Here is a 72,089-nt window from a genome sequence, read left to right on the forward strand (position 1 = left end):
TCAGTCGTTTGAGACACTTCAGGCATTTCAGTTGTTTGAGGCATTTCAGTCATTCGAAGGATTTCAGTCGTTCGAGAAATTTTAGGCATTTCAGTTGTTCGAGGCATTTCATTAGTTTGAGGAATTTCAGGCATTTCAGTCATTCGAGGTATTTTAGTAGTTCGAGAGATTTTAGGCATTTCAGTTGTTCGAGGCATTTCAGACATTTCGGTCGTTCGAGGGATTTCAGGCATTTTAGTCCTTTGAGGGATTTCAGGCATTTCAGTCGTTTGAGACACTTCAGGCATTTCAGTTGTTCGAGGCATTTCAGTCATTCGAGGGATTTCAGTCATTCGAGAAATTTTAGGCATTTCAGTTGTTCGAGGCATTTCATTAGTTTGAGGAATTTCGGGCATTTCAGTCATTCAGGGCATTTTAGTAGTTCGAGAGATTTTAGGCATTTCAGTTGTTCGAGGGATTTCAGGCGTTTTAGTCCTTTGAGGGATTTCAGGCATTTCAGTCGTTTGAGACACTTCAGGCATTTCAGTTGTTCGAGGCATTTCAGTCATTCGAGGGATATCAGTTGTTTGAGAAATTTTAGGCATTTCAGTTGTTCGAGGCATTTCAGAATTTTCAGTCGTTTGAAGAATTTCAGTTGTTTGAGGTTTTTTAGGCATTTCAGTTGTTTGAGGCATTTCAGACATTTCAGTCATTCGAGGGATTTCAGGAATTTCAGACATTTGAGGCATTTCAGGCATTTCTGGCCTTTGAGGCATTGCAGTAGTTTGAGGCTTTGAAGGCACCACAGGCCTCTGAGGCTTTGGAGGCACCACAGGCCTCTGAGGCTTTGGATGCACCGGAATCACCGGAAGTGTCTGAGGCCTCGAAGGCACCAGAGGCCTTGGAGGCCTTGGAGGGCTCGGAGGCCTTGGAGGCCTCGGAGGCTCCGGAAACCACACAGGCCACCCATCTGACAGCCCGTCCAGCCTCTGCATGAGAGAATTGACCCATCTTTCCATGGGATCAGCACAGAACTCCTGATCATTTTCCAATGTGAATCTGCAGGACAATTGCATTAAACATCATTAATTGTGATGTCTGAAAGAATCATAAAAGTTTCTAATATTTACTGTGGTTCAAGGCATTTTATTGCACCCCTCTCTCATTTGCTCTCCAGTAATGTGAATTAATTTATCTAGTAATTATTTCACAGTCACACACTCTGGGCCTAAACATCTTATGGACACATTTCCCATATCGAAAATATATATGAATATGAGAATTATTTAAATAAGTAAGAAAAAGAAATTCTAATTTCACCTAAAAATTTTCATTCCAAATGATATCATCAGCGTAACAATCTGAATAAAAAGTAAAATTAATCCTAAAACTTTCTGTTTTGGGGTAGCTAACATCTGGATAGAAATGGTGGATGTGTGTGTGTCCAGTGGATAGAAAATAATAGAGCTCATCATGAGAAACTTAATTTCTTTAGATTACTTGCAATTTCTTTATAACAGTCAGATTTGATTCATACTGTATGTACAAATTTCATACCACTTTCATAGAGCTACATATACAGACGGGTATCTTACACAATAGCAGCGATCCTGCAGCGTCTGCTCGGATTTTGTCTTCTGTAGCTGGTCACTCTATTCCTTGTGGACAGTTTAACACTCGTGGCATACTGCAGACAGCAGCCACCATCTAAGAGACACACAACAAAGACATTATGTGTTAACATGCATTGACCCAAACTCACATGCAATACGATTACTTTTATAGTTCACTAGAGACAGATGATTTTGTGACTGTATCACCTCACATCATAAAATCGTAAATATCAGCAAATGATGATATGCAATGAAAAGATGGAAAACCAACAGATATAAGGACTGTAAGCAGAGCCTCCCAGATGATTTTCACAGAAGTGAAAGTGAATTCAGTGACTATTAAAAGTACACAAGTGTTTGAGAGATGAGATTTACACTGCAAAGAAAACAAAATGTTCAATAACCAGTGAGACTGAGTTTTACAACATCTTTAGAGGAACATGAACACCGTCCAGGGGTGCGTTTCCCGAAGCGAACTATGGTCGCAAGTTCCGTCGTTACCATTAGAGTTCAATGGGACTTACGACCATGGTTCACCAACGATGCTTTCGGGAAACGCACCCCAGTTTTGTTTTGTTGGGGTTTTTTCAGGATTTTTCTATTGTTATTATTTTTATTATTTATTTTTATATATTATTTTCCATAAGAGCTCAACAACAGAAAATGAAGTGTCTGTAATTTAATCTTTTAAATGAATTTAAACTTCTTTAGTTTAAAAAATAGCCAGAACTACTTTTCATTTTACTTTTATGTCTCATCTGCACTTTTTTAAACTTCCTGTTGCCTCTCCCTGGTTCCATGTTTGTAGTCCCTTGTAGCCTGATTGTTCCCAGGTGTGTCTTGTTTTCTTATTAGCTCCCTATGTATATAAAGCCCTTGTTTCCAATGTTCTTTGTCAGTCGATGTTTGCTGTAGGTTTGTTCATGCATATTCCTATTCCTGTTCTCCTTGTTCCTGGTTTATGTTTGTTCATATATTGTTTATTTTGTTTAGAATATTACATAACTTATTATAATCAATCCATTTGGTTCATTACTGTTCAGATATGTCTGCTGTTTCAAAGAAAGCCTTTTTCTCCATTAGAAAAATATCTTAATTTTGAATGAATACATTTCATTCTCAAACACTCTTTCTAAATCATTCAAATATTTTTGGCAAGAAATTCATAATCTGCACTATTTTGCAGCTTCTTACCCATAAACGACCCTGGAAACAATTTGTTCACCCTCCTCATGAGATTGTGGACCCAATGCTCTCTAGGGTCAGCACAAAACTCGGAATGATCCAATCTGAAGCTGCGGAGAGAGAATTGCAGTAAACATCATGAACTGTGATGGTTGAAAGGATCACACATAAAAGCCATATAGAAAGCTTTTGCAATTCTTAGTGACCCCGAACTTTTGAACAGCAGTCTAGAATTTTACAAAAAATTTTTTTTTTTTTTTTTTTTTTTTTTTTTTTATACTTTCAATTCATCAAAAAATCATGAAAAATCTGAAAAGTTTTTTGAGCAGCAAATCAGCATATTAGAGTGATTCCTGAAGGATCGTGTGACACTGAAGACTGGAGTAATGTTGCTGAAAATTCAGCTTTGATCACAGGAATAAATTATAATTTACAAAATATTCACAAAGAAAACAGTTTAAATTGTAATAAAATTTCACAAAATTACAGTTTTTACTATATTTTGGATCAAATAAATGCAGCCTTGGTGAGCAGACAAAACCTCTTTTTTTAAAAACATTAAAAAATCTGACCAATCCCAAACTTTTGAACAGAATGTATGTGGTGTTTCTTACATGACAGCAGGTAACGTGCAGTGTTTGCCCCTCTCTTGTATTCTGTAGCTGGTCACTCTTTTCTTTTCAAAGAGTCTAATTTTAGAGACATAGTTCTGACAGCAGCCCTTAACTGAGAGACACATGACAAAGACATTACACATGCTGATAAACATTGACACAAAACTAGAGTTTTTAATTTTTATTTTTATAGTTCCTTTTAGTAATTTTGTTGTTTTTGTCATTATTATTATTATTATTATTTAAAATATGTATATATAGTTTATTATTATTATTTGTTTAGTTGTTTTACTACATCAAGTGAAACTAAATAAAAATGAGAAATGTTCCTTTGGTAACTAGCTGAAATAAATGTATTTTATTTTATTTTATTTCATTTAAACTTTATTTTACTTCAAATAACATTTTTTTTATGTAGTTTTAGTTAACTATACCCAACCCAAAACTGTATGCAGTTGAACTACTTTATACTTCAGTATGTTCCAGTATGTTTTTTATAATTCAGCATTGACATTTCTAAAATCATTTTGCATAAGGCATCTCAAATATCTACTTCATATGAGGTGTTTTACCTTGAGCCAGTGTGAAGTTGATGAAGCCCAGCAGAACGATGATGAAGATGCTAAACCGCATGATATTCCAGTATCTTTACTTTACAATTACTTTACTCAAAATCATGAACCACTTCACTAGATACGCTTACAATAATGAGGGAAATGTTGACAAATAATGGGTAAATCACGCCCACATCTCAAATTTCATTCAACAACAGCTGGAAAGAGCTAAGTCATCCTTCTACAGTTGTTCCTTTCCCGAAACTGTTGCACAAAGATGTCAAAATATGAGGAAAAAATATGAATCACTACTTTCATTTCCTGATCATATAGCGGAAGTTGTGAATAAGATGTTTTGACAGAAAAGGCTTCTTGCATATTTTGTTTCTAAATAACAGCTGAAATTAAACATATTTTTAATCAATACATTTCAGGACCATACAAAGAATGCAACTTCCACGTAGGATGTGGAAAATCCCACTTATACAGGCCATCCTTCATCAGGTAGTCCTTTGGATGCATGAAAAATGGTTATATTTATTGCCTGTATCTACTGGATAATGTTATAATTGGAAGTGTATTCTCAATTGCAAAATCCAAAATAGGTCTACAGTTTTTATTTCATTTTTTTTTTTTTTTTACAATCACTGGAACCCAATTCTCAAAATGATCAGAATTGTCTGTGTCCCAAATCGCCTCCTATACCCTTAAATTGGGCACTATTTCAGGGGACAGCCATTTGTAGTGGTGTCCGAAACCATAGTGGATGTTATCTAGTCGAGTGCACTCATTCAATCCCATAATGCACCGCAAAAACAAGTGTGAAGTGGAAAGTTTTAAAAAAACAATACCGTTATCCTCTCTGTGTAAACTACAAAATTGGAAATTTGTGAAAAATGGTGACGTCAGGTTTAATGCACACACCTTGTCTGGTTTGGTAAATATAACGGTTTGGTTACTTGCAGGTGAACATAGGAGACACAAGGGAGAGGAAGAAGTTGGAGAATGATCACTTGAGGGAATTGCTGGAGATAGAGGCCGGAGAACAGGTAAACCCTGGTTTCCACCAAAATTATCCGGAACAGTTTGTCCCAGGAACTTTTTTCCCCCCAGACCTGTTGCTGTCTGTGTTTCCATTACGGTCTGAAGTACTGTGCAGATTAGTCTGGTGATGTAAGAAATGCATCGCAAACTTGTGTGGTTGAAACGACAGCTCTCGAGCTGTAGTTAGAGCCATAGTTTCCTGTTTTTATGACTTGTGGACTTAATAAATCATTATCTTGAGCAAAATAAGGAAGCTGACATTAAGTACAATGTATATATTTTATTTCAAATATATAGAAATGTCATTTATATACAGTACAGTCCAAAAGTTTGGAACCACTAAGATTTTTAATGTTTTTAAAAGAAGTTTCGTCTGCTCACCAAGGCTACATTTATTTAATTAAAAATACAGTAAAAAACAGTAATATTGTGAAATATTATTACAATTTAAAATAACTGTTTTCTATTTGAATATATTTCACAAAGTAATTTATTCCTGTGATGCAAAGCTGAATTTTCAGCATCATAACTCCAGTCTTCAGTGTCACATGATCCTTCAGAAATCATTCTAATATGCTGATCTGCTGCTCAAGAAACATTTAATGTGTACAATTGTACAAAATATTTGTGTACAATATTTTTTTTCAGGATTATTTGATGAATAGAAAGTTCAAAAGAACAGTGTTTATCTGAAATCTAATCTTTTGTAACATTATAAATGTCTTTACTGCCACTTTTGATTGATTTAATGCATCCTTGCTGAATAAAAGTATTCATTTCTTTAATTTCTTTTCAAAAAAATAAAAAATAAAAATTCTTACTGACCCCAAACTTTTGAACGGTAGTGTTTAATGCTACAGAATCTTTGTATTTCAGATAAATGCTGTTCTTTTGAACTTTCTATTCATCAAGGAATCCTGAAAAAAAAAGTACACAACTGTTTTCAACATTGAAAATAATCATAAATGTTTCTTGAGCAGCAAATCAGCATATTAGAATGATTTCTGAAGGATCATGTGACACTGAAGACTGGAGTAACGATGCTGAAAATTGAGCTTTGCATCACAGGAATAAATTACTTTGTCAAATATATTTAAATAGTACACAGTTATTTTAAATTGTAATAATATTTCACAATATTACTGTTTTTTACTGTATTTTTAATTAAATAAATGTAGCCTTGGTGAGCAGACGAAACTTCTTTTAAAAACATTAAAAATCTTAGTGGTTCCAAACTTTTGGACTGTACTGTATTTTAGTTTGTCAAGAGATTAAAAATCACCGTTTTTGGAGAGTGCGCATGTGCGTACGTGCTCTAGTACGTCAGAACAAGCATTTGATTTAATCTGGAAATAAAGCAAAATAACTGAGGAAAATGATAATTAGTCCTCTAATGCCATGTCTGTAATTTATAGCAGAAATTCTAGCATTAATTCAATCTCAAACGGATTAATTTAAAGAAGTTATTACTCCACCATCTGCGTGACGTCATTCACCAACGTGGTTGAATGGCAGGTTTGCAACAATACGGTTTCGGGAAACAGTCGTGACTAACTAGTTGATTTGTTCAATGATGCATCGTACTATGGTAGTTCAGCAGCGAGTAACATCGTTGTTCGGGAAACGCACCCCAGCATGTTCTGCGCCAAAGTCAGGTGTGCGCGGTTAGTAGTATTTTGATGTGGGAGTGCGCTGTGATTGGCTGAGGTTAGAGCCTGCCAGATCCGTGACAAACATAACCATGACAATTACCATCTATTCAAAAGGGGACAACTTAGAAATATTTTGGATTGTAATGTAAACATGGGCCATGTAATATATACTGCAGTGAATTTTGAACATTAGAGAGGCGACATGCTGCATCTGATCGCCTGGTGATTTACAGGATAAATATGCTAGAAAAGTGAATATAGAGGGACTTAAGTTACATTGTGTACCTTTAAAGTTTCTTTTATAAAATAGCCCATCACTTATAGGCTATATGTTCAGAAAGTCTTCTAGATTTGTGGAATTGCACACACAGACCAGCCACTTGCCACTTGACAATAATTACACACAAAACTGGGAGGCCACACAATATTTGACTACAATTGAACTATAATTTTCATCATGTAATTTGCAAACAGTAACGGACTATATGAGAATTTAACTGATCTGACCTAATTTTATCTGATATGGAACTTCTGGGAATTTCAATGAGCTTCTGACCCATTTTCAAAACAATAAAACTCATTGTTTCCTCAATAAAATTACATTCTTGGACATTTGTTAAATGTGACCAAAGCTTTGTGTTCAAGGTCAAGACTCTTCAGGGTGATTAATAGGAAACAAACAAAACTAAACATGCTCAAATGTGGGTGTATTTCAGCTAAGAGTCATTTAAAGCATAAAATGAATACATATAGGCCTCTATGAGCTCTCTCCAGCTATTATAGACCTCACCGGAATTAATAGAGAGATTGGGCAATGCAATAGCCAATTAATGCTCTCTCTATGTATCACGCTAAACAGTGTGTTAAATCATTTTTGTAATATTTTTTCCCCCCCTGTTTTCATGTATGTGCATATGATGATCTGAAGTTTCATTTAATGGAAAAAGGAGTCGTACTTCCTGCAGCATTTAATTTGCCTGATTAACCAACATTTAATCTTACTATTTAATAAAATTGCACATTTTATAAATACACTACACTCTTCCCTATTGTGACGTATATTCGAGTGAAACAGCTTCTGGAACAAGAGCAAATGTCGGGTGGGGCTTGATTTTGTCCATTGGGAACAGATAAATCTTTTATAACAAATACTGCAATATTCCAAAAAAGAAAAAAAGAATTGTCAATTTTGATTTCATGGTGACTTTAACCTCACCCACATATTCGGAGTCTGTTTGCTTTTCTAATAGTTGTCTTATTATCTCTGAAAGGAGGAGCTTAAAGTAGATTTCAATTAGTATTTTTTGCATTAAAGGTTCTTTAATGCTCCTGATCATCTGGAGGTTATTTACAGGATAAATTAACATGCTGTCATATATGTATATGTTATGAAGCAAAGAAAAAACAAAAGAAAAGTTGTTTCAGATATTTAATTTTATGTATTTTTAAAAATATATGAAATCAATGAAAATTCAAATCAATGAAAAAATCAGTAAATAAATAAGTTTTCTCGTAAAGTTTTTTTTTTTTTTTTTTTTTTTTTTGCATGTAACAAAGTTACAAATCATTATTTACTAACTCAAAAAAAATCACTTCTTTGCCATTGTTTTGCTTTGCATGCAACTTTAGTCTAACATTTTTTATCACACAGTTTAGACACTTTGGGGCAGAAAGCAGTAAATCAAAGTGGGTAAAATGAAAGTTTATTGTACGATAACGATACCACCCGCAACGCTGTCCACATAAGTTCTTTGGGACAATGATGATTCCATTTCCTTCTCCACATTACAAATGTCACTTATCTTTATATTATTAGTATTATTACATAGCCACCAAAAACCCTCTGTTTCTGTTGGCTTAAGACTGAAGACAACATGAGGACAGGTGTCTGACTCACAAGCAAATGACTCTTAGGAGCCGGTTGTTCTTTGTGATTCAGATCAAGTCTGATTGATGAGCAAATGACTGCAGTTGTTTTGTGTTCTTAAGATATGTCATGTTATTGTTTTATAGCACAATAAGAATATATCACACCATCAAGATCAATAAAACAGATATGTATAGAGAGAGAAGCAGACAGAAAGGTGATGCAGATGTTACAAAGTTCAAGGAACAACATTTTGTGCCAGGAACATGCATGATAGTAGCCCAAGCCACCACCCGATGAAACAAAAACATGCAGTAATGAAGATTGTTTAAGCAGCCCCAAATGCATTAAAATGATAAAATCCGTTTTGTTCAGTCAAGAGGCCTTTTTACTATTTCCAGCTTTAATATTAGAAGCACAGAAAAAGAGAAGTGGTTAAATAAGCTTACAAGCAAGCATGGTAATATGTAACTTACAAGATGGTGCACATTAAGATGCCTGACTCCCAGGGGTGGAAAAAACCCCCTAGGAAAAAACCCAGCGTGCTAAACTGGGAAAAAAGTCAGGAGGGAAAAAACCCCTTGGAAGATTTAAAATATGTAAATGGATATGGAGATCAAAATCTGTTATACATGTGAGGCTCTATTTCAGCAAGTAAATTTACTCTTTCAGATGCCCAGAAAGGAACTAAAAACATATTTAAAACAGTTCATGTGACTACAGTGGTTCAACTTTAATATTATAATACTTTTTTAAAACAAAATATCAAAAAATACAAATATAAATAACAAAATAACGACTTTTCAACAATATCTAGTGATGGGCGATTTCAAAACGCTGCTTTGAATCTTTTGTTTCGAATCATCGGTGTCAAACTGCCAAACTGCTGAAATCACGTGACTTTGGCGCTCCGAACCGCTGATTCGAAACAAAAGATTCGAAGCAGTATTTTGAAATCGTCCATTTTCAGTGTTGGGGGTAACGCATTACAAGTAACTTGAGTTATGTAATCAGATTACTTTTTCAAGTAACTAGTAAAGTAACGCATTACTTTTTCAATTTACAACAAAATATCTAAGTTACTTTTTCAAATAAGTAACGCAAGTTACTTTTTCACATTTATTGACTGACAGCTCTCCTGTCCCCATGCTGAGAGAAATAAAGTGCAGAGGGTGTTGTGTGCGCTGTGTGAACATGATGATTATTGTAGTTTTAGACTAAATGTGAACATGCATTTACTTATCTCACTTGCACGAAAACATTCAGTATTCCTCAAAATGAATAAAAACAGTGAAATGCAATCTCAGAATTTTTGCAAACCTGTAATAATTAACTATATTAAATTACACAAATATACTTTATGTATTTAATCTCAATTATTAACCAATGTCTTTGCTGCTGATCTTCAATATACCTAATTCAACCATACTAATAAGCAAAAAATGCTTTAGATTAGAAAGGTTTGTTTGAGCTGCGCCCTCTACTGTACAGGTGTAAATATGCTTTTCCTTCAGCTTGAGGCTTATTCATTTCACTTTTGGTGTGAAAGGGCCTTTTTTGCCAAAAATATAACTTTTTTGTTGTTATTAAAAAACAAACAAGCCCAGCCCCAGTGAGAAAAAGTAACGCAAAAGTAATGTAACGCATTACTTTTCATAAAAAGTAACGAAGTAACGCAATTAGTTACTTTTTTAGGGAGTAACGCAATATTGTAGTAATGCATTACTTTTAAAAGTAACTTTCCCCAACACTGTCCATTTTTGGGTGAATTTTTGAGTTCTGACAACTTATTGGGATTTACAGTGAAAGTAAATAACTCATTTGATTTGCAAGAACTCAAAATAAAAAAGTTAATTAACTAAATATTTTATGTTAATTGCTATCAAAATGTATGAGTTAGCTAACTCAGTACTTCAAATTAGTAGCAATTAACATGCATGAGTACTGCTAACTCAAAACTTAGTTCTGCTTACTTAAAATTGGGATAATCATAACTTAAAAAATTGATGTAACTGATTACCTCTAATTTTTTTGTGTTAGCTCAACTTATTCGGGTAAATTAGTTTGTAAAGCAAAATGTTCAATGTTACTCTTCCAGGTTTTGACGTGTGAAAGAACAGGTAATAACTTTGAACAAATGTTCTATTATTGTTAGTGGTAGAATGTTTGTTCAGAACTTTGAGAGAACCTTGGCAGAATGTTAACCAAAGTTCTGAGAATGTTCCCTGTTAGCTGTGGTACTCCCTAAAAAAAAAAAAAAAAAAAACAAACCCAAGAAAAAACATATGTTATTTCATATAGACATTTTTAATAACCAGCATATACAGAAAATTGAATACACAAATTATATAAAACAATTAACCACAATACATTTAGAGCCACAAAACTGAGGAGCAATAGTCAGGAACAGGAACCTTTTAAGGCCTGATAAGACTGGGTTTGATTGGCTTGACAGGTTTTGGCCTGATAGGTTGAGGCTTGATAGGTTTTGGTCTGATAGGTTGAGGCTTGATAGGTTTTGGTCTGATAGGTTGAGGCTTGATAGGTTTTGGCCTTATAGGTTGAGGCTTGACAGGTTTTGGTCTGATAGGTTGAGGCTTGACAGGTTTTGGTCTGATAGGTTGAGGCTTGATAGGTTTTGGCCTGATAGGTTGAGGCTTGACAGGTTTTGGCCTGATAGGTCCAACCCTGATAGCCCTGGTATTTCCGATATGTTGAGGCATTAAATGTCTGACAGGTTTAGGATGTTGTTCCTCCTCAAGCGACCGCTCAGATCGCCTGGATGCACTGCGCACATTCCTCCTCACAGACGACCCTTCTGACAGTCCATCCACCCTCTTCATGAGATCTTGGACCCATTGAAGTCTAGGGTCACTGCAAAACTCTCCAAAATCCCATTTGAAGCTGCAGAGAGAGAATTGTATTAAACATCATGAATTGTGATGAGAATGAGAATATGTGTCTTGTATTCATTGCGCTTCAAGGCATTTTATTGCAATTGCAATTGCTCTCTTCATTTATCTAGAAATTATTTCACAGACAGACTCCGTGATCCCAAAGATTCTATGAACACACTTCCATATGTAAAAGACACATGAAAACTGAACCAGATTCTTATGTTTTCTACCTAAAATGTATATATGGTAATAAATGAACGTACAAAATTCAAAGTAGATATTCTTTTAAAAAATGTTGCATGAACGTGTTCTATAAACATACAGAGGATAAATAATAATGAAGCCCATTTTATAAACACAACGTGCTTTAAATCAAAGACATTTTTGACAACAGTTAGATGTGATTCATAGTGCCGTCATATGAAAAAAATACACTAAACGACTGTCAGATAGACAGATATTTCTTACACAACACCACTGAAACAGTGTGGTCCCTCAAACTCCTGTATTCTGTAGCTGGTCACTCTTTCCTGTATGGACATTCTAGCTCTATAGACGAACAGCTCACAGCAGTCTTCATCTGAGAGACACACAACACAGACATTAGACTTACTGACCCAAATCCATATGCAACTAAACTGTTTATAGTCCATTATAGATGGATGATATAGTGAAAAACTTCCAATTATTACAATAATTTCCAATTATTTGAAAAGGTCAAATATATGGAAGCTTGTTTCCGCCACTAAATAAAAAAATAAAAAAGGTAATTGTGACTTTTTATCTCACACTTCTGACTTTTTTTCTCAGAATTGCAGATTTAAACTCGTAATTGCAAGTTATAAAGTCAGAATTGCGAGATATAAACTTGCGTCTTATAAAGTCATAAACTCGCAATTCTGAGAAAAAAACAATTGGACATCACAGCACACAATTTCAAGTTTATATTCAAAATTTAAAAAAAAATCAAAATTGTGTGATATAAACTCGCAATTCTGACTTTTTCTCACAATTGCGAGTTGATATCTCACAATTCTGAGAAAAAAAGTCAAAGGTGCGAGATAAAAGTCGCGATTACCTTTTTTATTTTTTTATTTCATGGTGGAAACAAGCTTCCAAACACATCCTTGAGAGAAATTTCATTTTGGAATTTATTTAGAAAATGCATTTAATGGTGGTTGTTCTGAATCTCAACATGGAAACTAGAGATGATGTTAGACACAAAGCTTCTGACAATGTGTTTCAGTATGTTTTAAAGCTTCAACATTACAACTTCAAAAAGTATTTTCAGTGTAAAAGAACCTGACTATTTGAAACCCCATCATCATCATCACATGTGGTGTTTTACCTTGAGCTGATGTGAGACAGATGAAGCCCAGCAGGATGAGGAAGAAGATGAACCGCATGATATTCCAGTGTCCCTACTATAAGACAGACAATCATTATACATTTACAAACACATGTAGAGCTTCTATAAACTGCATCATATTAGACTGCTCAACTTGTTTGTAAAGAAAAGCGTAACGTTGTTTCTTCCCTGTTTTCTGTGCACGTTTCCCAGCTGCATTTATTTATAACAGACCCAACCCTGATACCTGAGCCAGGTAAAGCCACATCCCTAAAGGAAATGATGGGAAATGATGAGATAAGCTTTCACGTGTTGTTGTTTATGTTGTTTTTGATGGGTCAGACTGTGGATTTAGTATTTATTGCTTTGGAAAATTATCTGATTATACCCCTCATAATCCTGAAGAGCTTTATTAGACATTGATCTGTACAAAATATACACAATAATGTTAGCCAATAACTTTGGCTAATATTCTGCCAAGTTTCTTTCAAAGTTGTAGAATGTTTGTTCAAGGTTATCTGGCATTTAAAAGTATGGTATGTACACTATGTAAAAAAAAAAATAACAAAAAAAAACTGCATTTTGCAGAAGAACATTGTTTTGGTTGTTCTTTGTCTCTGTGTAACTGTGCAGATGAATATGGTTCTACTGCTCATAAAAGATTCACTACTTGCCTTATGAAAAGGATCTCAAGCTGACTAGCTGAAGATGTTATTGTAGTTTTACACGTTAACCCTTATGCTGTGTTGAAAACTTTGTAACACCTGTGATGTTACTGGTTAAAAATGACCGACCCTTTAGAAATTGCTTGTAAATCACTCTTTATGTCATATTATCACCAAATTTTGGACTACATGTGTTTTCTTTCACTTAAGACAGGTTTTGTATTTCTTTTTGGAGCTGGTTGATCATAGGCCTCATTAATCTGAACTTATGCACCTCAGTTTTTGAGTGAAAAATCATTATTTGTGGATAATTTTGTCAATAGTCAACAAAATATGGAAAACAATTGCACTTGTGTGCTTTAATGTTTAACCAGAAAGTTTGTTTTGAAAAACTTTTATTTTATACAAAATGGCACAAAGTCACACTTGTGTTCCAAGGCCGGTGGGAAGGCCGAAGCCGCCGTAACCCCTGTTGCACTACGAGGGAGAAACTCCCGGGTTTGCGCAAAAAGCGGAACTCCTAGGGCCGCGAATTCACGCTGAAAGGACCCGAGCTTGCAAGGTCGGAATGTCCAACTGATAAAACCTGACAAAAGTGGACGGCGAGGACCAGCCGGCCGCCTCACAAATGTCTTTAATGGAAACTCCACTGGACCAGGCCCAAGATGAGGCCATACCCCTAGTGGAGTGGGCTCTTACTCCTATGGGGCAAGGGGTGCCCTCCGAGGAGTAACAGAGAGCTATAGCGTCGACAATCCAACGCGAAAGACACTGTTTTGAGACCGAAGACCCTTTGGTGCGGCCACCAAAACAAACAAAGTGCTGATCAGACTGCCGAAAAGGACGAGATCGCTCGATATAAATGCGCAACGCCCTGACAGGGCAAAGCAATTCCTGCTCCTGCTCGCCTGGCAAGGGGGGAAGTGCAGAGAGCGAAATGACCTGGGATCTGAAAGGTGTAGACAGCACCTTGGGAACGTAGCCCACCTTAGGTTTCAGCACAACTCTAGAGTCGCCTGGCCCAAATTCGAGGCATGCAGGGCTAACAGAAAGGGCCTGCAAATCGCCAACACGCTTGATCGACGCCAGTGCAAGCAGCAGGGCGGTCTTAAGCGTCAGGGGCCTGAGGTCTGCCAGACGCAGTGGCTCAAAGGGCGGGCCCTTTAGAGCTCTGAGGACCAACGAGAGGTCCCAGGAAGGAACCGTAGGGGCCTGCGGTGGATGCAACCGCCTGGAACCCCTCAGAAACTTTATGACAAAGTTGTTCCGACCTACTGACTGGCCAGCAATGGGTGCGTGAAACGCTGCAATGGCTGCTACGTAAACCTTGAGCGTGGAGGGGGCTCGCCCCGCATCCAAGCGCTCCTGAAGGAAGGACAGTATAGCAGATACGTCACACTCCTCCGGGTCTAAGTTGCGTGTGGAACACCAGCTAACAAAGACCGCCCATTTCTGAGCGTAGAGGCGTCTAGTGGACGGGGCTCTAGCCTGCGAAATGGTATCTAGCACGTTCCTGGGGAGGTCAGATGGCTCCCATCGAGGAACCACAGGTGCAAAGCCCACAGCTCCGGCCGTGGGTGCCAGATCGTTCTGTTCGCCTGAGAGAGGAGGTCCCGTCTCAGGGGAATTGGCCAGGGGGCTTTCGCGGAAAGCCTGAACAGCTCCGAGGTCCAAACCTGGCACCTCCAGAGCGGGGCCACCAACAGAACTCTGTGCTTGTCTTCCCTGACGTGCCTGATGACCTGAGGGATCAGAGCGATTGGGGGAAAAGCGTAAAGAAGGGAGTTGGGCCAAGGGTGGGCCGGTGCATCGTCCTTCTTTGAAAAATAGATTGGGCAATGAGAGTTGTCTTGAGAGGCGAAGAGGTCTATCTCCGCCCTCCCGAAGGACTCCCAAAAGGTATGAACTGTCTGGGGATGGAGCATCCACCCGTCTGAGGGGACATTGCTCCGTGACAGCATATCTGCACCCAGATTGTTCTTCCCAGGTATGTGGGTCGCTCTGAGTGACCGAACACGTGGAGAAGCCCATTCTAGCAGGCGTTTCGCCAGAGCGCATAGGCAGCTGGACGAAAGACCTCCTTGGCGGTTGATGTAAGAAACCACTGTCATGCTGTCCGATTGGACTAGGACGTGGCGATCCGTTAATTGGGCCTGAAAGGCATGTAGGGCTCGAATCACTGCCAACATTTCGAGGCAGTTGATATGTAGATGGCTCTCCTCGTGGGACCACGAGCCGAAGGCCGGACTGCCCTCGCACAGAGCGCCCCAACCCAGGTTGGACGCGTCCGTCGAAAGCACCGTTCTTCGTGATACCGCCTGCAGGGGTACTCCAAGACTGAACCAAGAGGGGTTCGTCCAGGGCTTCAGGGCTGCAGGGCTGCTGCCTGATTGACCTTGAGACACAAGCGGCCGTGCCACCAGGCGTGAGGAGGGACCCGAATCTTCAGCCAGTACTGAAGAGGCCGCATATGAAGCAGGCCGAGCTGCAGCACAGGGGAGGCGGAAGCCATCAGCCCTAGCAACCTCTGGAACAGCTTCAGAGGGAGGTAGGCTTTGTTCTTGACGGAAGCCGCGAGCTGCTGAATGGTCAGAGCGCACTTTGACGAGACTACTGCCGTCATACGGACTGAGTCGAGGACTGTACCCAGGAACGAGATACGTTGAGTGGGAAGCAGCGAGCTCTTGGCTAAATTGACCCTGAGACCCAGACACTGCATGTGGCTGAGGAGCACGGATCTGTGGTGCTCCAACTCTGTTCGCGAGCTGGCCAGAATGAGCCAGTCGTCGAGGTAGTTTAGAACCCGTATACCCATCTGCCTCAGAGGGGAAAGTGCCGCATTCATGCACTTTGTGAAAGTGCGAGGAGCTAGAGACAACCCAAAGGGAAGGACCGTATATGGGTAAGCCACACCCTCGAACGCGAATCTCAAGAATCGCCTGTGCTGGGGGGCTATCTGGATGTGAAAGTAAGCATCTTTCAGGTCCAGCGAGCAGAACCAGTCCCCGTGACATACTTGTGCGAGGATCTGCTTCAGCGTTAGCACTCTGAACTTTCACTTCATGAGGGAAAGGTTCAGAAGTCTGAGGTCCAGAATGGGTCTGAGACCACCGTCTTTCTTTGGAACCAGAAAGTAACGGCTGTAGAAGCCCGACTCGCTCTGCGAAGGGTGAACTATTTCTATAGCCCCTTTCCTCAGAAGAGTTAAAACTTCGGCCCGGAGGACGTGAGCATCGTCTGGCTGTACTGTAGTTTGAATAACCCCGCCGAAGCGCGGGGGTCTTCTGGTAAACTGGAGCGAGTAACCTAGGCTTATGGTTCTCAGAATCCAACTTGATATGCCGGGGATGGCCTGCCAAGCCTCGGCCCGGGTAGCAAGGGGTAGAATGACATTGGATGGCGGCCCGCATAGAGGGGGGTCACACACCGATATGGGAGGAAGAGGAAATAAGCTCTTTTGAGGAGAGTGTAAAAAATTGGTCGCCGTGATAACGGCGGTTGTTGAGGACGCAACATGTGTGGGCCCTTTTACAGCAGACTGAATTTGTCCCGTGCCCGGAGTTAAACGAGGCAGAGGGGAGTATGCACGAGCGAGCTTTCGGGGTGGTCCGGCCGCAGCGAGACATGCCCCGATCCTCTTCCTTTCTGGCCGATCAGGACGACTTAGGAGGCGCCGGGTCCAGCACAATCTTGGGCCGGGGTCCCTGGCGTCTTGGGAAAGCCGTGCGCTTAGAGGAGACCTGGAAGATGGCCATAGAATGGAGCGCTGAGGCGGCTTGGCCCGCAGAGGCATACGCTCTTCCTGCGAGGGCGGAGGTGGTCCTGCAGGGCTTGGATGGGAGGGAACGCTTAGTCTTCCAGCCCACAGCCGTGGGCGGACAGAGGTGGGCAGCCACTGCTTCATCCAGGGGCGGCAGGTGTTCGTATCCCTTTTCCTCCGAGCCATCGACTGAGTTGAGGGCTGACTGGTGTGACGTGCAGGCGGGCTGAGTATGGAGCGCGCCATGACTTGGCCAGTTCCTCATGAACTTCAGGAAAGAACGGGGCCGAGCGTTGTCGAGGGGCTTGGCAGCGGCCTGGGAGAAACCACTCATCCAGGCGGCTTTGCGATGGCTCCTCTGGTGGAGCCCAGTCGAGGTCCAATTCCTCCACGGCCTTAGATAGAACGCGGAAAATCTCGGCGTCCATACCTGCGCCGCGATCAATGGGCTCTAGGGGGGGGCAGGGGGGCGGGGTCGTCCGACTCGCCCATCCAGTGCTCGGGTTCGGAGGCTGCCAGAGACATGGAGTCGTCGAGCTGCTCCTCATCAGATCCGCCAAACGAGACAAGGTCGCTTGCATCCGCTGAGGGACGTTGCTCGGGGCGGGAGAACAGAACCGGGGACTGCTCTCTGCTGGGAGAAGGCGAGGCACGCGGGCATTGGGCCGACGTGAGCTCGCTCAACTCTGTGCGCTGGACCGGTCTACCCCGCTGTCTCTTCCTAGCTGGCTCGCGGGAGGAAGGCGAGAGGAGGGCGCGATCGGCGGGGTCACTTCCCTTGAAGAAAGCAGCCCGAGAGCGCAAGGACGCCAGGCTCATGCACTCACAGTGCGGGCATGAGCCCCCAGCAAGCACGTCATCCGCATGGGACTTGCCCAAGCATCCAACGCACTCGCCGTGGCCATCTGCATCGTGCAGAGGGGCTCTGCACGTAGTGCAGTGGTGGGGCATTGAAAAATGCCTGTGCGCCGTGAAAACGGCGATTGTGTGGCTCTTAGAACGGCGAGGGCCGTAAGCGGTGAAAACCGCTGTGGAAAGTGCTCTTAAAGCGGTTAGTAAACCGCGGAAAAATGCTCAAATAGATGCGCCGGATGGCGGCAGGAGACGCGCTGAGACCGGGCCGGAAGCAGGAAGCGGGAGGCGGCGGATCATCGACGGCGCGCAGGCGGCAGTCTTAGACTTAGACTTAGACTTAGAAAACTTTAATGTCCTCTGAGAGGCAATTTGTTATGCAGTACAGACATATTGACACATAATCCACAACACAAACATTATCCACATACACAATATCAAAAAAAATAAAATAAAATAAAATAAAAAATAAAAACTACTTCACATATGTTCTCCAGTCATACCCCTCCCTATACCTTATTTAATTGAGTTATTGCCATGGGAATGAATGAGTTTTTTGCTCGGTTAGTTCTAACCTTAGGATATCTATATCTACGACCAGAAGGGAGACGCTTGAACTCCACTGAAAGTGGATGGGTTGTATCCATGCAAACCTTGTCTGCCTTCTGTACCAATCTCGTCAGATATAGTTGGTACAGGTCTACCTGTTGTTTACCAATGATTCTTCCACAGGTTTTAACAATCTTCCCCAATTTGTTCCTGTGGGTGATTTTTGAATGTCCATACCAGCATACAATACAGTAAGAGAGAATACTCTCAATAAAAGACCTATAAAAAAGAGACAACATTTTGTTATCAACATTAAAATAATTAAGTTTTCTAAGAAAATATAAACGTTGTTGACCCTTTTTAAAAACGGCATCAGCACACTGATCCCAGGATAGTTTACAGTCAATGATAAGACCGAGACATTTATACTCCGTCACCATCTCTATCTCCTCTCCTTTTATCAGAGTTGGAGTGGGTGAGGGAGCCCCATGTCTAAAATCAAAGACCAACTCTTTGGTCTTGGACGTATTCAAATGCAACTGGGAGGCTTCACACCAGTCAACAAATTCATGCATCACTGGACCGTGTTCAGTTTCATCTTGCTCCAATAGACTAATCACAGCAGTATCATCTGCAAATTTAATTATATAACGTCCAGGGTAACTACTGCGACAACAGTCAGTGTACAATATATATAATAGTGGTGACAAGACGCTACCCTGTGGTGTCCCAATTGAAATGAAGCGGACCCCAGATAATGTATTCCCCACCCTTACTCTTTGTGGCCGCCCACTCAGGAAGTCCAAGATCCATTTAATTAGTGTTGGGTTTAGTTGGAAATTGTCTCTAAGTCTGTTTGCTAAAATTTGTGGGTGGATTGTATTGAATGCTGATGAAAAGTCTGCAAATAAAATGCGAGCATGTGTTTTACAACCCTCCAGGTGTGTATACAGATAATTTAAAAGCACTACAATAGCATCGTCTGTCCCCCTCCCAAGTCTATAAGCAAATTGTAGAGGGTCAAGAGCATGTCTACAGGAATTCATGATGTGTGTTTTAATGATCTGCTCAAGTGATTTAACTAAAAGAGAGGTGAGGGCAATAGGCCTGTAATCCTTGGATGAGGATGGATGGGAGACTTTGGGAAGGGGGTTCACAACTGCTGTTTTTCAAAGCAGTGGAACCACCTGGGTGTTCATTGAACGTTGAAAGAGGGAACAGAAAATACCACTTAATTGGGCCGCACAGTACTTCAGCACTCTGCCTCCAATGTTACCCGGGCTTTTTCGTACGTTAGTCCTCTCAAACACTCGCTGGACCATCTCCTTCTTGATAATCAAAGTGCTCTCCATCCCAGCATCATCCATCACACTCTGTTGCCAGGCAGAGATATTATCATTATCATTTATTTCAAAATGGGTAAAATGTTCATTTAAGTTGTTGGCCAAATCAAGGGATGCTGCGTCATCCATGAAGTCAATTTTTTTCCCCGTCTTGAAGGGGGCGTTGGCCATCAACTTTATACCAGTCCATGCAGCCCTTGAATTCCCTGCAGCCAGGGTACTCTGTATCTTATCCTTGTACTGACACCTGGCCTTGTAGATCTCCTTATTTACCTTCCTTTGCATATCTTTTCTGTTCTGTAAGCTTCCTGAAGCGAAGACTCTCTTTTCTCATTTAGTATGTCCTTTAGTTCTTTCGTCACCCACGGTTTATTATTTGGGTACACCTTAATGATTTTAGTTGGAATGACCGCACTCACACAGAAGTCTATGTAGCCCGAGATAGCATCTGTCTGTTCGTGCAAGTCAGCTGAAGAGTCCTCAAAAATGGTCCAGTTTGTACACTCCAGGCATCCTTTCAACGTCTCTATACTGTCCTCATCCCACACCTGAATGTGCTTTTCCACAGGCTTAACCCTTTTCAAAACCTGTTTATAAGTGGGTCTTAGTAGGACAGTGTTGTGATCTGAGCCACCCAGGGGGGCCCTGGCACTAGATGAGTATGCCTTGGGGATGGAGCCATAGCATAAATCGATAATTTTATCTTTTCGTGTTGGACAGGTGACATACTGTGAATAGGTAGACAGAGTTTTTTTGAGGGTACAGTTATTAAAGTCCCCCCATTATAAACTCAGGGGCATCTGGTGAGATTTTATCCAATTCTTGAGTGATATTAAAAATAATGTCTGCTGCATTATTTATGTCTGCTCTTGGGTGTATATAGACAACAGTCAGAAATATTTGTGGGAATTCACGGGGAAGACACGAGGGGCGCATAGAAACTGATAAAAGTTCAATATCTTTAGTGCAAATCTTTTTTCTTACCACAGTTGTTTTGCACCATCTGTCGTTTATCATGATGCACACGCCCCCTCCGTGTTCCTTGCCTGTAGCCATGCTGCATCGATCCAAACGTACTAAACTAAATCCTTCAGGACAAACTTCGGAGTCTAGCACAGTATCATTAAGCCAAATTTTAGAGAAGGCTAAGATACAGGCTTCCCTATATTCATGCAAGTAACGAGTGTTTACTCGCAACTCATCTGCTTTTCTTTTTAGCGATTGTACGTTGGAGAGAATGATAGTTGGAAGTGGCACCTTTGTTTTCCTCTTCTTGAGTCTTTGGCGAACTCCTCCCCCCTTCCCTCGTTTCCTCTTGTATTCCTTATCATTGACAGTTCTTTTTATCTCCGTGGGTATGTTTACATCGTTGTGATTCCAGTAGCTCACGTATGTGCTCAGTTCTAAGAGAAAGTCTCTGTTGTAGCGTACATGTGCCTCCGCGTTGCTGGCCGGTTCACTTGCCACGCTGATGACAAACAGTATCGACCCAACTATTAAAGCCAGCTCCCATACACGACTCATAGTGACTATAATAACGGTCTGTTAGACAGTACATCTAATGATTGTCCATACCGATAAAGATCACAATGATCACAACAAACAACTTATCAAACAAACAAAAAGACAAGACAGACCGACTGTACTGCTGGTCGCCACTGTGCAGCGCCCTCTCGTCTGTCGACGAGGGCGAAGGCGCTGGCGAATCCGGCGACTCAGCAGGGTCCGCTGCGGGGCCTGTTCGACGGCGGCAGAGCTTCTTCCGAGGCGGCGAGCTTCTTTCCAGGCGAGCAGGCTTCAGCGAGGATCAGCGAGGAGAAGACGAGTCGTCGCTGAAGGAGAAAGGACTGAGTGGCCTATGGCGATACGCTCACTTATATAGGGCTTTACCCCGCCCATTTCGGCGGGAAAGTTTGCGCGCTCTCTCGCCATAGGCTGCGCAGCCAAGCCGCGGCGTCATTGGTTCAACGACTTGCAATGAGTGAACCAATGACGATGCAGCTGCACTGCGTTATTGAAAAGGCTTCAGTAGCGGGGAAAAAGGGAGACTTTTCCCCCATACGCAGTACGAGTGAAGTATCGAAAGGGAACATTCATTATTAGATGAGAAAAGTAGGCATTTAAAAACAGTATGTTAGAATTAAAGGATTAGTTTAGGATTAGATTAGTAAATGATTTCCTCACCCCCATGTCATCCAAGATGATTATGTCTTTCTTTCTTTAGTTGAAAAGAAATTAAGGTTTTTGATGAAAACATTCCAGGATTTTTCTCCATATAGTGTGCAATATAACATGTGTTCGTGTTTCGCGTGTAAAAAAACACAGTATTTTTCACATAATTTACTTATCTGTATACCGCTGTTTCCACTGTCATAAAAACGGGCTGATGACTTCCTTGTTCTGTGAAGTCCCTCCTTCAGAAATACGTAACGAGTTCTGATTGTGCCAGCGGTTCCTGTGTTGTGATTCGACAGCAGCTTAGTGCAGCTTGCCCAGAAAGGTCACGCCTCTTACCATAACGTGGAGATGCATGCGCTCAGTGGATTATAATTTTCGGGAACCGAGTTAAACATAAATTGTAACCATTGATCTCTAAGTACAGCGTCCCTGGGAAGGCCAAACAGAGGTGATTGGACTGAGGGATGAAAATAACAGCGTTTCGACGACATAACACACTCTACAAACGCAACTCTTGCTCTTCTCCGTGGGAGCGCAACAAGACCACGCCCCCTTTTTTTGTGTATTCCTGTGGGCGGAGGTTAGTCAAAAAACTGTTTTAGTGACGTCATTAAAGAAGGAAGTAGAGGGATGTAGTCCAAACTGGCCGTTCGATGTAGGCGACTTCTGTTAAATAAAATATCTCGCTTGGCATTGAACTTTGAGCTTTAAAATTTTACAGATTTTATTTATACTCTAACAACAACATTACACACTAACTAAAGTTTGAAACATGGGATCACGAAGAACGGGACCTTTAAGGTTATCTCTTAGTTAGTGAGTTCAAAACAATGCCAAAATTCACATTTGGGAGATTTATGGGTTATTCTATGAAAATTGTCAATTTTTCTGTCCCTAACTTTTACAGAAATATTACACTTGAAAAAAACACTTTAGGGTTTATATTTTAAAATGAATGATTGATTAAAAGATTTGACAGTAAACTTGTGAAGTACAGTGGTGGTCAGAATTATTGGCACCCTTGATAAATATGATCAAATGTGACTGTAAAAATAAATCTGCATTGTTTATCCTTTTGATCTTTAATTAATAAAATTAGCAAAAATCTAACCTTTCATTGAAGGAAAACAATTGAAAGTGGGGGGAAAATCACATTAAATGTTTTTCTCTATGTTTATGTGCTTATTAACTTTCATGATGAAGCTGTTCACTTTTCACGATTAGCTTGCAGATTTAAAACCCATAAGGAGAGAGAACATGAGGATTAATTAACCAAACACAACAGGAACTAATGACCATTAAAGGTACTGCGATTTCTCAAATTCGTTGTTGAACACTGTTGATATTTGAAATCATCCCAAACAAACTCACCCCTCTCTTCATTGCTCCTCCTCCAAAACTCACATTCCAATCCTAACCACCCTGCTGTCTCGAACCCCAGCCCGATCGCTGCTGGCATGTGAGGCGAATGCACTACCAATGGCGGTAACACCTCATTCTCTAGCAGCCGTCACTGTGCAGTAGTTTAACTGTTACACATGCAATGCACATGGATATCTGTTTATCCCAGCTGACGTGCAACAAAATGCTTCACAAAAAATAAAGCGCATGAACGAACGGCAAGGAAGCACAAAAAATGAACGTACAGTACACAAGAGTAAATACAAACAAGAGTTTGCTGTTAGTCACCAACAGCACAGCAGCTCCAGACAATCATGACACCCAAACCCAGTGTTACTCACTTGAGAAGCACTTGCCCAGTCATAAACCTTCATTCCAGTGATATTCTTTTGAGTTCTTTTGTATTGTGTCCCATCTCTCATTCTGCAGTTTTTTTTTTGTTTCTTATTTTCAAATCTCCCTCTTGCTCGTTCTCTCTCCTTGACCGTCTAATGCCGCCCTAATGCTGATTGGTTACACTTTGTTGTTGGTATCGGCCAGACTAACTTCCAAACTGTGTATTTGAAATAATACTGAGTCCACCTTTAAAGGACAATAAGAAAAGTCTCCAAATACTGACATTTCAGCTCATTTATGACTGATGAGCAGCAGAGGGCGACAGAGACTGTTTGATGTCAAGAAATAATATACTGTGCAGTGCATCTGTAATTATTTCCTTATATATCTAGACAGAACATTTTTTATTATAAATATGAATTATCATGGTCAAAATAATAAACATGGTAATAGTCTGATCTGATCCATGAAAATACATTTCTAAACGTTTTTAAACACTTCATAAGTCAAATGTGCTCCCAGCTAGCAAAATTATATTCTAAGAACGTTTTCATTAAGTTATGGAAATGTTATTTCTGAATGTTCTCTGAACGTTGAACACGTCTAGGTAAATGTTTTTCTTGGTTATGTAACTGTTAAGGGAACATTTCATTTTATAATTTTGCAAACATTATGGGATTGTTACTTTTGACTTTTCTCTGAACATTCTAAAACTAGTCCAACTAAACTGTTTTTTTTAAAAAAAAAAAAAAGAAAAAAATGAATGACGAATAAATAATGTTTTTGTGCTAAAATTTTGAGAATAAGGCACTTATTTTTGTTTATTGAAATAAGAATTTAATGCCGATAGGCTATCTAGTTTTCAAAATCATGGTAACAGATGGACATTAAAGATGCTCCCCTGCTGACAAGTGATTAAAAAAAAAAAGAGGTGAAAAAATGTTGCTTTTTATGTTTTATCAAAATGTGCATTTTGCTTATACAGAAAAGTATGCAGGTCAAAAAAGCATACTTTTGATGAAAGAAAGAAAAAAAATTAAAAATACAACAACATTTTCAAAGTGATGTCTATATACAGTAAGCAAAAACTGTCGTCAGTTATTCATTCTTCATTCTTGAGCTCATCTTACACACATGCGTTTGAGGGACATAAATGGCCCCTTAATGACCCGTCAGGCACAATTTATGAGTTTTAATAGTTCATCTGTTGACAAAACAGATTCAGTGTGATTGCTGTCACTAACATGAAACGCTGATGAAGCAGTTAATGTCATCCTATCAAGACTTTCACACCCGCGTTTGAATAAGCATAATAGAGCTGAAATCTGTGCCAAATACTTTTCATTTTGATTCACTGTAATTTTATGAATTCTAAGACCCAGAGATGAAAACACATGAGTCACGCTCTCTACTGTTTGATCAGTCGAGCCCTGCAGTGATACTGCACCGAAACACATCCAGATCTGATCTTCAGCTTGACATTTACCTGCTTAATTTATTGAGCAAAGATCCAGACATGCAGATCTTCTACAGAAACAGCACGTTCCTTGCTCTGTGTTTAAACATGACAAAAGCCCTATAATACTTCTTATCAGCACAAATACAAGTTTGGGAAATTTAGGGAGTTAATAAAGTTTTAGGGAAATGTGCTTTCATCATTCTAAATATTAATTTTAAGGAAATTAATACTTTATTTCAGCAAGGATGCATTAAATTGATTAAAACTGACAGCAAAAAAAAAAAAAAAAAACATTTGTAATGTTACAAATATTTCAAATAAATGCTGTTCTTCTGAACTTTCTATTCATCTAAGAATCCTGAAAAATGCTGATAAATCAGCTTCAATCGCAGGAACATTTGAACATATAGAACAAAACAAGATCATGTGCATTCTGCTCACTTCATAAACCCTCTCGTTCTCCTTGCTGATGCCATCAGATGTGTTCAATGTGTCAAAAATTGTAATTATTGTTTAATGGAGTCAATTATTATATCTCTGCAGCAAAACCGATTCATTATGACCTGCACACAGGTATGAAATTAAAGGATTTTAGTAATTATCAGAGAGGATTATACATCTTGTCTTAAACTCATCAATCCATTCCCCAGAGCAACTGCTTTTATCGTGTTTTAGCCGGCACACATTTTTGGCAAGGAGATTGTTGCAGATCTTGGAGTTCCCCGGATATTTTGATATATATAAAACAGCAAATAGGTATATTTTAGCTAACAGATGAAACAAGGTCTCTTACTTTCTTTTTTTGCAATAATTTTATTGTTTCTGTTTGCATATGATGCTCTGAGTTTCCATTTTTATGGAAAATAAAAATCCAGACATACTTTACAATAACAAAACAAGCATATCATTGAATACATAATAACTGAAACAATATAATACAAAATTCATGACTCCACTCTAAGAGGTCAAGTTGATGCATCATAATATGTGTATTTATTGTGTGTTTACTGGACAGCATGTTAGAATTAGAAGTAATTTGCAACTGCAAAGTCAAACATAGTGAATTGTAGAGCATATGCTCAACACGATTCTCTAAGAATGCATGAACTGATAATATTTCAGTGCAATACATTTATGCATTTGGCAGATGCTTTTAAAGCAAATGCTTTCCAAAGTAACTTACATTGTATTCAAGGTATATATTTTATCAGTTTATTCGTTCCCTGGGAATCAAACTCATGACCTATCAGAGCTACAGAAATGATGCATGTTGCTTTAGATAAAAGTGTCTGCCAAATGCATTAATGCAAATGATACTACAGGGCTGTTGAATGCTTGAATCTGATTGGTTGATGAACGTTCTAAAGTGTGCATTTATTTTCAGGGAAATGCACAGCTAAAGTAGTTCCAGCAGGTCTTGACTGCATTACATGTCCATGTCAATTCGCCAAATTATTTCAGTTCTTACTAGTGAGGCAATAACGGCGTTCTTGAAGCAGATAAACTTACAGTTTTGCTATTATTAGAGATGCTGCTGCCGAACACTGTAGAGAAATGCACAGACTCAGGTAATTCACACACACTTAATCTCTTGAGGTGTGGTAACCATAGAATAAGCGGGATAATTGACTCCAGTCCGTTGAATTAATAGAAAATAATGCACACTCAAGGTATGAATTATCTTCTATGAATTCAACTGCCCATAGTCGATTATTCCTTACTTAAAGTTTCTTGTAAGACCTATAAATAATGTGCACAATCAACATACAAACATGTGAGTAATCCATTGCAATAATGAAAACTACATCAAAGCCTCACTAAGGTGTTCACAAAGTACCATTCGGACTGAGGAGGTCAGGAACAAGAAAACTTTTCTCATTCTTCATTAACTTTCACATCATTCCTTTGACCCTCTCATCCAAAAGTTTTCTCTAACCTCAGAGTCTAATCATGTTCCTCATAGTTGGCATGAGGTGAAGTGCTTGTGTATTCCTGCATGTTCTCCAACATGTTCAGAACTGAGTCACCTTAAATAAAACCCCTTTGAAGAGGAAATCTAATCCCTCTAAACCATGCAAGCGTTCCCGAAACCACTAACGATAACAGTTGTCTCGGATTAAAAAACAATGAAAATGTATGAAAAAACATTAAACACAAAGAACTGTGGTTCCTGTGGCAAAATGAGCATTGAATGATGTTTTTGCATTGGTGCCCTAGATATTTAACCTGACACACATATTTGGACACTGTTTGTTTTCCTAATATTCTGCATTATTAGCTCTGAAAGGATGAGCTTATTGCACACCTGAACTGGTTTTTATGGATTAATCCCTGATGATAATGGTTCCCCGAGGGTCTGATCACCTGCAGGGTTGGGCAGAATATACTTAAAGGAAGTTGTAAAATAATAACTATTTTCTCTCAAAGTATGCAGTGACATTAGACACACACTTTATCATGTCATAAATCTATAACATTATTATCGTATTTTCTTGTTGATAATCCATGTTTTTGGCTGGCATCTCTTTGAAAAAGTGGTTGCACCTAAAAAGGACAATACTTAGAATTTATATTAAATAAAATTATATTAATTACTTTGACTTAGCTGCATCATATTACTATCTAGGGATGTAACTGTCCATTCACCTGGATCAACAATTTTCATAACCAACTGTCCAATGTAACCTATGATTCAATAATGACAATTTACTCAGGCCACCAAAATTTATTAAAAGACTTAATATATGCATGCTAGACGTGTTTGCAAGCAGATGTGCTCAGAACATGCAATTTATTAGGGCTGGGTAAAAAATATTGATTTCTCGATTTTAATTGATTCTCATTTTTATGAACCGATATCGATTCTTAAATCAGTTGATGAATGAGCAGAATATGTAGCACCTCCCATCCAATAAATCACAATAATCTTTGTGCTTTGTTACTTTTGATATGAAGCAAAGTCTCAGATTTCAAATGATGTCCATCTTATTATGAGATTCAAAAAATAAATGCAGTTTTGGCACTGTTTAATGTGGCGTGACAGATCGCTGTAGCGCCTCAGTTCAAGAGAAGCATGTGATCATCCTCTCCTCCGCTTTAATACCAGTTACAGCGAAATAAACATGCCTGAACATCTGAAGGTATGTTAAAAGATACAGTACAACTTACTGAAATCCGTATCACGTCTCGTGTAATCGCTCAATCAGTGTTTCAATCTCGGAAAGACGTTAATAAAACAGCTTGTAAACAATGTCACGTGACGTCACATTTACCTCAGAAAAACATATTCAGTGACCATAAACTCATTAGTCAACTAGAAAATGAACTCTAGAGAGCAGCATTCTGATAAATATAGCTATGCACCGTTACATATTCATTATATTTTTAATGTTCAATATTTAATGCATGTTTGAATAAATCAGTTATGTCAGCCGTGAATTAAATATTTATATTTAAAAAAACGAAACAAAAACAAATTGTAGTAGAAATATGATTATGTAATTCTAAACTTTATTATAAAAACACCACTGAGTGTATTTAAGTGTTTGTATATAAATAAGTTAATTTTAACCTTCAATATTATAGTAAAGTAGTACCAACTGACTCCCATGTGTAGTTTACAGCATTAGTTGAGAGATTTTTTCCTCTAGAAAATTTGCCATGTACTGTAACTGATATACATCCAAAATAATCAATATCGAATCGAATCGCAAGCATGTGAATTGAAATTGAATTGTGAAAATTATGTCAATTCCCAGCGCTACAATTTATCATGTTGGTTATATTCTCGTCTCATCTGTTTTCTTGTATAGGCCTGTATACAGTTTCATCATCATTATGGTGTAGGTCTACAGGCTGGCTACTGAATTCGATCACTGTCTTGATGTAGTCAGCCTTGTTAGAGTGTTCAGTGTTCAACATTTCAAAAGAGATTGAAATAATTGCGGTACTACCACACATGAATGAAGACCTCATATACTGTACACTTGAATGGACTTTGTTATAAATAACTAATCTTCCTTGGTTTAAACAGATGGAAAACGGAACGACACCTGCTGCAGTTTTCAGTGCTTTGCTCTCAGTTATGTGACTGAACACCGTTTAGAAATTTTAACTGTTATGCCCTGAGACGTATTTTATTTGTGCTTTGAAAAAAATCTGTAAAATATTAATCAGCATTTTATGTAAAATTACACATTATGTAAAAATTACAGAAGAGGATTAGGGCCAAGCAATAATAGAAAAATAAAACCATCTCGAGATTAAAACCATCTCGAGATTAAAGTTGTTAAATTACGAGACTTTTTTCTCATAATTTAATGACTTTATTCTCAACATTTTATCTCAACTTTTTTCTCGAAATTTAACGACATTTTTCTCATAATTTAACGAATTTGTTCTCGTAATTGAACGACTTTTTTTCTCATAATTTAATGAGTTTATTCTCAACATTTTATCTCGACTTTTTTCTCGAAATTTAACGACATTTTTCTCATAATTTAACGAATTTGTTCTCGTAATTTAATGACTTTTTTCTCGTAATTTAATGAGTTTATTCTCAACATTTTATCTCGACTTTTTTCTCGAAGTTTAACGACATTTTTCTCATAATTTAACGAATTTGTTCTCGTAATTGAACGACTTTTTTCTTGTAATTTAATGACTTTATTCTCAACATTTTATCTCGACTTTTTTCTCGAAATATAACAACATTTTTCTAATAATTTAACAAATTTGTTCTTGTAATTGAACGACTTTTTTCTCATAATTTAATGAGTTTATTCTCAACATTTTATCTCGACTTTTTTCTCAAAATTTAACGACATTTTTCTCATAATTTAACGAATTTGTTCTTGTAATTTAATGACTTTTTTCTCGTAATTTAATGACTTTATTCTCAACGTTTTATCTCGACTTTTTTCTCAAAATTTAACGACATTTTTCTCATAATTTAACGAATTTGTTCTCGTAATTTAATGACTTTTTTCTCGTAATTTAATGACTTTATTCTCAACATTTTATTTTGACTTTTTTCTTGAAATTTAACGAGTTTTTTCTCGAAATTTAACAACTTTAATCTCGAGATGGTTTTATTTTTTTTATTATTGCTTGGCCCTAATCCTCTTCCATAAAAAATACAGAATGTTTCCTTTTAAAAAACAGAAATTTGATGTAATACAAAAATACAAGCAATTACCTGTAAATGTAATAGTGGAAATTTAAATTACAGCAAATATCTGTAAAACAACACAGTAAAATTCTATTAAAAAAAAATTATTGACAATTCCTGTAAAATTACATTTAATTTTAACAGTGCAAGTAATAACTTTGAACAGTCGTTCTATTATTGTTTGTGGAAGAACGTTTGTTCAAACCTCTCATGTTGACATTTTTAATTTTCATATTCAGAAAACTGAATACACAAATTATATATATATAACCACAATAACCACAATGCAAATAGAAATAAAGTATTTATTTGCCATTTATTGCTGTTTTAATGTACAAAAAAAAGAGAAAAAGATAAAACATTTTTTAGACATTTGAGCCACAAAACTGTTTTGATTATTGTAGGAGTAATAGTCAGGAACAGGAATCTTCTAAGGCCCGAATAAGACTGGGTTTGATTGGTTTGATAGGTTGAGGTCTAGGTCTAACCCTGATAGCCCTGGTAGGTCAGATATGTTGAGATATTACATGTTGTTCCTCCTCAAGGCTGCTCAGATCGCCTAAACCTGGATGCACTGCGCACATTCCTCATCACAGACGACCCTTTTGACAGTCCGTCCACCCTCTTCATGAGATCTTGGACCCATTTTAGTTTGGGGTCACTGCAAAACTCTAGTGTACGACCCCATTTGAAGCTGCGGAGAGAGAATTACACTGAACATCATAAGTGTCTTGTATTCATTGCGCTTCAAGGCTTTTTATTGCATCACTGTGTGTCTCAATTGCTCTCTTCATTTATCTAGTAATTATTTCACAGACACAACGTGATCCCAAACATTCTATGAACACACTTCCATATGGAAAATATATTTGAAAACTGAACCAGATTCTTATATTTTCTACCTAAACATACAGAGGATAAAAAATAATGAAGCCCATTTTGTAAGCACAATGTACTTTAAATTAAAGACATTTCTGACGACAGTTAGATGTGATTCATATTGTCTTCATATAAAAAAAAATACAGTAAACGACTGTCAGATAGACAGATATTTCTTACACAACACCATAGTAACAGTTTGAGTGTGGTCCCCCAAACTCCTGTATTCTGTAGCTGGTCACTTTTTCCTGTATGGACATTCTAGCTCTATAGACGAACAGCTCACAGCAGTCTTCTGTTGACACACAACACAGACATTAGACTTACTGACCCAAATCCATATGCGGCTAAACTGTTTATAGTCCATTATAGATGGATGATATAGTGAATGTATAACCTCACCTAAAGAAAAAACATACATTTCCAATGATTTGAAAAGGTAAAATTCTATGGAAGCTTATGGAATTGCAACTTTTTATTTCACAATAGTGACTTTTTTCTCACAATTGCAAGTTTGCATCTCACACGTCTACATTTGCTGAATGCGAATTGTTTGCTAATTATAAAGTCAGAATTGTGAGATATAAAGTTGCAATTCTGACCTTTTTCTCGGAATTCTGACTTTTTGTGCATTTATATCTCGTAATTCTGAGAAAAAAAGTCAGAATTGTGAGGGAAAAAAGTCACAATTACCTTTTTTTTATTTTTTATTTCATGGTGGAAACAAGCTTCCAAACACATCCTTGAGAGAAATTTCATTTTGGAATTTATTTAGAAAAGCTATTTAATGGTTGTTGTTCTGAATCTCAACATGAGAAAACTAGAGATGATATTAGACACAAAGCTTCTGAAAATGTGTTTCATCATGTTTTCATGAGCTTCATTGTTCAAACTTCGAAAGTATTTTCAGTGTAAAGGAGCCTGATTATATGAAATCCCATCATCATCATCATCACATGTGGTGTTTTACCTTGAGCCGATGTGAGACAGATGAAGCCCAGCAGGACGATGATGAAGATGAACCGCATGATATTCCAGTGTCTCTATATGAGACAGACAATCATTATACATTTACAAACACATGCAGAGCTTCTATAAACCGTATCACATTAGACTGCTCACCTTGTTTGTAAAGAAAAGCGTAACGTCGTTTCTGTGCACGTTTCCCAGCTGCATTTATTTATAACAGACCCAACCCTGATACCTGAGCCAGGTAAAGCCACATCCCTCAAGGAAAGATGGGGAATTATGAGATAAGCTTTCACATGTTGATGTTTATGTTGTTAATGATTGGTCAAACTGTGGATTTAGTATTATTATAAGCCTCATAATCCAGAAGAGCTTTATTAGACATTCATCCATACAAAATCCACAATAATGGCTAAAAACTAGGCTATAGTGTATTTTAAAAGTTATTATTTAAAAAAAAAAAAAAAGATAAAGCTGCATTTTCTTTCAGCTTTATGAACAGGGATCTTTGGCTAACATTCTGCTAAGGTTCTTTCAAAATTGTAGAACGTTTGTTCAAAGTTTAAAAGTACATTATGTACACTATGTTAAAAAAAAAACCTTCTGCATTTTATAGAAGAACATTGTTTTGGTTGTGCTTCATCTCTGCGTGACTGTGGATGAATATAGTTATTCTACTGCTTATAAAACACTCACTACTTGAAAAGGATCTCAAGCTAACTAGCTGAAGATGTTACTGTAGTTTTACCCATTAACCCTTATGCTGTGTTGAAATCTGTGACGTTACTGGTTAAAAATGACAGACTTTTTAGAAATTGCTTGTAAATCACTCTTTATGTCATATTATCACCAGATACTGGACTAAATCTTTTTGTCAATTTGTTTTCTTTCACTTAGGACAGGTTTTGTATTTCTTTTTGGAACTGATTGATAATTGGCCTCATTAATCTGAACTTATGCACCTCAGTTTTTGAGTGAAAAAACGTTTTTTTGTGGATAATTTTGTCAATAGTCAACAAAATATGGAAAAAAAAAAAAAAAAATGTGTGCTTTAATGTTTAACCAGAAAGTTTGTTTTGAAAAACTTTTATTTTATACAAAATGGCACAAAGTCACACTTGTGTTCCCAGTCAAAAAAGAAGAAAAGAAAGAAAGAAAGAAAAAAAATGTATAAATGTCTTGTAATGCTATATTATCACCAAATATTTGATTCAATCTTTTTGACAATTAAAAAAAAAAAAAATTAAAAATAAATAAATTCTTTAATAAATATATATTTTTAAATCACTTATTTGAAATTCCCAATTCATTATATGAATAATATGTAAGGGTTGTTGTGGGATTTTGTGAAATTAGATGGAATTTTACTATAAAATTGAAATTCATAAATCTTAAAAAGGCTTACATTTTTGTTGAGCGCATAGAAAACAACATATGAGCCTATAGCCTACAAAAATACACATTCATAAGAAAAGCATGATATCAAAAGTAAACATATCTTTAAATAAAGTCTTAAATTTATCATTTTTGTTATGGTATATAAGTCTGTGGGATGAAATTATAGAGTTGAATTCAAGAAGAAAAGTTGGAAGACACAGAGGAGTTTGTGAATGAAACAATTTGCATACAATATAAAGAAGTTGGCAACATATTCATGAGATGATCAAGTGATCAAGATTTTTATAATAAAATATCTCCTGTACGCTTGAAAATGAAAGAGTTTAAATCAGCCTAAAATACATCAGAGAATAAATGGGTAGCTTTCTTCTAATGCACCACAATGTGCATGTCTAATTAATGGCAGGATATTTAGAAATGGAAGATTTAGCAGGATACATTTTATGAAGGAAATACAAATCTTGTCACAACAGCAGAGCATTAATGTGGCGGAGAGTTTTGCACAGCAGCATCATTTGTTCTTCTAGATCATTTCTGACTGATGAGCAGCAGAGGGAGACAGAGACAGTTTGATGTCAAGAATTGATGTAATGTGCAGTGCATCTGTAATCATTTCCTTATTTGTTTGGACAGAGTATTTTTATTATAAATATGAATTAACAGTAATAGTCTGATCTGATCCATTAAAATTCATTTTTAAAAAGGTTTTTGCTAAAGTTTCCATTACATTATGGAAACATTACTGAATGTTCCCTGAACGTTCAAAAGGTCCAGTTTTTTTATGTTATAAAAATGTTTTACTTTGTTGTGAACAATGAAGAAACATTCCATTTTATAATCCCATAATGTTTGCAAAATCATAAAATGGAATGTTCCTTCATTTAGTCGATAGCAGAGGATGTTTTATATCATGACCTGTTTCTCTCAAATGCTTCTGTGGTCACAACTGCTGTCAAAAGGAAATTTAAAAGGAGAAACAAGGGTATATTCTCAGAGCATCTGTATGTTTAGTAAACATTCACACATTGTTCGCACAGATCTGCAGTGTGTTATTTTAGAATAACTGTCCATGAGTGCGAACACACCCAACAAGGCTTGTACAGGCAGATAGACATGATACATGCCATAAAATATTTATTATTAGCTGAGAAAAGTGGGCATTTACACTTAGGGTTATCTCTGAGCTATAGTGTGTTCAAAACAATGCCAAATTCTACATTGGAGATATATTCTATAGGTCATTCTATGGAAATGTAATTTTTTCTGTCCCTAGACTTTACTGAAATATTACACTAGAAAAAACACTTTAGGGATTCAATTTCTATATTTTAAAATTAATGATTGATTAAAAGAAGAGACTGAACAGATTTTACAGTAAACTTGTGAAGTATTTATTTGCATCTCTTTGAGATATATATTTTTCGTATACTGTATGCAGCATTTTTAATTTATAACGTTTGATGACTCTAAATTTAAACCAAAATCTTTTTTTATCTGTATGTTGTTAGCTAGTTAACATGTATATCAAGTTATTGATATCAAAGATGAAGGTTGAATTGAAAAAAAAAAAAAATCTTTAAAAAGAAAAATTGTCATTTGTAAAATTGTGCAGTTTTATTTGGTATGTTCCTCAATTGTAAGTCACTTTTGATAAAAAAAAAAAAAAAAAAAAAGAACATTTGAAGAAAAATGGTGAGGAAAAAATACATTACAGACATTTAAGCATTCAGCAAATGTAGACGTGTAACACATTCTACACACGGATCTTTCTGGTTGATGTGGAGAAAACTCTAGTTCTGTGACAGACAAAAACGCCATCTGGAAGATGAACGACAATAACACAATATCAAGAGGCAGATATTAAAGCTGAACATGTTTCTCTGTCACATTATGTATATTTTCAAGAAGACTTGAAGAACTGTCTATTACATTAAAGACATAAAAAGTTTAGATGTTGTTAAAGAATAAATCACAAAAATGAGAATTTGTTAATACTTACTTGTCCTTCTCAGTTACAGTGAGATGAACAGGGTTCAGTGCCCCTCCAGCAGAGCAGAAGAACCATCCAGAATCACTGAGTCTCAGTCCAGTCATCAGCACAGTGAAGGAGCTTCTCCCATCATCACTGATCTGGACTGATGATCTCTGGGATGTGTCAGTCCCCCCCACTGTGTAACAGCTCTGATCTTTATATCTGCACCACTGTTTGGGATCATTCTGATATCTAGAACTGCAGAAACACTGGACACTGACATTACCACCTTCATGTCCAGATACACTGCTGTTCACCACAGACACATCAGGAGCTGAACACACAGAGAGATTTGAGATTATTAAATACATGTGTGTGAAGTCAGAGAATTAGACATTAGAATGTGATTAAAATAATTACAAAACCTCATACCAGACTGAACCTCGAGATGAAGCTCATATGTGACATTCGTCTGTCCTTCAGTCTCCACAACACAAGAATAACCTCCATTGTGTTTGTTCTGCAGGTTTCTCATAGTCACAGTAAAGAGACTCTGATCAGGATGATCAATTACTGACGGATTCTCCTCTGTTGTGTTTGTGTATATTTTAGATTTATCGATGACTGAGAACCAGTATTTCTTCTGCGGTGGGTTTTTCTCATCATAATGACATGGGATGGTGACAGATCCTCCAGTCTTAATAGTTAAAACATGCTTTGACCAGCTGCTGTAGCATTCAACACCTAAACAAACACACACTATTTTAATGTCCAGGATTAACAATAAATCACTTCTTAATTGTTCGATTGTTCAAACTTCACATAAAACACATTAACATCATGGATAGCTGAGCATAAAATGTAATTTTAAAATCATAAACTGGATACATTAGAAACAAACACAGAACAACATTTAATACTCACCTAAAATGAGCCAAAACACGACTGAAATGTAGGGGTGTGACGAGACGGGTATCTCACGAGACGAGACGAGACTCGACATTGAGTTCACGAGATGAGACGAGACAAGATTTTTACACACTATTTTTAAGAAATCCTCAATGGTGAAATACATGACTAGAAAAAATATTCTGCAGGTGTATTTGAAATGTTTTAACTAATCATCTTATAATGAATGTCATTCAGTTCTACTTTCTGAGTATGAATTATCATATGCAGTAAAAGACAACAATACTCAAGTACTGTAAAAGATTTTGTCACTAACTCAACTGACTGACTTCTCTTCTGTATGATTTCAGTCCCTTCAGACCTTACTGTACATGATTTATGAGCTTCTACAACTTTTGACCTCCTAACTGAACTCCTTTCCACAGACTGATCATAGAAATAAAAACAGTATAAATAAAAACGGTAACACTTTACAATAAGGTCTCATTTATTAACATTAACATATTAACCAACATCAACTAACAATGAGCAATATATTTGCTACAGTATTTATTAATCTTTATGTTAGTTAATAAAAATAGTCATTCATTGTTAGTTCATGATAGTTCACAGTGCATTAACTAATGTTAACAAATGAAACCTTACTGTTTGTGCTTAATAAGATTAAGAGAAAACTGTTATTCATTTTTATGGTAACACTTTACAAGTTGAAACCATAATCGCACTCTCTCAATATTCAAAGTGCAAATAAGACCAAATGTTTCTTTGGTACAGAGCTAAGAGATGGTTACAACTACACTGCCCAGCCTAAAATAGCTTTCATATTGAGAGATATTTGCATTCATCAGGGAGCCGCTTTCAAAATGCGGGTACTGAAATCGCGTTTGAATGCGCGCGCGCGTTTACTTTCACTTTTAGCGATCGCACGTAACTCTGTAAATATGGAGCGGGGGCGACCGTTATCCAACTGAATTAAATGTTTTTTTTATTTAAATACAAAGCACAACGACAGTGGAGGCGTAATGTAAACGTAGCGGTGGCATATTCTTATATTCTTTCCTAATCATCCTAACACTCTGTCATGGCAACATCACGAGACTACTTTTCGCCTCGACGAGAAATCTCGTCACACTTTAGTCTCGCGAGATCTCGTGACACGAGATCTCGTCACACCCCTACTGAAATGTAGAATAATTTTGCATTTGCATATGCAGCCATTGTGTTTCTTCTTGCTTGTGTTTCCTGTGTGAGGTTTTCACTGAAGTACAGCAGAACAACTGCTAAACTTCTGCTTTCTGCCCTCATATTATCATAAACGGGTGAGAAAATGCTCTTAGATGACTTGCACCATCTGGATAAGGAGTGTACAGACTCATAAAATAAAGTGCAATCAAAATTTCTTCCATTGTTTGACGTGTGTTCAGTATCAGATATCAAAAGCATCAAAGTTTCAATCTGTGAACATTACTTAATGCTTCAGATTTCTAAGAATGAACAACACTACATTTAAATTTGTTAATTTCTGCATATACTAATACACAAGTTTTCTAACTTAGTGTATTATGAACAAAAATGAATTAACTGCAAACAAATGTATATCTCTATATTAAAACAAACCTATACATAAGTAAAAAAAAAACTATATATTTTTAAAAATTACACATAGTAATACATTAACTAATTGTGATGAACTAAACATAACTGTAATAAAAACTAAAATATTTTTTTCTTCTCACGCATGACTGTCACAGGTATTAATGCATCTTCAGCACATATTAAAGGTCACATAGTTTATCAAATAAAACACAAATTTTTGTACAAGTTCTGTGTATGTCTGTGCTTATTATGAAGCTGTTAATTTTTCACAATTAGCTTGCAGATTTACCAAAAGGAGAGATATTGGTGTAACACATGATGATTGATTAACCAAACACAACAGGAACTAATAACCATTAAAGGACTAGAAGAAAAGTCTCCAAATACTGACATTTCAGCTCATTTATGACTGATGAGCAGCAGAGGGCGACAGAGACTGTCTGATGTCAAGAACTGATATGATGTGCAGTGCATCTGTATTCATTTCCTTGTATATCTGGACAGAACATTTTTTTTTTTTTTATTATAATATAAATATGAAACAATCATCAATCATTTCTTTATTTATTTGGACAGAACAGATTTTATTATAAATATGAATTATCATTGTCAAAATCATAAAACGTAATAATGGCCTGATTTGATCCATGGAAATTAATATTTAAAAGGTTTTAAACATTTCATGAGTCAAATGTGTTCCTATCTAGCAAAAAAAAACACTATTGCCCAGGATACTATATGTATGAAGCTTTTGCTATATCATGTATATCTCGGTAGGCTATGTGAATATTGTCACCCAGTGAAGGACAAACTAAAGTTTTTGACAAGTTAGAGTGACAAAGAAACATGCATAAATAAGCAAGGAAAATGCAGGACGTGCTTTAGGTTAAAAGAGGTCATTGAGCACAATAAGCCTCGAAAAATAATGCAATGCAGTACTCTCATCATCCCGACATACACCCAAAGTGCGCACACAGAAAGCTGCCGAGCTCTTTGCAGCATGTGATCACGACATCAGTTCTCTTGTGCTTTAACGGTCAAATGCTCGAATCTGAGTCCAAGGCCCCGTCTGAATACTCACCAAAGTGTGCGCTATTTTGCTGTAGATCATTAAACTGTTACACTGCCTCAGAAGTCTGTCTGAAATCAGTTTCGTGAGGTGAATCATGCACAAACGCTGCCTTACAAGTCATTGCCTGATAGGCAGCGAGGCAACAAGTCAGCTGCCTTGGTTTTCAGATGCAGCCATTGACACAAAGACTAATTTAAACCTGGAAGTTGAAAATAGCGCCAAAAGGTTTAAAATTAACTACTTAAAACTAACAGATGGAAACACTGACTTCTATGGTGTTCAACACATATAACTCAAACAGTGGTTAAAATCTCAGAAAATTTGGTTTAGGGTTTCATGACACTTTAACACGATCGTGGCCATGAGAAAAATATGTCGCTGCGTCAAAGGTGGCCACTACAAGGATGCTATTATGCCTTGAAAAAATTATCTCGTGGCCATGACTTATTATAATGTTCCCACGAGTTAAAGGATTAGTTCACTTTCAAATGAAAATTACCCCAAGCTTTACTCACCTTCAAGCCATCCTAGGTGTGTATGACTTTCTTCTTTCTGATGAACAGTCGGAGTTATATTAATAAATATCCTGACGCATCGAGCTTTATGATGGCAGTAATGTGCTACTAAACGAGTATGAGCTGAAGAAAGTGCATCCATCCATCATAAACATACTCCACACGGCTCCAGAGGGTTAATAAAGTCCTTCTGAAGCAAAGCGATGCATTTGTATAAGAAAAATATCCATATTTAACAAGTTATAATGTAAAATACCGAGCTTCCACCAGACCGTCTTCCGTATTCTTCAAAAAGCTTACGCGGTAAGTCCTATGCCTTCCCTATTCAAATTACGGAAAAATTGGAACTGGCATCGCGCCAGTTTCGTAAGTTGAAAAGGGAATAAGCTTTGCTTCAGAAGGCTTTTATTTACCCTCTGGAGCCGTGTGGAGTATGTTTATGATGGATGGATGTGGATGGAGACACTTTCTTCAGCTCTTACTCATTTGGTAATGCTCACTGCCATTATAAAGCTTGGATGTGTCAGGATATTTATTAATATTTTTTTTCTATGATTATGTTCATCTGAAAGTCATACATCTAGGATGGCTTGAGAGTAAGTAAAGCTTGGGCTAATTTTCATTTGAAAGTGAACTGATCCTTTAATATGTCGTGGCCACAACAAAACTAAGTGAACCGAACATGTCCCATCCTGATCACCGTATTGCTGATTTGTCAATCTGTGGATTTATTACCTGTTTGTTGGTTTGGCTAACCATCATACTCCTCATGACCCAGGAGAGCTTATCTCAAAAAATCAAAGAATATAGTTCTTATGTGCAGCAAAAGATTGTTGAGCTTCACAAAATAGAAAGTGGCTGTATAAAGCATTGAAAATCCCCATTTCCACTATCAGGGCAATAATTAAGAAGTTCCAATCAACTAAAGATGTTACAAATCTGCCTGGAAGAGGACGTGTGTCTAAATCGTAATGCACGGTGAGGAGGAAAGTTTGAGTGGACAAAGACTCTCCAAGGATCACAGCTGGAGAATTGCAGAGATTATTTGTGTCTTGAGTCTCAGAAAGCCTAAAAACATGATCAAACAGCACCTACATCCCCACAAGTTGTTCAGGAGGTTTTCAAGAAAAATCCTCTGCTCTCATCCAGAAACAATCTCCAGCATATTCAGTTGTCAGACAAGACTGGAACTTCAAACGAGACCGGCTTCTATGGTCAGATGAAACTAAAAAAAGAGCTTTATGGCAGCAAACCCACCAGATGGGTTTGGTGCACACATGGATAAAAAGTGCCCCATGCCCACGGTTAAATATACTGCTGGATCTTTAATGTTGTGGGCCTATTTTTCTGCTGGAGGTCCTGGACATCTTGTTCAGATACATGACATCATAGATTCTATCAAATACCAACAGATAAAAAATTGACCGCTTCTGCTAGACATCTTATAATGGGCCGTGGTTGGATCTTCCATCAGGACAATGATCCAAATCCAACACAGAAATGTGTCACTGAGCACAAAATGAAGCTTCTGCCATGACCATCCCAGTTCCCTGACCTGAAACCTAAAGAAAATGAGTGGAGTGAACTGAAGAGAAGAAGCACCAACATGGAGCTGGAATCTGAAGGATCTGGAGAGATTCTGCATGAAGGAATGATCTCTGATCTCTTGTCAGGTGTTCTCCAAACTCATCAGGCATTATAGAAGAAGACTCAGAGCTGTTATCTTAGTAAAAGGATGTTGCAATAATTGGGTGTCCAATAGTTGTGGCCAACGTGAACTAGAGAAAAACATTTATTTCATAATGAGCTTTCTCCCCCATTTTCAATTGTTTTACTTCAATGAAAGGTTAGATTTTTGTGATTTTTTTAAATAAAAGATCAAAGAGATAAACAATGCAGATTTATTTTCACAGCCGCATTTGCTCATATTTACCAAGGGTGCTAATATTAGTGGAGGGCACTGTATTCTGAGGTTACTAAGGTTGCTAACGTTTCCATTAGTTTAATGTTTCTTGGTTATGTAAATGTTAAGGGAAAATTCCATTTTATAATTTTGGGAAAAAAAAAAAAAAAATTGTGTGATTGATACTTTTCAATGTCCTCTGAACATTCCAAAACTAGTAAGATTAAAAGAATGAAAGATGAACGTCCAACTAAAACATCTCTATGAATGATGTATAAATAATGTTTTTGTGCTAACGTTTTGAGAACATTATTAAAGAAAAACTTTGTAACATTCTATTAATGGACTTTGTTCAACTGTTTCACAGTTTATTATGATATCAGAAAAGTAACAGGACTAACTGTTTCACAGTTTATTATGATATTACAAGCTCCTTGTTTTCAAGGTCAAGGCACTTGAGGTGTTTATTAAAATAAGAATTTAATGCTAATATTTACTTTTCAATGATCAGTGTTTCAAAATCATGGTAAGAGATGGATGTTTAAGATGCTCCCCTGCTGACAAGCAATAAAAAGAGGACACTTATAGAAAAGTATGCAGGTCAAAAAAGCATCCTTTTGATGAAAGAAAGAAAAAAAATTAAAAATACAACAACATTTTCAAAGTGATGTCTATATACAGTAAGCAAAAACTGTCGTCAGTTATTCATTCTTCATTCTTGAGCTCATCTTACACACATGCGTTTGAGGGACATAAATGGCCCCTTAATGACCCGTCAGGCACAATTTATGGGTTTTAATAGTTCATCTGTTGACAAAACAGATTTAGTGTGATTGCTGTCACTAACATGAAACGCTGTGATGAAGCAGTTAATGTCATCCTATCAAGACTTTCACACCCGCGTTTGAATAAGCATAATAGAGCTGAAATCTGTGCCAAATACTTTTCATTTTGATTCACTGTAATTTTATGAATTCTAAGACCCAGAGATGAAAACACATGAGTCACGCTCTCTACTGTTTGATCAGTCGAGCCCTGCAGTGATACTGCACCGAAACACATCCAGATCTGATCTTCAGCTTGACATTTACCTGCTTAATTTATTGAGCAAAGATCCAGACATGCAGATCTTCTACAGAAACAGCACGTTCCTTGCTCTGTGTTTAAACATGACAAAAGCCCTATAATACTTCTTATCAGCACAAATACAAGTTTGGGAAATTTAGGGAGTTAATAAAGTTTTAGGGAAATGTGGTTTTATTATTGATAATAATCAGAAATGTTTCCTTGAGCAGCATATTAGGTTGATTTCTGAAGGATCATGTGACACTGAAGACTGGAGAAATGATGCTGAAAATTCAGCTTTGATCACAGGAATAAATTACATTTTAACATATAGAACAAAGCAAGATCATGTGCATTCTATATTGCACAGGTCACTTAATAAATCATCTCATTCTCCTTGCTGATGCCATCAGATGTGTTCAGTGTCATGTGTCAAAAATTGTCAATTATTATATTTCTGCTGCAAAACCGATTCATTATGACCTGTGCACAGGTATGAAATTAAAGGATTTTAGTAATTATCAGAGAGGATTATACATCTTGTTGTAAACTCATCAATCCATTCCCCAGAGCAACTGCTTTTATCGTGTTTTAGCCGGCACACATTTTTGGCAAGGAGATTGTTGCAGATCTTGGAGTTCCCCGGATACTTTGATATAAAACAGCAAATAGGTATATTTTAGCTAACTGAGGTCTAAATACTCTTACTTTCTTTTTTACAATAATTTATTCTTTCTGTTTGCATATAATGCTCTGAGTTTCCATTTCATGGAAAATGAAATCTAGTCATATTTTCTGATAACAGAACAAGCACATCACTGTATACATAACTGAAACAATATATTAAAAAATTCATGACTCCGCACTCTAAGATTTCAAGCCAGGTTGATGTATCATATATATGTAGCCTATTTATTGTGTGTTTACTGGACAGCATGTTGGATTAGAAGTAATTTGCAAATGCAAAGTCAGTGAATTTTAGAGGATTGTGCTCAACACCAAAGTCATGGGTTTGATTCTCTACGAATGCATGAACTGATAATATTTTAATCTAATACATTTATGCATTTGGCAGATGCTTTTATCCAACGTAACTTACATTGCAATCAAGATATATATTTGATCAGTTTATGCATTCCCTGGGAATCAAATTCTTGACCTCTTTGAGCTACAGAAATTATGCTTGTATGTAATATAAGTTGCTTTGGATAAAAGCATCTGCCAAATGCATTAATGCAGCGCTTGAATCTGATTGGTTGATGAACGTTCTAAGGTGCTCATTTATATTCAGGGAGATGCACAGCTACATGTCCATTTAAATTCGCCAAATGATTTCAGTTATTTCAAGGGTCCTTACAGCAGAAAACAGCAAATAAATAAATAAAATAAAATAACACTGACCAAGCAAATAAATATAGTAAACAATAGGATAAAAACAACAAATTGTTTCCATTTTTTTTGCCACAAAATCACGTTTTATTGTGTTCAGAAAGGACATACTTTCTTTCTCCCTGACACACACTTGCACAGAAATGTGTTGTCAGCACTGCTCTGATGGTTTTATCAGTAAAATAGTTTAGCAACTTACTAAATTTCACACTAGCACGGTAATAACGGCGCTATTCTTGAAGCAGATAAACTTACAGTTTTGCTATTATTAGAGATGCTGCTGCCGAACACTGTTGAGAGACGCACAGACTCAGATAATCCACACACACTTAATCTCTCTCTCTAATAACTGCATTAATAACTGCATTATTCTGCTATCAATGGCTCAAGCCTCCGTTACTAGTTCTGAAATGACATTTTGAAATTAACAACGGAGGCATGTGATGAGATGCGTAAGAAATTAGTCCTACACACAAGAGTGTTTTAAGGACAAAAAATTAAAAAACAAATTAATGTCTTGAAATACAACATCTGAATAGTGTCGTGAGTTGTGGTAACCATAGAATAAGTGGGATAATTTACTTTAATTGATTTCGTTGAATTAGAAAATGTTGCATTATTTTTGAAGAAAGGCTGGTTGTCAATTATTCCTTACTTATAAGTCCTAAAGGTAGAATCAACATACCATGTCAATAATGTGTGTAATCATTTGGAATATGTCAAAGCCTCACTAAGGTATTCACAAAGTACCATTCAGGCTGAGGAGTTCAGGAACAAGAAAACATTTCTCATTCTTCATTAACTTTCACATCATTCCTTTGACCCTCTCATCCAAAAGTTTTCTCTAACCTCAGAGTCTAATCATGTTCCTCATAGTTGGCATGAGGTGAAGTGCTTGTGTATTCCTGCATGTTAAAGTTGAGCTCCAACATGTTCAGAACTGAGTTGCCTTAAATAAAACCCCTTTGAAGAGGAAATCTAATCCCTCTAAACCATGCAAGCGTTCCTGAAACCACCAACGATAACAGTTGTCTCGGATTTAAAAACAATGAAAATGTATGAAAAAACATTAAACACAAAGAACTGTGGTTCCTGTGGCAAAATGAGCACTGAATGATGTTTTTGCATTGGTGGCCTAGATATTTAACCTGACACACATATTTGGACACTGTTTGTTTTCTTAATATTCTGCATTATTAGCTCTGAAAGGATGAGCTTATTGCACATCTGAACTGGTTTTTATGGATTAATCCCTGATGATAATAGTTCCCTGAGGGTCTGATCACCTGCAGGGTTGGGCAGAATAGTATGCAGTGACATTGGATTCACACTTTATCATATCATAGATCTATAACATTGTATATATTTCTTAGTAATAATCCATGTTTTTGGCCCTTTGAAAAAGTGGTTGTTTACACCTCAGAACTTAGAATTCATGTTCTGCTCATAGAGTTCAAGATGGACATCAGTGAAAGTAAAGATGAATGTGTACGATATCAAAGTACCGCGAGAGCGATTAGAGAGCTGACGGCTCATCCCCTATACCCTCATTCACTATTCCCTACATTACTCCACTAAAATAGTTCACTTGAGGGACTGAATGAAAATGAGTCTGCAGGAAGGACTGCTACTTTTACATAGTTTATGCTTGCTGTTTAAAAATGATTTGAAACTTTGCAAACTAGCAGCTCCAGTAGTAACGAAAAGATTCATCTTGAACAATCTAGTCTTGAACAAACTAGCATGCATAAACCTTAATTTAAGAATTTAATAATCAATTAAAAAGGAATTCATACCTGCATGACATTACACTGTAGCCATATTGAACCAGCAGTTAGGAAAATGGATTGATTGATAGAAGATTCAGTTGCAGGCGCCATCTTCTGGTCAGATGTGGAGATTCATTCAATGTGCATTATGGAAAATGCAAAAAAACTATAAAAAATGAAAACATTTTGAGCTGGTTAAACTTAGAAATGAAAGTTAATCTGCTGCCTTAAAAATGTGAGTTAACTAAGTTAACTTAACTTGAAGATAACTTTTGTTTCAACTCACAAATAGTCAAGACAATGCATTACTTTAAGTTTAATTTTTAACTTAAAGTAATGAGTTGTCTTGACTATTTTTGAGTTGAAACAAAGGCTAGCTTCAAGTTGAGTTAACTCACATTTTAAGGCAGCAGGTGAACTTTTTAACCAGCTGAAAATGTTTTACAGTGAAATGAGTGTGTGAAGTATGAATGTAATCTGGACTTACTACATTTGCCATGCTGTCATTATCACGTGACCTACAGCATCAGTTGCATTGCTTCACAGATTCTCTCCTGTGGCCTCATGAGATAGTAAAGTGTCCATCGTATGCACACTTCAGAATCTCGCCGGACGTAGTGTCATTCAGATACTTTTTGCCTACTTTTTTATTAGTACTGTGAATTCAGACATACTTGTCACATGGTGATGTTCGTCAACTATATAGTAGGTAAGTATGTAATTTTGGATATGAGGGTCCATGGCTCTACCACTGGAGAAAGCATAATGGCTAACTTAGATCACATGTTCCTTGAAAACCAATCACATTACAGCCTTGACGTCATTAAATTTAGTTTCTTTGAATGGGGAAACATTCAATTCTCCAAAGCTGTTTGCCAAGCTTTCCATCAAATTTCATATTTAAAATCACCAATGACATCTGACAACAACTGTCTCATAAATTTTGTTTCTAAACGCTCTAATCATGACAAAAATCCCTGTATATTTTTCAGGCTGGATCAAGCTAATGCGCAGTCCCAAGTGCGCGTCTCTTGTGTCTCATTTCAGTGATGTGCATCTGACTGTTTCTATATGTAACCCTTTACCCAGGTCCTACTCACCCCGCTCTGCGCGGGCCTCGAACCCAGGTCTCTGGCATGGGAGTCGGACGCTCTAACAAGGAGGCTAAAGGCTGTAACCTCTAGTGTCAGTAGCTAGACCATCTCTTGGGATCAGAGGAGTGAGGTTTTTACTTGCACAGCAACTACTAGCTGGCCTCCGTTACATATAGGAACCGGAGATTCCAACTGCAGCTGCAGTGACACTCTTGCTGCGTTCCAGTTCACCTACTTATACTACGCCCTAAAAGTATGTACTCTTTCTGTGAACAAAAAGTACTAAAAGAGTAGATAAGCTTTGGGACATACTATCACGTCATACAATTGCGTATTTTCTCTCTGTCGCATCCTGTCACCGTAAACTGGCCTGTCAATCATCTTACATCCTCCACATTTCATTTAGCTAATTTCCTAAAGTATTGGAGAGAAATGCAGAAGCACGTTGATATGCGGTCTTTCATGTGGAGAAATCTCATATTAATGCATAATGATGCATTTAAAAGTTAATGGCCAATCGGATCTTTATAAAAGTCCACATTGGTATTTGCAGATGAAAAATAACACAGATAACATTAAATAAATATTTTCTATCAGGTTGAACTTATTATTAGTCACTCAAACCTCTCAGCGTCGATCGCGCATATCCGCCATGTTTCGTAGTTTTTTTAAACACTTTTTACTCGTTTTTGTAGCTCTGAACTGAATCCTTGTCCAACGTGCAATGGGTTGTGGGCAATATTAGCCTTTATAGTGTGCACGGATCCACACTTCGAACATCTACCGGAAATAGGAGACCATCCGGGGACTTTTGGCATTCTCTTTTCAACATACTATGCTTTGGGACACACTTATTTTAATTTCACATACTATTTAGGATGGATAGTATGGACATTGGGACGCAGGGAATGACTTTACCAATCGGCGATCGGCTCTTATTTAGAAGGCAATTGTCCGTGACTTCTCCTATAAAACAGAATTTTTTTTGCCGTGAACTCAGAATAAATAGATCAAATAGATCAATCAAAAACAAATGTTTAAGAGCAAACATGTTGAAGATTAGACAATGGGCTGCCGATTAATTAAATAAGCATAGTGAAGCCTCTCCTTCATTGACATCCATCCAAGGTTGCAGACCTGCCTTCAAACGGCTTTGTTACACTCATTATTGCTGTGCATTGTGGGATTGAATGATCGTGCACTCCATGGTTTTAGACACCACTACAAATGGCTGTCCCCTCAAATAGGGCCCTATTTAAAGGTTTCCCTGACAGCAACATAGTGTCGGCCCAGATCCAGCCCACATCTGGTCCGTGTGTAATCCACATGTACCAAATGTGGGCCGGATCTGGGCCACACTATGTTGCTGTCTGGGATAGAGTGCGATTTCTTATGATTTTTTTATTATTTTTTTTATGAATGGGGCTATGCTGGTTGCACTAAATGATTTTGACTCACTATAAGGAACCAGTTCATAAAAGTAGGCTGATTTGTTCGTGATTTGTGAATTGTAGCTATAGGCTAGTCGTGTTGTAAATTGTTGATTCACTGAGCTCATTTATTTGAATATACAAAAACGATCATTTTTGGAGAATTGGTTAAAACTATAGGATGACTATAGTGATGCATCTGTGTAGAGCGAGAGTCCTCAGGCTTTTGAAAGATTAAGATAACAATTTTTTCACTCAATCACATCATTACCAGGGTAAATTACATTTTACAGCCTCATATCTCATTTGCGCATTTGATGTATAGAAATCCAACCTTGCTGCAGGGTATTTTTGCCTCAAAGGCAGAATGAACTGCACAGACTGGAAACTATTTATCACAGAGGAAGCCAATTTCTGAAGACACAGCTCGACGAGATGTTATCTGAGCAGACATGCCTCAGCCTCCATCACCACCAGCGAGGAAGAGAGAAGGAAACTGGCGTGAAGGCGCAGAAATGGGACTTCACATGTTACACGAGAAACGAGAGCTTCGGGAAAACTGCAGCATGCTGGAACCTGCAGGAGAGGTGGATATTCAGACAGCGTGTCTAAAGCGTTTTCCATTAGCTGTGACAAGATAGTGATGGTTGCATGGCAGAGTTTGGCACATCATTCACTAAAAAAAAACAATAGCTTGGCAGTATGTTTTTGGAGATTTACTATGGAAGTACCATATTGTATTCTTTTAGAACCTTTTAGTGCATATTAAATATTGTAAGTTTACATTTAAAAGACCATTTTTTCCCTCCAAAAACCGATTGGGAAAGATTTATTTATGACAGTCATCATCAAATACTATGGTGCATATAAAAGTACCATATCACTGTACCGCCGCAGTACTTTCATGTAAAAGTTGACCTTTAGAAAGTAAATTTAACACTCTGTTTCACAAGAGCCATAGGCTGTAATTCTCTGGATTTTTATTGACCGTGTTATATTGCACAACAACAAGTCTTTTGTTTCACGGTAAAGTGAAAGTAGGTTACAACACAAATAAAACTATTTCATACTGCATATGTTCTGAAATGGGTTATTACTGTCTCCTACTGTCATGTGTCTAATCTTTCAGAAGACAATCTCAAAACATGTCAGATTTTCCAAGACACTTAACTCTGCAATCAAAATTCAGACACCTTTGTTTGAACTCAAACTGATCTACATTAATTTTATAGCTCTTTACTCTTAGTATGACAACTATTACTCATTTGTGTCTGTTGTCTCCTAAGGGGTTTTCGGAGAACCATCTGATACCGAAATAAAACATAACTCAGATTGTCTCCTGAGCTGAAAAATCATCATGCATCATATAAAAATGGATAAATCCAGCTTCTTTTTCAAAAATTTTATTTTTCATAAATGAGCAAAAATTTGCAGTGTATAGAATATTTTATCAGATATGGAACCCAAAGAGCATGTGACCCAGTTTCAAAACATCCAACCAATAAAACTGATTGCATCACGTCCTCTATAAAGATACATTCTCAATGGATTGAGTGTTAAAGTGAACATTAAATGTGAAAAAACAGTTCCACTTAAATAAAAAAAACTCTACTAAACTCATAAAACCTCACTGAAATAATAAAGAAATTTAGATTTACGAATATAAATGAGATCTTTGCATATTCATTTGATCAATAACTAAAATAATAATCACTTAAGCTTCTTGCATTACACACAATAACAAATCATAATTTACAATGCATTATAATATTGTACAAACTCCAAAAATCACTCGTCGGTGCGTCAGCTGTATAATAAACTCATAAGGAAATAGAAGGATTATCTGTGTTGCTTGCAAAACCTTCCCACCCACATTTATGGCAAATTATTGCCTAATATTTTTACTACACTGACTGTTTATTATAGATACTGTGGGGCAAAAAGCGGTAAATCAAAGTGTGCAAAGTGAAAGTTCATAATACAATAGCTTAATATGACCCTCAAGGTGACGCTGTACATTTAAGCTCTGTTCTAAAACCTAGTGAGCTGCCTACTTAGCAAGCATCATATATTGCATATATTGCGCAGGGTATTCAAATATGCTTTTTATATAGATTTATTTTTAAGGTTATAATTAGATTATTGTATTGTTAGCTTAGCAACATGCAATGCCGAATTGTAAGTCTCCTGTGCGGTTTACTCGAGGAGCACTACCGAGCGCTGATTGAGTGGCTTCCTATGCAGAGTTACTTAGAAGTAGACATCAAGGCAGCTCACAAGGTTTTGTAACAGAGCCTGGAAGTGAGGGTTACAGCAGCATGTGGAAAGGGGAAATAATGGCCTTCTCCCATTCTGAGCATTTAACCAGCAGTCCATCAGTGAAGCGACAAAGGTCTGGAAACAGGAAATACCACCTGATCCCACATAGAGCACAGGGCGGAATACAGGAAGTACTGAGAACATCAGTCAATCCATGCTGAAATGTGCGCTTGGAGAACCAGAACTCAAAGAAAGAATGTGATTGGCCGAGACACTCGGGCAGCATCCCTCTGGTCCTCTTGTTTAGCCCCTTACATTCTGTATATTAAAACAAAAATAATTCATTTAACAACAGATTTACATGACAAAGTTAGTATTTTATCATTCTTATACATGCCATTTTTATGACTACATGGAATATTTGTACATTTAAGGCAAGACACCACAGGTGAATAGGGTAAAACTTTGAACTAGATACATATCACCATACATTCCCTTGATTAAGTCTTTCCTCACCATTTACGTAATTTTCCTTAATTTATGAGACAACGCTTCCCTACCATTGACAGAATTTTTGCTTATGCACATTGTAATCTTTGAAAAAAACGTGATTTTCTCAGCTTTTTGTTCAAAATTTAGCTTTTTTTTTTATTAAACTTTGCCATATTCAAGTGTTGATAAAAAAGAATGCATGAAGCTAGAATAAAACTTTTTAAATCGGAGGCCCTATTCATACAACAAAATATTCTAGAGGCCATGACAGTTTTGTAAAAATGATCAAAAATGCTTTAAGAAAACACTTGCCGGGAAAGAGTTACATTAAGACAAATGATGCATTATCTAATTAGATATGCACTAATTTGCATACATTTCAAGAACATAAAATCTGAACACTGGATAAAGACAGGTTCTTGCTTTACAGTTTGCATTTCTTAGAGAGGATTTTGGGGGTCTCTTTTTATTACTCCATAAATCAGAAAATACTGTCAACAGGCAGAAAAAACTACATTTTCACTATATTTTTAAAAAATAAAATGTTTTATAAATCAGGTGAAATGATGAACAAACCCCTCAGATTATAAAAACCTTTAGAATTTAGGAATAAAACTGGAAATTTTGAAGTGGAGATTTGTATTGTATGTTTTGTAATTGAAATCTACAGATGCAAATAGAAGAAATGTAATAAAATAATATATAATTGTACATTTTGGATGTTTTCTTTCCACTAGTCTGAAAAAAGACATGTTACAGAAGCAAAATAGCTCAAAATTGACCAGTGAATTAATTTTGCCTGTAGTGTCTTGCCTTAAAATTATTCAAATAAAATGAATGTTCCACTCTGCAGAAGTATTAAAGTCAGTAGGTGATCACAAATGCTAAGAAAATTAAATAGAAATAGTGACCAGTTACAAAATAAATTTTCTCCTGTATATCAATTTCAAAATATACACACCTTCCTCTTTAGAGGGTGTTTGTCGACCCTCTGCATGATTTCATGGACCCATTTTTCTCTGGGATCAGCGCAAATCACACGGCCGTGTTTCAGTGTGAAGCTGCGGGGAGATGATTGCATTAAACATCATTAACTATGAGGTCTGAAGAAAACACAGAATCACATATAAGAGTCCGATTTCTCTTCTATAGGGTCACTGTGGTTCAGTGCATTATTGCATCACTCCACTGCGTGATTCGTGTCTCTCCGAGTGCCATTTATCAAGTCATGATTTCATAGACATCCAAACATTTTATGCACACACTTCCCGTTTGAAAAAGATTAAAACTCAAGATTTATATTTTTTCAACCTGAAATGTGTTATTTATGAGGTTATAAATGGACATGCAATATTCAAAGTAGAGTCTATTTATACACAGTCTAAAAAGTCTAAATGCACATTTATATAACTGCTTACACAATAGCAGGGATGTTGCAGCCTCCGTCCATCTCTTGTTTTCTGTAGCTGGTCACTCTGTTCTTCAAAGACTGTTTCATCTGCCTGATGTACCTAAGGCAGCAGTCCTCATACGAGCCTACATACACAACAAAGGCGTAAATATAAATCATAACACAACTGTTTTTACAGCCTGTAACAGATGGATGATTTTGTGAATGTATCACTGTCTCATAAAACGTAATAGTTGCAATGGAAGGGGTGGAAAAACAACACAGGTGCTTTTCAGGTAAGAACGACCTCCCGGAAGATTTTCATAGAAGTGAAAGTGAATTAAATAATTGTTTAAATAAATGTTTAGTAACCATAGAGTGATTTATTTTTACTGTGAGGTGGACAGTACTTAATTTGCATTATTTATTTTATACTTATTCAATTATTTTTTTTTATTTTATTTTAAGTGGAACAATGGGATTTCATTTAGTTAATTATTTTTTTTCCAATAAAAAAACATTGTTCTTTATGCAATATGACTAAAACGTCATACAACATGCATATGACAAAAAACAAACTTTACATTGCATGTGATATAAATTTACATTTTAAAATAATGCATTTTAACATTAACTGCTGCACCATGAAAAAAGTTTTTTTTTTTTTTTTTTTTAGAATAAATATGAATAGGCAAAATTCACAACTTGACAATTTGACTATGAAACTCGTTTATTTGCTGTTGTTCTGAATTTCAAGTGTAAATTAATGATGATGCAATAACAAATAAAGCTTAATGCAATGCTTTCCAGTATGTTTTCTTAAATTCTTAACATTGCAACCTCAAAAACAAATCTGATTATTTAAAACACAAGCTTAACAGCTGCATTGGTGTTTACCTTGAGCCAGTGTGAGGTAGAGGAAGCCCAGGAGGACGACGGAGAAGAGGACGCTGAACCGCATGATATCCCGGAGTCTCTACTCTACAATGAGACAGAAAATCACAAACTGATACTCTTACAAACACATGCTCACACAACAGGTGTTCTTACAAGAGCTTCCATAAACCTTATCAGCATCAGAGGCCGGATTTTCCAGAACACTTATCCTTATTTCTCCAGCCTTGAACCTTGGACATAATTACCATATTAAGAGTGAACATAAAGGCTTTTTGTGTCAAAAAGCACTTAAAATTACAACAGATGCTGTAAAATCATCACCTCTGAATAAAACAACCAACCTCCACACTTTATGAGCAGCATATAGAGAAGAAAGAAAAAAAAATGGAATGCAACCTCTGTGTATGAACACATTAATGTTCATTTAGCTTAGGTAAATCATTAATGAATATTGACCTGTTTTACAATTTTCCCTGTTGTTCCAATGCAGTAAAAATCGCAATCATCACCAAGTCAAATTTGCTAGTAAACCCAAACGGTCGGCATTTCAAAAAGAAAACAAAAATCATCTGGTTTAGATTGCTGTTAAATATTATATAGAAAGGTTGCTGTAAAATGTTGTTGCTGTCACAGGCGGCTCACCTTGTTTGAAAAGAAAGGAGGAAGCAGTTTCTTCTGTGGACGTTTCCCATCTGCATTGACTTATAATGGGCCCAACCCTGATACCTGAGCCAGGTAAAGCCACATCCCTCACATGGAAATGATGGGAATTTATTATTGAATTGTAGGTTAAATGAAAACCACAGTTACTGATTTGTCTATCAGGATTTTGTATTTGTTTCCTTTAATTCTGTGGATAACCACCACATGTATTAGTTTAGCATTGGTGGTTTTCTTTTGCATCCTGCAAAAACAAAAGTATCACATTTTCCACAAAAATACGGAGCAGCAAAAACTTCATCAGTAGGAAGGGAATGCATCATAACCAAAAAAAAAAAAATTCTCAATACTACCTATAAGTAACATATTAAAGCATGTTTTCATTTGGATTGGATAATGAAACAAGTAGTCTAATTCATGCTAGTTTTATGATGATTATTCAGTTCTTGCCAGGTGTTTTGTAAAGAAAAAATCTGTAACACAAGTATGGTGCAAATTTGGGCCTTGCAGCGTTTTTAGGAAATGTAAGCCAAAGCAGGGCTGTTTAAACTTGACTTGTGTTGAATGAGACTTCTAGCATTTTGCAATTATACAAAAAGCGAGTGACAGGAGAAGTTCATCAGATTTCGACCTCTGAAGAAAGAAATATGCTTCAGCTGAAAAGCACAGATCATGTTTCCGACCTTAAAAACCTTTTAGCGTGGACTCTTAATGAGCGGCATTTTACTTTATGATTGTCAGGTTGCTGTTATGTAATCTTTAATTTTGTTTTTCTAAGCCTTGCCTTCACACTCCACAAGATGAACAGGGAACTTGTAAAGGAGTTCCATGGAACGAAACTCACAGCATGTGTAAATTCTACAGCTGAGAGTCTCTCCAACTTTATAAGGTACTCAAACGTACTTGATTTGTTTTACAATGCAATCAAAATTAAATGAGCAATTAAACAAAACTAAGAATATTATATGAGACTCGGACTAATTTTTAGTGAAATATGACAACAACTTATTTATTCTCTTTTTTTTTTATTATTTAATAGTTGCAATTACGTTTTTGTTTTTTAACAACAATTTGAAAACCGCTGCCATAGGCTTTATGCTGAAATCAAATGGGAAAACTGGTCTCATTGCATCCTTTTGACAGAGACGGCGATACAGACTTTTAAGGTAATAATCAGCCAACCTAGCTAGGTAACTATTTTATTGTTGGTGTTTTAATTAAATATCTGAAAAAAACAAAAAACAAAACTTGTATATGTCAATTTGCATATGCATTGAGCATAGGTTACGCTCGTATTTGGTAGCTCCTTTAAGGCATTTTGAGTAAAACACCAATGATGCAAATACAAAAGACCTCAACCGGAAGCGATGCAAACTGTTTTACAGAATACGGAAGTTTGTTGCGCACATTCACACAACCTGTATTGTAAATTCTGAAATAATAGTCTCATTTACTTTACTAAGAAGTTGTTTTTAAAAGGGATTTAAAATAAATTTGGCAACAGATTAATATTTTGCAATTTGTTTCAAAACTCAGTAACCCAAAGTGTTGTAAAGTTCTTAAAGGGTTAGTTCACCCAAAAATGAAAATTCTGTCAATTAATTACTCACCCTCATGTTGTTCCACACCCATAAGACTTTCGTTCAGAACTCAAATGAAGATCTTTTGGATGAAATCTGACAGCCTACGCAACTAGAACTTTGATGCCTCAAAAAGTTCATAAAGAAATCGTAAAATTAAGCCATATGAATTTAATGGTTTAATGCAATATTTTCTGAAGAGAAACAGTCACTTTATATGATGAACAGATTTAATTTAGGCTTTTATTCACATAAACATTCATCAACTCACACATAAGTTGTGGTAAACCAGCGGAAGCTCAAGCATGTTTGGATGATGTGCAAGAACCAATGAGGTTCATTCTCCTGTTATGCAGCACATTTGAGCTTCAGCAAGAGCCAATGAGGCTCATTCTCGTGTTACGCAGCACGTTTGAACTTCAGCAAGAGCCAATGAGGTTCATTCTCGTGTTACGCAGCACGTTTGAGCTTCCACAAGAACCAATGAGGTTCATTCTCGTGTTACGCAGCACGTTTGAGCTTCCACAAGAACCAATGAGGTTCATTCTCGTGTTACGCAGCACGTTGGAGCTTCCACAAGAACCAATGAGGTTCATTCTCGTGTTACGCAGCACGTTTGAGCTTCAGCAAGAGCCAATGAGGCTCATTCTCGTGTTACGCAGCACGTTTGAGCTTCAGCAAGAGCCAATGAGGTTCATTCTCGTGTTACGCAGCACATTTGAGCTTCAGCAAGAGCCAATGAGGTTCATTCTCGTGTTACGCAGCACATTTGAGCTTCAGCAAGAGCCAATGAGGCTCATTCTCGTGTTACGCCGCACGTTTGAGCTTCAAAAAGAACCAATGAGGTTCATTCTCGTGTTACGCCGCACGTTTGAGCTTCAAAAAGAACCAATGAGGTTCATTCTCGTGTTACGCAGCACGTTTGAGCTTCCACAAGAACCAATGAGGTTCATTCTCGTGTTACGCAGCACGTTTGAGCTTCCACAAGAACCAATGAGGTTCATTCTCGTGTTACGCAGCACGTTTGAGCTTCCACAAGAACCAATGAGGTTCATTCTCGTGTTACGCAGCACGTTTGAGCTTCAACAAGAGCCAATGAGGCTCATTCTCGTGTTACGCAGCACGTTTGAGCTTCAGCAAGAGCCAATGATTTTCATTCTCGTGTTACGGAGCACGTTTGAGCTTCAGCAAGAGCCAATGATTGTGTTACGCAGCACGTTTGAGCTTCAGTAAAAACTAACAAGGTTCATTCTCGTGTTGTGCAGCACGTTTGAGCTTCAGCAAGATCCAGTGAGGTTCATTCTCGTGTTACGCAGCACGTTTGAGCTTCAGCAAGAACCAATGAGGTTCATTCTCGTGTTACGCAGCACGTTTGAGCTTCAACAAGAACCAATGAGGTTCATTCTCGTGTTACGCAGCACGTTTGAGCTTCAACAAGAACCAATGAGGTTCATTCTCGTGTTACGCAGCACGTTTGAGCTTCAGCAAGAACCAATGAGGTTCATTCTCGTATTACGCATCACTTTTGAGCTTCTACAAGAGCCAATGAGGTTCATTCTCGTGTTACGCAGCACGTTTGAGCTTCAACAAGAGCCAATGAGGCTCATTCTCGTGTTACGCCGCACATTTGAGCTTCAACAAAAACTAACAAGGTTCATTCTCGTGTTACGCAGCACGTTTGAGCTTCAGCAAGAACCAATGAGGCTCATTCTCGTATTACGCAGCACATTTGAGCTTCAACAAAAACTAACAAGGTTGATTCTTGTGTTATGCAGCACGTTTGAGCTTCAGCAAGAACCAGTGAGGCTCATTCGCGTGTTATGCAGCACGTTTGAGCTTCAGCAAGAGCCAATGAGGCTCATTCTCGTGTTACACAGCACGTTTGAGCTTCAACAAAAACTAACAAGGTTTATTCTCGTGTTACACAGCACGTTTGAGCTTCAGCAAGAACCAGTGAGGTTCATTCTCGTGTTATGCAGCACGTTTGAGCTTCAGCAAGAGCCAATGAGGCTCATTCTCGTGTTACGCAGCACGTTTGAGCTTCAGCAAGAGCCAATGATTTTCATTCTCGTGTTACGGAGCACGTTTGAGCTTCAGTAAAAACTAACAAGGTTCATTCTCGTGTTGTGCAGCACGTTTGAGCTTCAATAAAAACTAACAAGGTTCATTCTCGTGTTACGCAGCACGTTTGAGCTTCAGTAAAAACTAACAAGGTTCATTCTCGTGTTACGCAGCACGTTTGAGCTTCAGCAAGAACCAATGAGGTTCATTCTCATGTTACGCAGCACGTTTGAGCTTCAACAAGAACCAATGAGGTTCATTCTCGTATTACGCATCACTTTTGAGCTTCTACAAGAGCCAATGAGGTTCATTCTCATGTTACGCAGCACGTTTGAGCTTCAGCAAGAACCAATGAGGTTCATTCTCGTATTACGCATTACTTTTGAGCTTCTACAAGAGCCAATGAGGTTCATTCTCGTGTTACGCAGCACGTTTGAGCTTCAACAAGAGCCAATGAGGCTCATTCACGTGTTACGCAGCACGTTTGAGCTTCAACAAAAACTAACAAGGTTTATTCTCGTGTTACGCAGCACGTTTGAGCTTCAGCAAGAGCCAATGAGGCTCATTCTCGTGTTACGCAGCACGTTTGAGCTTCAGCAAGAGCCAATGATTTTCATTCTCGTGTTACGGAGCACGTTTGAGCTTCAGTAAAAACTAACAAGGTTCATTCTCGTGTTACGCAGCACGTTTGAGCTTCAGCAAGAACCAATGAGGTTCATTCTCATGTTACGCAGCACGTTTGAGCTTCAACAAGAACCAATGAGGTTCATTCTCGTATTACGCATCACTTTTGAGCTTCTACAAGAGCCAATGAGGTTCATTCTCATGTTACGCAGCACGTTTGAGCTTCAGCAAGAACCAATGAGGTTCATTCTCGTATTACGCATTACTTTTGAGCTTCTACAAGAGCCAATGAGGTTCATTCTCGTGTTACGCAGCACGTTTGAGCTTCAACAAGAGCCAATGAGGCTCATTCACGTGTTACGCAGCACGTTTGAGCTTCAACAAAAACTAACAAGGTTTATTCTCGTGTTACGCAGCACGTTTGAGCTTCAGCAAGAGCCAATGAGGCTCATTCTCGTGTTACGCAGCACGTTTGAGCTTCAGCAAGAGCCAATGATTTTCATTCTCGTGTTGTGCAGCACGTTTGAGCTTCAACAAAAACTAACAAGGTTCATTCTCGTGTTACGCAGCACGTTTGAGCTTCAGTAAAAACTAACAAGGTTCATTCTCGTGTTGTGCAGCACGTTTGAGCTTCAGCAAGATTCCAGTGAGGTTCATTCTCGTGTTACGCAGCACGTTTGAGCTTCAGCAAGAACCAATGAGGTTCATTCTCATGTTACGCAGCACGTTTGAGCTTCAGCAAGAACCAATGAGGTTCATTCTCATGTTACGCAGCACGTTTGAGCTTCACAAGAACCAATGAGGTTCATTCTCGTATTACGCATCACTTTTGAGCTTCTACAAGAGCCAATGAGGTTCATTCTCGTGTTACGCAGCACGTTTGAGCTTCAGCAAGAACCAATGAGGTTCATTCTCGTATTACGCATCACTTTTGAGCTTCTACAAGAGCCAATGAGGTTCATTCTCGTGTTACGCAGCACGTTTGAGCTTCAACAAGAGCCAATGAGGTTCATTCACGTGTTACGCAGCACGTTTGAGCTTCAACAAGAGCCAATGAGGCTCATTCACGTGTTACGCAGCACGTTTGAGCTTCAACAAGAACCAATGAGGTTCATTCTCGTGTTACGCAGCACGTTTGAGCTTCAACAAGAGCCAATGAGGTTCATTCTCGTGTTACGCAGCACGTTTGAGCTTCAGCAAGAGCCAATGAGGTTCATTCTCGTGTTACGCAGCACGTTTGAGCTTCAGCAAGAGCCAATGAGGTTCATTCTCGTGTTACGCAGCACGTTTGAGCTTCAACAAGAGCCAATGAGGTTCATTCTCGTGTTACGCAGCACGTTTGAGCTTCACAAGAGCCAATGAGGTTCATTCTCGTGTTACGCAGCACGTTTGAGCTTCAGCAAGAGCCAATGAGGTTCATTCTCGTGTTACGCAGCACGTTTGAGCTTCAACAAGAGCCAATGAGGCTTCATTCTCGTGTTACGCAGCACGTTTGAGCTTCAACAAGAACCAATGAGGTTCATTCTCGTGTTACGCAGCACGTTTGAGCTTCAACAAGAACCAATGAGGTTCATTCTCGTGTTACGCAGCACGTTTGAGCTTCACAAGAGCCAATGAGGTTCATTCTCGTGTTACGCAGCACGTTTGAGCTTCAACAAGAACCAATGAGGTTCATTCTCGTGTTACGCAGCACGTTTGAGCTTCAACAAGAACCAATGAGGTTCATTCTCGTGTTACGCAGCACGTTTGAGCTTCAGCAAGAGCCAATGATTTTCATTCTCGTGTTACGGAGCACGTTTGAGCTTCAGCAAGAGCCAATGACTTTCATTCTCGTGTTACGCAGCACGTTTGAGCTTCAGCAAGAGCCAATGATTTTCATTCTCGTGTTACGCAGCACGTTTGAGCTTCAACAAAAACTAACAAGGTTCATTCTCGTGTTGTGCAGCACGTTTGAGCTTCAGCAAGATCCAGTGAGGTTCATTCTCGTGTTACGCAGCACGTTTGAGCTTCAGCAAGAACCAATGAGGTTCATTCTCATGTTACGCAGCACGTTTGAGCTTCAACAAGAACCAATGAGGTTCATTCTCGTGTTACGCAGCACGTTTGAGCTTCAACAAGAGCCAATGAGGCTCATTCTCGTGTTACGCCGCACATTTGAGCTTCAGCAAGATCCAGTGAGGTTCATTCTCGTGTTACGCAGCACGTTTGAGCTTCAGCAAGAACCAATGAGGTTCATTCTCATGTTACGCAGCACGTTTGAGCTTCAACAAGAACCAATGAGGTTCATTCTCGTGTTACGCAGCACGTTTGAGCTTCAACAAGAACCAATGAGGTTCATTCTCGTGTTACGCAGCACGTTTGAGCTTCAACAAGAGCCAATGAGGCTCATTCTCGTGTTACGCCGCACATTTGAGCTTCAACAAGAACCAATGAGGTTCATTCTCGTGTTACGCAGCACGTTTGAGCTTCAACAAGAACCAATGAGGTTCATTCTCGTGTTACGCAGCACGTTTGAGCTTCAACAAGAGCCAATGAGGCTCATTCTCGTGTTACGCCGCACATTTGAGCTTCAGCAAGAGCCAATGATTTTCATTCTCTTGTTACGCAGCACATTTGAGCTTCAACAAAAACTAACAAGGTTCATTCTCGTGTTACGCAGCACGTTTGAGCTTCAGCAAGAACCAATGAGGTTCATTCTCGTATTACGCATCACTTTAGAGCTTCTACAAGAGCCAATGAGGTTCATTCTCGTGTTACGCAGCACGTTTGAGCTTCAGCAAGAACCAATGAGGCTCATTCTCGTATTACGCAGCACATTTGAGCTTCGACAAGAACCAATGAGGTTCATTCTCGTGTTATGCAGCACATTTGAGCTTCAACAAAAACTAACAAGGTTGATTCTTGTGTTATGCAGCACGTTTGAGCTTCAGCAAGAACCAGTGAGGCTCATTCGCGTGTTATGCAGCACGTTTGAGCTTCAGCAAGAGCCAATGAGGTTCATTCTCGTGTTATGCAGCACGTTTGAGCTTCAGCAAAAACTAACAAGGTTCATTCTCGTGTTACACAGCACGTTTGAGCTTCAACAAGAGCCAATGAGGTTCATTCTCGTGTTACGCAGCACGTTTGAGCTTCAACAAGAGCCAATGAGGTTCATTCTCGTGTTACACAGCACGTTTGAGCTTCAGCAAGAGCCAATGAGGCTCATTCTCGTGTTACGCAGCACGTTTGAGCTTCAACAAGAGCCAATGAGGTTCATTCTCGTGTTACGCAGCACGTTTGAGCTTCAACAAGAGCCAATGAGGTTCATTCTCGTGTTACACAGCACGTTTGAGCTTCAGCAAGAGCCAATGATTTTCATTCTCTTGTTACGCAGCACGTTTGAGCTTCAACAAAAACTAACAAGGTTCATTCTCGTGTTACGCAGCACGTTTGAGCTTCGACAAGAACCAATGAGGTTCATTTTCGTGTTACGCAGCACATTTGAGCTTCAGCAAGAACCAATGAGGTTCATTCTTGTGTTACGCGGCACTTTTGATCTTCAACAAGAGATTTGTTCTCGCAGATCAAGCAGGTTTGGTTGAGCTTGTTTATGTTAATTCACTGATCAATGTTTATATGCAAATAAAAGACTAAATTCGATTTGTTTATCATATAAAGTGATCGAATCGGGAAACCAAATTTGGACTAAACCTCTCAATTCATACTGATTGGTTTTATGATGTCTTTATGAACTTTTTGAAGGAACAAATTTCCAGTTGCGTAGCTCTATGGAGAGACAGAAAAGCTCTCAGATTTCATGAACGAAAGTCTTACGGGTTTGGAACAACATGAGGGTGAGTGAGTAAATGACGACAGAATTTTCAGTTTTTGGGTGAACTAACCCTTTAACATTTAATATAAACAGCAATACAGTGCTGCCTGTATATACAAATCATAAATATACACAAACAATACAATAATTGTGCTGTTACTTTCAGATTGTACAGATACGTTTAAGGAATTTGAAATTTGTCCTTTATCGTACCAAAAATAACTTCACTGCAAAGAAACATAAGAGACTCCAAAGGATTAGAGTCAAAAGGATGAATTGGAGTGTTTATTTCACAAGCTGTTCTCTATCTCATGTTGTATCATGTTCTGACAGCGTTTTGCATCATATTTCAAACTCTTCTGTCACCAGAACATTAAATCATGTGTTCTAATGTGTTGCCCCTTTGGGCCCTTGTTTCCATTTCAGAGTCGTCCTGGGACGCCAGAGCTCCGATGTGGGAATGTGGGACCAGTAAGGGGCCATGTGATAGCGTGGGTCACTGTTTATGATGTCTCACACTCTTCAGAGCATCCTCTGATCCATAGCAAGTGCTGAATCCTTTTACTTTCGACAGAGGCAGGTTTCTTGTTTGTTTCTCACGGGATGCGATGCTCCTTTTCTTTTTCTTTTTTTTTTTTTTAATGGTTAGTCATGGACTTTTTTGCCTTTAATGACAAGACCAAAAACATGGTGAGATTGATGGGCAAACAGGACTATGCCTGTTTCTAAAAGGTGCTACTAATTTCTAAGCATTCACACACACTAATTGTATATATATATAGTACAGTCTAAAAGTTTGGAACCACTAAGATTTGTAATGTTTTTAAAAGAAGTTTCGTCTGCTCACCAAGGCTACATTTATTTAATTAAAAATACAGTAAAAACAGTAATATTGTGAAATATTATTACAATTTAAAATAACTGTTTTCTATTTGAATATATTTCACAAAGTAATTTATTCCTGTGATGGCAAAGCTGAATTTTCAGCATCATTACTCCAGTCTTCAGTGTCACATGATCCTTCAGAAATCATTCTAATATGCTGATTTGCTGCTCAAGAAACATTTAATGTGTAAAATTGTACAAAATATTTGTGTACAATATTTTTTTTCAGGATTATTTGATGAATAGAAAGTTCAAAAGAACAGTGTTTATCTGAAATCTAATCTTTTGTAACATTAAATGTCTTTACTGCCACTTTTGATTGATTTAATGCATCCTTGCTGAATAAAAGTATTAATTTCTTTAATTTCTTTTCAAAAAATAAAAAATAAAAATTCTTACTGACCCCAAACTTTTGAACGGTAGTGTATAATGCTACAGAAGCTTTGTATTTCAGATAAATGCTGTTCTTTTGAACTTTCTATTCATCAAGGAATCCTGAAAAAAAAGTACACAACTGTTTTCAACATTGAAAATAATCATAAATGTTTATTGAGCAGCAAATCAGCATATTAGAATGATTTCTGAAGGATCATGTGACACTGAAGACTGGAGTAACGATGCTGAAAATTCAGCTTTGCATCACAGGAATAAATTACTTTGTCAAATATATTTAAATAGTACACAGTTATTTTAAATTGTAATAATATTTCACAATATTACTGTTTTTTTACTGTATTTTTAATTAAATAAATGTAGCCTTGGTGAGCAGACGAAACTTCTTTTAAAAACATTAAAAATCTTAGTGGTTCCAAACTTTTGGACTGTACTGTATATATATATATTACAGTTCAAAAGTTCATTATTTTATTTAGCAAGTACACATTAAATGGATCAAAAGTGACAGTAAAGAATTTCTGTTCATCAAAGAATCCCCAAAAATGTATCACGGTTTCCACAAAAATATGAAATGGCACAACTGATTTCAACACTGATAATAATGAAAAATGTTTCTTGAGCAGCATATCATCATATTATAATGATTTCTGAAGGATCATGTGACACTGAAAACTGGAGTAATGATGCTGAAAATTCAGCTTTGATCACAGGAATAAATTACATTTCAAAATATATTCACATAGGAAATTACTATTTTAAACTGTAATAATATTTCACAATTTTTACTGTATTTTTTGATCAAATAAATGCAGCCTTAATTGCTATACATAAGAAAATGATTGTTTTAATTAATCCATTAAGTAAACAAATTAATCCACTGCTGGAACTATAGCAGGCTTGAGAAAAAATATTAAATGTAATTCTTTGACAATGTTTTTATTTTGTGTTATTACCTACATCCCCACCCAAAAAATATTGATTACCAATTACTGTTTGCTAAAGGGTTCTTGAAGTTCTTTATCAATAAATTTCCAATTTGTCCAAACACTGACGTTTAGCTGGCATAACAACAGTAAAGAGGGAGTGAAAGGGAGAAAAAAAACAGTGTTGGCACTTGGATCTTTCTTTTCCCGTAAGAGATCATCAGAGCACCATCTTGATGGATTAATGGCACTGATGTCTAACGATAGCAAACAGATATTTTTACAAAAAAGCCCAGAAAATGATGGTCTGCTGCCAACCGTACTTGTTTCTTTTCTGCCTAAAAAAACAAATATGTACATTGTCATCTTCATTACATAAGAATTGTTCCCATGTTACGCCAACTTTACTGCGCTGAGGTCATTTTCTGTGAGTTTTTAGGAGAAAATATTAATGTCATCAATCATGAGTGGATCAGATTCACCCCGGGGCAGTTGGAAAATTCAAAGGACCTCCATCGTCACTGCTCAAAATCAGCCACGATCTTCAGCCTGTCATAAACTATAAACATATATTAGCTATACAGCGTCTCCTGGAGACAGAGAGATGTAAGAAAACATATTCACATTTCCCATAGGAAAGAGACATCAAAAATGACATCTCTCTCTGAACTGTTTCTCCTACCAATGGAAAGATAAAAATCATCTGAGCTGCTCTCCAAATTCATTTTATTGCCTAATGACAACAATTGACCCCTTTAAGTCTGTTTTTATCTATGGGATTTTAGGAGAAGCATGAGAAAAGTTTACACTGGTGATCAAAAGTCTGGAATAATTTAATCATTTCAAACTGTCAAATGAGTCATTGAATCATAAACATTTGAAGTTCATGACTGAAATCTAAAAGTCACATTTACCCTCAAAACAAATCTTTTATGAATCTCTCTTACATAACATGGGCATGGGACGGGAGGAATTTAATCTAAAGGTACACCTGAGCTGACAGTAGTGTCAAATGTCTGACAGAAAACCACAGATGTGTGCCAGTCTACCTGTGACATTAATGTCTTTTGCTGTCTCACTTACATTGTGGTGATTTGTTACATAAGCAACTCAGATTCACCATATGAACCCTGAAAGATAGGAACAACATGGAAAATAATCTGTGAGATAAAACAATGAGGCCTTCTATTAAATATCTCACCTGAAATGAGGTCTCAAAAGACAATAATGAAGGTATGTTACCATGGTGTTCTCAGAAATACCTTTAATACCATGTAATACCATAGTTTGGCAACATTACAATTTTTAAAGCTTTTGAAAGAAGTCTCTTCTGCTCATCAAGGCTGCATTTATTTAAATACAGTAAAAACAGTAATATTGTGAAATATTATTACAAATTAAAAGAACTGTTTTCTGTGTGAATATATGTTGGGGGGGGGGGGGGGGTATCACACACAGTTTCTGCCAATCTCATGTTAATCTTGAAAGTAACAATGCATCCTTCATATCTCCGAAAAGTCTTTAGTTTTGTCATATTTATAAAAGATCGATGTGCTAAACCAAGTATTTTCAGAAAAAAGCTGAGATCCTAGAGGCGTGTCTGCCGTCAGTGCTGTGGGCGGAGCTAAAGAGTCACGAGCGCACGCAGCTTCTGCGTAGAGATCACATGCTAGCTGCAACATCATTATAAATAAAAAGGGAACAAAAACGTTTGTGTTGTTTACATTGTATGCACTTGCGCGCCGATTGCCAACAAAACACTGACATCCACCCGCGATCTGCAAATCCAGCGCCGAACTGGTACTTGTTTACAAAGTATTTATCACCGAATTCCCGGGAACAAACAAACATACGTGCACAAACTTCATCCTCCGTTCCCTTAACCCTGGGTTCTTTGGGAAGCTGAAAAAGGTAATCTTTCCCTCACAACCAAAATCACACTCCTTTGTTTACAGGAGCTCATTTCGGAGGCTGCGTCCTCTGGAGGTCGCATTTGAAGGCTGCATACGTCATCAAAATTGTGAGGTGTAAAATACTGTAATTTCTTTCTTATGTTGCAATCTAATGGTTATTTTTCTTAAATGCCTCGATGATGCATGCAGCCTTTCATAGGGTGCAGCCCCTGAATTGGGACACAGCCATTGTTGAAAAATTGCTCGGCTTCCGTATCCCAAACGAATCGCGTTGTTGGGCGGCTCTTGTTCTTGGTGATTTGTATGCACGCTTATCAGGAAGAAGTGCCTATTCTCTTTTGACGTCATACAGGACACACTCGAAAAAAACTCTCTGAATCCTGTACCGAAATCGGAAGTAGTGGATTTGGCACAGAAATACTTTGTCATACATCCAACTCGTGTTTTGAAACTTTGGCCATGTTTAGCATGAGAATGCAACTCTTTAACAGTGTAAATAAGTCAGAATGCATGAAATACCATTATACCCCCCCCCCCTTTAAAATGCAATTTATTGCTGTGATCAAAGCTGAATTTTCAGCATCATTACTCCAGTCTTCAGTGTCACATGATCCTTCAGAAATCATTCTAAGATGATGATTTGCTGCTCAAGAAACATTTATTATTTTCAATGTTGAAAACAGTTGTGCTGCTTCATATCTTTGTGAAAATGTTGATCATTTTTACAGGATTCTTTGATAAATAGAAAGTTTAAAATAGCATTTATTTGCATTTATTACATTTATTAAAGCACTTACTAAATAGAAATCTTTTGTAACATTATAAACGTCTTCACTGTCACTTTTGATCAATTTAATGCATCCTTGATGAATAAGAGTATTCGTTTCACTCTTTTTTTTATATTACCACAGATGTTTAAATGGCATCATTGTTTCCAGCAGCAAAAACTGTTTTTAACATTGATAATAATCAGAAATGTTTCTTGAGCAGCAAATCATCATATTAGAATTATTTCTGAAGGATCATGTGACACTGAAGACTGGAGTAATGATGCTGAAAATTCAGCTTTGATCACAGAAATAAATTACATTATTATACATATTAATATTATACATATTCAAAACAGTTATTTTAAAATGTAATAATATTTCACAATGACAATATTAGTCTTTTACTGTATATTTGATTAAATAAATGCAACTTCTTTCAGAAACATTAAAAAATTGCAATGCTTCCAAACTTTTTACAGGTTTATATAAAGCAAAGAAATGTTTTGTGAGATTCTGGAGATCCCCTGTATCATCTCACACAAGCTATTTGTCCATGATGTAAGTGTTACTCTATATCTGTTGTATTACACAATTGACATGGTGTTTATTAGCCATTAAACATCCTTTTACATAAGCCAGCACATTGTTCATTATGTTGAGCTCATGAACTAGTACGCCAAATCTAATCTTGAATCATCTGAGATCATATTGTTTATGATCTTAATAAGGGATTTGGCCAGATATGGAACAAAATGAGGATTCTGCACAGCACAAATAAAAGTTCCAAAAGGGTTTATTTTTCCAGTGATGTCATGTGATGAAGAACCATTTTTGTTCCCCCAAAGAACCTTTCAGGCAACAGTTCTTATGTTAAACGTTCTGATTCAAAATGTGTCAACAAGATCCATCTGACTGTGAGAAACGCAGCTGAATGCTTGAATCAGCCAACTCATGTTTCACTTTAAGCCTGAATGAGCCTGTGAGACATGTGGATATAATTCATTGACAGTTCATCTAACGTTGCCACTGACTCATGTAACTAGTTACACACACACAGAATGGGTGCTAATGGTCAAATACACATAATAAATCCCTGTTTTTACTTTTTGTCTACTAAATAGTTGGAATACAATGCAAGTTAAAAGCACATTTGATGCCCTTCAATTTATCTGTTTTCCCTTTCATAGAGGAATCTGAATCTTTCAATCAAGAGATTATGACTTCATGGATCTTTTTTCACTAAATAATCGCTCACATTTATCTTCATCTGTCGGGAGGTCTGCTGCCTGGTTGCATGTGGTTACTTGGGTTTTGCCCAGAGGGCTGTGTACACCATTGTGAAATAATAGACCTATCCCACACAATATTCTCTTCTCAGAAATACTTTCTTGGAGCTTAATAAAAGGGAGCAGATGCTTGCAATTTGATAGACTTTTATGCAAAGTTTCTTGGTCATTTGTCAGTCTTGATTTGCAGCATATATGGGAGAAACACGATCAATTATCGACCGATCTTGGTCTTCAGATCATTTTTTAAAAGGTCTTGTCTCGGTCTCAGACTAAGATAATATTTCAAGACTGGTCAAGACCACAACTGTGAGGATATATATTACTATTGCCGGTGTTTTGTCTGATTTATTTGTTAACATTGTTAATGTGATTGGATATAAAACTTCCAGCTTCAAATGCAATTGATAACTTATTTCTAATTTGGTTTCTTATGTTACTGTTTCTAGGGTAGAAACCAATCAGGGATTGTGTTAAAAAATTATACAAATGCCCACAAAATTCAAGATATGATTGAAAAAAAGTTGTTTGAGATCTTGTTTTTTTTTTTTTTTTTACATTATAACATTTGATATAATTGAGCAAAATCACAAGAGCAAGAAAATATGAGCACAGCTGCAAACATGATATTGAGTTTATGCAAACGTTCAATAAAAAAAAAATATATATATATTTTTAAAACATTAATCTCAACATTATTTATGCAGTTGTAATTGTACCAATTCAGATGCGTCTTCTGCTCCACCTCTGCAACAAAGATGAATTTTGTTAGTGATTTCATTTGATTGGCAACAGCTCTACAGTGTTTTATTATTCTAATTGTATGTATTGATGAAATATAAGACATTTCTCAGGCAGTAAATGTGGATCTTTCAGATTTGAGGAGTGCTGGTCTTGTCTTGGTCTTGGTTAGCTGGTCTTTCTTGACTACTAACACTAATCAGAACTTTTAGTTACTCTTACTGCGACTCAGGACTGAACCTGAAACATTACAGCTTATTGCATATATATGAAAAGATAACGAAGATTTCAAATAATTTAAAATTATACTTAATTTAAGTCTAAATACAAGGTGAAGTTCAGGCCAACCATCAAGTCCATCTCAAACTACAGACAAACTTGGCCATCTAGTGGTCATATTTGATTACTACAAAATAATATACTGGAATAAACTGAGATGAAATGTATAAATTATATATTAATAATATAAAATAATAATTTTAAACACAGGCACACATATATATATATATATATATATATATATATATATATATACTAATTTTAATATTCGAATATTCGATTAACAATATTCCTTTTTATTAATATTAATGGGTGAAATATAGAATCTAGATAATTTACAAAACTAAAATAAACATAAATAATACTGACAAATATAATATTAGCAATATAATTCATAATTAGGCATTGTAATATGTTAACATTAGATAATCGTTTAATATCCTCCTGGGACGCAGGAACAGACTTCTGTCCTCTGTAGTGGACATTATATTTTAGTGATTTTCTCTGACAACATAAATGTCACAGTTTTAAGTCTGGATGTCATGTAAAGAGCACATTCAGGGCTTTGCCAAAATTTTTAGAGGTTTCACCATGACAATAACAACTTCTTGGTCTTTAAATATAGCACTCTTATGGAAATATGACAATATTTTGTAATTATCATTTAAATCTGATTAATTTTCAAATTGTTTGTCATAAATCAACATCTCAGAAAAATGTTATGGGATTTCAAATCAAAATATGACTTTCTGTTACGAAACAGGACATCGATTTTATACATGTCCACTGTAGAGACACTGGGACTTAAATCATTATCAGGCATTTTATTGGAGACACAACAAGTGAATAAAGAAAGAAATTATATATCAATATTCCTATTAATTATTAGATATTATTATGAAAATGTTGCCAATTATTACTCACATTATTACACTTCTTTTTTCATTGCATATTGCTCCAAGAACCCATTAATTTGCAAACTAGATATGCATTGTATTGAATGGGAAAATCCATGTGACTATTTTACCCACATATTGCATAAAGTAAAATGGTATATCGATTCATTCCGTTCTATCATAACATAGTTGAGATTCATCTTTATACAGTTTGGTTAAAAAAAATCCTGAAGCCTAAAAATTGATTGGTGATTTAAAAAAAAAATCCCTTTTTTTTTTTGTCTATACATGTCATTAAATGTCATTTTATTTTTTAAACAACTTAGTCCTGGTGTCCACTACAGAGGACATAGATTAGCATATGAATAAATTATAATTTTTCAAAAATGTTTTTTTTTCTCCATTTGTTTTTTATGCTCCAAACAATGTAATGACATGAAAAAATACTAAATTTAAAAAACTTTTTTTTTGGGGGGTCTCAGGAGTATATACCGTAATTATTTAATTTTGTTAGTAGATGTCAGCAACAAGACAAAGAAAAAATATTTACAAATAGTAGTATAATGTAGTGATTTATAACTAGATATAATAATAAAACAATAATATAAAATAATAATCAAAATTAGGCATTGTAATATGTTAACACAACAAAATGTTTTTATAATAGTGATTAAAGGGTTAAAAGAAACCCAAAAAATGAAAATAATGTCATTTATTACTCACCCTCATGTCATTCCACACACCAGTAAGACCTTCGTTAGCATAAATTAAGATATTTTTGTTGAAATCTGATGGCTCAGTGAGGCCTTCATAGCCAGCAATGACATTTCCTCTCTCAAGATCCATTAATGTACTAAAAACATATTTAAATCAGTTCATGTGAGTACAGTGGTTCAATATTAATATTATAAAGGCACGAGAATATTTTTTGTGCGCCAAAAAAAAAAAAAAAAAAAAAGACTTATATAGTGATGGCCGATTTCAAAACACTGATTCAGGAAGATTCGGAGCGTTATGAATCTTTTGTGTCAAATCAGCGGCTCGGAGCGCCAAAATCACGTGATTTCAGCAGTTTGACACCCAATCTGAATCATGATTCGACACAAAAGATTCATAACGCTCCGAAGCTTCATGAAGCAGTGTTTTGAAATCGGCCATCACTAAATAAGCAGTTTTTTTTTTTTTTTTTTTTTTTTTTGGCGCACCAAAAATATTCTCGTCGCTTTAGTACATTAATGGATCTTGAGAGAGGAAATGTCATTGCTCCCTATGCAGGCCTCACGGAGCCATCGGATTTCAACTAAAATATCTTAATTTGCGTCTTATGGGTGTGGAACGACATGAGGGTGAGTAAAAAATGACAGAATTTTAATTTTTGGGTGAACTAACCCTTTAATAGACTAGATGCTACAATACATAAAGGAAAATAATTGTCATATATTAAAATAATATAGGCCTAGTGATTAATATCTAGGCCTAGATGTCATTACAATAATTATTGTAATATGTAACATAAGATAATCGTTTTTAATAGTATTACTGCAACAAGACATTTAGCCTACATATAAAATAATATTTTACAGATAATAATATTAACATTATAGAGCATGGTTTACTTTATAATATTAGTTAAAAATTTCGCTATAAAATGACTTAGGCTATATTCAAATGTAAATGAATTTCAAGTGCAGCTGCTCTGAGAAATAAAGCGCACTATTGCCGCGGTGCATTGTGGGTGTGCACGGAGAAGTAAAATGGCGGACTTGGCGAACGAAGGTAGGCAACCGTGTGAATCCGCAA

The 72,089-nt window shown here is 37.1% G+C and overlaps 4 protein-coding genes and 1 pseudogene across 11 annotated transcripts in view; 1 reads left to right on the plus strand and 4 right to left on the minus strand.

The window, feature by feature from the left end:
* Positions 1–398: 398 nt before the first annotated feature.
* On the minus strand, positions 399–4,107 carry LOC125251332 (pollen-specific leucine-rich repeat extensin-like protein 1). Its single transcript, XM_048164322.1, has 5 exons — positions 3,964–4,107; positions 3,392–3,503; positions 2,787–2,887; positions 1,575–1,686; positions 399–1,038 (listed from the first exon to the last, which is right to left on the minus strand). Exons 1-5 carry the CDS (start codon positions 4,022–4,024, stop codon positions 405–407), a joined length of 1,020 nt encoding a protein of 339 aa, XP_048020279.1. The 5' UTR covers positions 4,025–4,107; the 3' UTR covers positions 399–404.
* Positions 4,108–10,712: 6,605 nt separating this feature from the next.
* LOC125251832 (actin cytoskeleton-regulatory complex protein PAN1-like) lies at positions 10,713–32,573 on the minus strand. 4 transcript variants are annotated; one of them, XM_048164928.1, is made up of 4 exons: positions 32,468–32,573; positions 32,316–32,388; positions 11,874–11,985; positions 10,713–11,412 (listed from the first exon to the last, which is right to left on the minus strand). In XM_048164928.1, exons 1-4 carry the CDS (start codon positions 32,519–32,521, stop codon positions 10,926–10,928), a joined length of 726 nt encoding a protein of 241 aa, XP_048020885.1. In that variant the 5' UTR covers positions 32,522–32,573; the 3' UTR covers positions 10,713–10,925. The 4 variants fall into 4 exon arrangements, with proteins under 4 accessions (XP_048020885.1, XP_048020888.1, XP_048020887.1 ...); XM_048164931.1 differs by lacking the exon at positions 32,316–32,388 and adding an exon at positions 12,754–12,829 and having other exon boundaries at positions 11,874–11,982; positions 32,468–32,500; XM_048164930.1 differs by lacking the exon at positions 32,316–32,388 and adding an exon at positions 12,754–12,829 and having other exon boundaries at positions 32,468–32,500.
* A 2,766-nt stretch (positions 32,574–35,339) lies between these two features.
* On the minus strand, positions 35,340–36,708 carry LOC125251078 (polymeric immunoglobulin receptor-like). The gene is made up of 4 exons (XM_048163985.1): positions 36,609–36,708; positions 36,117–36,428; positions 35,712–36,018; positions 35,340–35,530 (listed from the first exon to the last, which is right to left on the minus strand). The coding sequence occupies exons 1-4, from the start codon at positions 36,685–36,687 to the stop codon at positions 35,503–35,505; spliced, it is 726 nt and encodes a 241-aa protein (XP_048019942.1). The 5' UTR covers positions 36,688–36,708; the 3' UTR covers positions 35,340–35,502.
* Positions 36,709–49,813: 13,105 nt separating this feature from the next.
* On the minus strand, positions 49,814–54,400 carry LOC125251486 (annotated as a pseudogene).
* Positions 54,401–71,964: 17,564 nt separating this feature from the next.
* The window catches only part of ranbp3b (RAN binding protein 3b), a 25,751-nt gene continuing 25,626 nt past the window's right edge, over positions 71,965–72,089 (plus strand). For all 5 annotated transcript variants that reach the window (XM_048162689.1, XM_048162692.1, XM_048162690.1 and 2 more), the window contains exon 1: positions 71,965–72,065. In XM_048162689.1, coding sequence (XP_048018646.1) covers positions 72,044–72,065 — 22 coding nt within the window. In that variant the 5' untranslated portion in view covers positions 71,965–72,043. The remainder of the gene's footprint in view (positions 72,066–72,089) is intronic.

Source organism: Megalobrama amblycephala, linkage group LG17 (assembly GCF_018812025.1).
Source record: "Megalobrama amblycephala isolate DHTTF-2021 linkage group LG17, ASM1881202v1, whole genome shotgun sequence".
Lineage (NCBI taxonomy): Eukaryota > Metazoa > Chordata > Actinopteri > Cypriniformes > Xenocyprididae > Megalobrama > Megalobrama amblycephala.

What these genes read in the sequence shown, in the direction of transcription:
- LOC125251078 (XM_048163985.1), bottom strand. Translation starts at nt 36,687, where the DNA reads ATGTCGAGTCTCGTCTCGTCTCGTGAGATACCCGTCTCGTCACACCCC. An exon ending in CGTGTTTTGGCTCATTTTAG is followed by an intron (nt 36,429 to 36,608) that starts GTGAGTATTAAA and finishes GTGTTTGTTTAG; the next exon opens with GTGTTGAATGCTACAGCAGC. An exon ending in ACTGTAACTGAGAAGGACAA is followed by an intron (nt 35,531 to 35,711) that starts GTAAGTATTAAC and finishes TTCATCTTCCAG; the next exon opens with ATGGCGTTTTTGTCTGTCAC.
- LOC125251332 (XM_048164322.1), bottom strand. Translation starts at nt 4,024, where the DNA reads ATGCGGTTTAGCATCTTCATCATCGTTCTGCTGGGCTTCATCAACTTC. An exon ending in CAACTTCACACTGGCTCAAG is followed by an intron (nt 3,504 to 3,963) that starts GTAAAACACCTC and finishes TGTGTCTCTCAG; the next exon opens with TTAAGGGCTGCTGTCAGAAC. An exon ending in TGCAGGATCGCTGCTATTGT is followed by an intron (nt 1,039 to 1,574) that starts GTAAGATACCCG and finishes ATTGTCCTGCAG; the next exon opens with ATTCACATTGGAAAATGATC.
- LOC125251832 (XM_048164928.1), bottom strand. Translation starts at nt 32,521, where the DNA reads ATGCAGCTGGGAAACGTGCACAGAAACGACGTTACGCTTTTCTTTACA. An exon ending in CGCTTTTCTTTACAAACAAG is followed by an intron (nt 32,389 to 32,467) that starts GTGAGCAGTCTA and finishes TGTCTCATATAG; the next exon opens with AGACACTGGAATATCATGCG. An exon ending in CTGTCTCACATCGGCTCAAG is followed by an intron (nt 11,986 to 32,315) that starts GTAAAACACCAC and finishes TGTGTCTCTCAG; the next exon opens with ATGAAGACTGCTGTGAGCTG.